The sequence below is a fragment of the Juglans microcarpa x Juglans regia genome, chromosome 7D (genome assembly GCF_004785595.1).
Source record: "Juglans microcarpa x Juglans regia isolate MS1-56 chromosome 7D, Jm3101_v1.0, whole genome shotgun sequence".
Taxonomy (NCBI): Eukaryota; Viridiplantae; Streptophyta; class Magnoliopsida; order Fagales; family Juglandaceae; genus Juglans; species Juglans microcarpa x Juglans regia.
Window position 1 is genome coordinate 16,700,089 of NC_054606.1, and position 72,089 is coordinate 16,772,177.

Consider the following 72,089-nt stretch of genomic DNA (forward strand, 5'->3'; position numbering starts at 1 on the left):
AGAGATTGGATCTTAAAGGGTACAAGAACCTCAGAGAATTGCTATGGAGTCTCTCAAATATCAAAGTTGAACTGCCATAAGTCTTACTTGATGAAGCTGAGTTGTGGCATCAACGCCTAAGGCACATTGATTTTAAAGATCTATCAAAGATATAAAAAAGAGAAGTTGTAGATGGACTGCCCAAGGTCATTAAAGCCAAGAAAATAATCCGTGGAGCATGCCAGGAAGGAAAACAAACTAGAGCCCTACATAAGAAAGTTTCTCATATTCTTACATCTCGACCACTTGAACTATTGCATATGGACTTGATAGGTCCAATACAAACTTAGAGCCTTGGTGGAAAGAAGTACATCGTGGTAATTGTGGATGATTTTTTGAGATATACATGGACCATTCTGCTGAGAGAAAAATCTGAAGCTTGTGAACTTGCAAAGAAGCTATTCAAGAAACTACAAATATAAAAGGAAGTTTCTATCTCTAGAATACGTAGTGATCATGATAGAGAATTTGAGAATATTAATTTCACTTATTTTTGTAATGAACAGGTCATATATCAAGAATTTTCTACATCTATCACTCCACAACAAAATGGAGTAGTAGAAAGGAAAAATCGAGTACTTCAAGAAATGGCTTGAACTATGTTAGGCAACAAAAAGATGGCACTACACTTTTGGAGAGAAGCTGTAAACATAGCAAATCATATTGTAAATCGAGTAGTTCTAAGGCCATGCACCAAAGATACTCCTTATGGTTTGTTGAAAAATAAAAAACCTATGATAAAGTACTTTAGAGTCTTTGGTAGCAAATGCTATATTTTAAGAGATCGAGAAAACATCCATAAATTTGAAAGCAAGAGTGATGAAGGAGTATGTAGTTGTGGATGACAGTTCAGCCGAGTCTCTATGAGAGAACTTGAAAATATGAAGGAGTTGGTGCAAGCTAGTAAAGATGACTCATAAGTGCAACATGAAGAAGATCACATAAAGAAAGCACTAGAAAATTTAGAAGAGAAAGAACCCAAGAAAAAGAGTACTAAATCAGATTTCCTTTGTGTTATTTGTCACAGGTTGAACCCAAGAAAGTTGAGGAAGCTTTGAATGATGAAAGTTGGGTCAACGCCATGCATGAAGAACTCCATCAATTCACTAGAAATGATGTATGGGAGTTAGTCCCTAAACTAGAAAATTACAATATTATTGGAACTAAGTGGATCTTCAAGAACAAGTCCGATGAGCATGGCACTATTGTGAGAAATAAAGCAAGTATGGTTGCACAAGGATACATACAAGTAAAGGGGATTGATTTTGATGAAACATTTTCCCCTATGGCTCATTTGGAATCTGTCCGCATTCTCCTTACATTTGCTTGTCATCTAGATTTCAAATTATATCAAATGGATGTCAAGAGTGCCTTCCTAAATGGTCTACTACAAGAAGACGTATATGTTGAACAACCTAAAGGATTTATTAATCACCTCTATCCTGAATATGTGTACAGGTTGAAGAAGGCTCTTTATGGACTAAAACAAAAACCTCGTGCTTGGTATGAAAGATTGATAGCTTATTTACTTGATCATGGATTTATTAGAGGACAAGCCGATAGAACTTTCTTCATAAGAAGATCAGGTAAACAACTTTTAATTGCTCAAATATATGTTGATGATATCATAATTGGTGCAACACTTGAGTCTCTTGCTTATGAATTTGCTAATGAAATAAAATCTGAATTTAAAATGAGTATGATTGGTGAGTTAAATTTTTTCTTGGGTATACAAGAATGTAAAGAAGGTATTTTTATCTCACAACAAATGTATGCTAGAGATCTTGTTAAGAAGTTTGAGATGGAAGGAAAAAACAATCGAACTCCCATGAGCACATCAATAAAAATCAGCAATGATCCTACAGGTAAAAACATGATAGGAAGTCTATTATATATCACTGCTAGTAGACCCCGTATATCCTTTAGTGTTGGTGTGTGTGCTAGATTTCAAGCTAATCCTAAAGAATCTCATCTTATAACAGTAAAAAGAATCATAAAATATCTTAATGCAACTGTTGATTATGGGATATGGTATTCTAAAGACACTAATCTAACACTTGTTGGTTATTTGGATGCTGATTGAGTTGAGAATGCTGATTATAGAAAGAGTACTACTGGTGGATGTTTTTATGTAGGAGGGAATCTTGTTGCTTGGGTAAAAAGCAAAACTCAATCTCTCTATTCACTGCTGAAGCCGAATATATAGCTACAGGAAGTTTCTATACACTGCTTTTGTGGATGAAAAAAGGGTTTGAAGATTATGGTTTGTCTCAAGATACTATGACAATTTATTGTGATAATTCTAGTGCAATAAGTATTTCATAAAATCCTATTCAGCACTCGAGAACCAAGCACATTGACATTAGACATCATTTTATTAGAGACTTGGTTGAATCTAAAATAGTATCTTTAGAACATGTGCCTACTAAACACCAACTGGTTGACTTGTTTACTAAACCTTTAAATGGTCTGAGGTTTAAGTTTTTAAGGAAAGCAATTGGTGTGTGTGATATCAAGTGAGAGATTTTGCATTTCATTAGTCTAGGACATGCATTTTATTTTTTAAATGTTTCTGTTTTCAGGTTTTTTTAAGAAAAATATAATATAAAAATGTTCTGGTTTGTTTCTATTTTTTTTTTTTTTTTGGGAAGTGCATGCTTGATTTGTCAAAGTTTTGAGCACATGTGTTCTAACCCTATAGGTCATCTTGACAAAGTTTATTTATAAAGCACTGTGAAGAACTTATATGAATGCAACATACTATTAAAAGGTTATATGGATTAATTGAGATGTTCATCATAGGTGAAGTTCATGTCTTAAATTGACTAAAACTAGTTGAACCTAGTACAAAAATAAAGAGATATTTTCTTGCCAAACACAAATAATTGATCCATATAGAAAAAGTTGGTGTTATATCATTGCAGAAAAAGATAAACACTATACACAGATCTATCCCTTAAATATCCTTATAGAAATAATCGTAACTCAAATCATTGTGGAAAAAGGTGAGCAATAAAAATAGACATAAAATGGGTTGTGTAAAATAGTGTTTGGAGAAGATACTCATGTATCTACGCCCTAGCATAAAGTTTAACTTTTGAGATGAGTAACAAACTCTTTGGAGCATCTATAAGAAGAGAATACTCATGAATAATATTCTCAAAAATATATTGAAAAGAAAAAGAAGTGAAAAGTTAATGCTATATATAAGTTTACTCATTCACACACTTACATGAACTTTGGCATTGATGATATTATGAGGTGTGAACATCCATAGTGATTGCTATAGATAAGAGGATGTATTCTATTGAATTCATTTTGTGAATGACACTATGCTTGAACTAAGATACATCTGGACATGATATTTTTTTTTGTTTCTATATCTATATATAATAAAATAAAATAAATCATCATTTTTTTCTATTGTTTTATTTTTTTATTATAATAAAAATATAAAATATTTTTTGGTGGTTAGGTAAGTATTGGGTACTGGTCTGAATTTGGGGACTCTTGAGTTATTAACTTAAGTCCCAGTGGGTCTCTATGGCTTAAAGCACACGCACAGCAGCAAGTCACTTAAAGTGACTAAGGCATTTAGTCAAGCAGTGTTTCCTTCTCGCCCATAGTCCTTCTTTCTCTTCAAAATCACTCTCACCCACGGCATTCTCTCTACTTATGTAAAAACCTATACGCTCTGCATATATTTATGGAGATTGGGTTGTGAAGTTTGGATATGTGAAATTTGGGGATTAATTGTTGGTTGGGCTGAGTAAACATTGACATAGTTGATCTTTTGAGAGTAGATTATACATGTATTGAGGCATACTACTTGTGGGCAATGTGACTATAGCTCTCGGTTTTAACCAAGTGCACACCATGTGTTTGTGATTATTCCTAAATCAAACCATATTCTCTATTTTCTATATACTTGATGTGGCTATCTCACATGCATTGTTCGAATATAAGAGTGATTGGTATGTATGGGAGGTTGAATCAAATCTGAGGAGTTTGAAATTTGAAAATGTCATGGCTTTCACAGTCATCAGAATCCTTCAACTCTGACCTTGGTTATTTTTATTTTGATCTTATTGACATGTTGATTTAGATGAGATTCAAAGAAAGAGCAAAGATGAAGAAAATTGTGGATTCCTCGAGTGAGGATGAATCTGGGCCTAAATTAGCATAGCTAGGAGGACCTTCAGCCTCTCAGCCTCCTATACCCACAATAGGAACATCCAATGCCACTTTTGAACGCTTCACCATAGTTGAAGCCGAGACTGCGTACAAAACTAGGTTCTCCAAACGACCTGTTTTGGGTGAATGTGAGGTAAGTATAAATGATTTTTCTACAGATGACTTTCAATTCATTCGTCGCATTTTCATTGAACGGGGTTGGGAAAAACTCACTCACCCCTCTCCCATAGTGTTGAAGTTGTTCGTGAGTTTTATTCCAACATTACTCACCTCAATCTTGAGGACCACATCATTGTTTCTATTGTTCGGGAAACTCAAATTGAGATATCTTCCATTATTCTTAGAGAGCTGTTGGACCTTCCTAAGGTGGAAGCACCATTGTATCCTTATAAAGGTATGGGGGCTCCCACAAAGACTGCCATGAGCAATCTTTTTGTTGGCCCCAATGGTCCAAAGTGGCATGTTAAAACCCACAGACTACCTCTGAATCACATGCTACCTTAATATAGACTGCTTGCAAAAATAGTGTTAACTAATTTTTGGCCCATTAGCCGGCACACTAAAATTACATTAGAAAGAGCCTACTTTTTATATGCCTTGGCTACTGGGTCTCCATTGATTTTTCCCGACATATCATTGACATTATTCACCATGCTCATGTTGAAAAAGAGCTGAGTTTGCCTTTTGGAGGTTTAATCACTAAATTGGCTATGATAGCCAAAGTTCCTCTTAGGAATAATGAGACCACAATGAAGGTGGCAGGTTCTATCTCCTTTGTTACGGTAGTCAAATCGGAAGCAGTGCTCACTAAGAGCAATAATCCTACTACTGAGTCTGCTTCCTCACCTCCCGAACCTACTGTACCTGTGGCTCAAGTTCTTGAGCAAATCACTCTTTTGTCACAAAAGATTTATACATTTACTGCTAAATGGAAAGCAAGTCAGGCCAAGTTAGAGTAGCAACTGGCTGTTGTCCGTTCTGATTGCATTCAAGCAAATGATCGACTAGTTCAGTTGTCATTGGACATGCAACAAGTAGTTGATCATGTTGCTAGTTCAAATGAAGACCAATAGAATTTCGTGGTTGATTGATGACAAAAAGGGGGAGTACTAGTTGAGGGGGAGCAGCTGCAGTTGAAGGGGAGTAGCAGCATTAGCAGAAAAGAAAAAAAAAATCTCTATTTCTTATATTTTTTTATTTTCTCATTTTTATTTGAATGTAATTCTAACAAATATGTTTTGGGTATTCTTTATTCTGACACTTAGAACATGTTTAATTCTGATCGTACTTTTGAGTTTCTAAGTCAGTAATTTTACTAAGTGTGATTGTCTTGGAAACTTCTACTGTTTGTATTTGTCTGCTGTGTTAAAATTTTTTACAAGGATCCTACATTCATCAAGAAGGTTTCGTCACCAATACGCCAAAAGGGGAGATTGTAAATGTAAAAAGTTGGTTAGGACTAAGTGAATAAATGATAGAGTTTATCCTATCATTATATTTGTATTTTTGGATGAATGTAAAATAATTATTGACTTTATCTACAACAAACATTGAGTTTATCTAGAAGTCTTAGAGGTTGTTTAGATAGGTCAGTTATGAGTAAATCACGTCTATAAGGATCTGCACTTATCCAAAACAAAAGATATAGCTGAAATCAGAAGATATAGTGAAGAGTTATCGCAAATGTCAGCAACCCATCATGAGACATTCTCACGGCAGACTTTATCCGTTAGCAAAGTTCTACCTCAACTGGGACTCTTTTCCGGACTCTATAATTAAAGGGATTCGGTTTAATAATTGATTAAGGAGTTTTAGCCAAGAATTATTGCGAGTATATTCTAAGTGCTTGAGAGTGAAAATTCATTTGAGAATTTTCATCTTATTTTTCCTCTCTCCTTGAGTGTAATCGTGCTTCAAAGTTTGGAGGATTGTTGATTGGTTTTCAACCACTGGAGTTCCAGGAGAAAAGATAATATTTGAAGATCGACAGAGGTTCTGGCAGCTACTGTGGTAAAAGACAAACGGGTCATTTGTTTGTTTAAGTAAGAGAGTCAATACAAATGTTTTGTAATTGAGAACTTATTTGTAAATTGATTTTTAAATAATAAAATTGTATTTTCTAGGTTTGGCTGCCCCGTGAGGTTTTACTTTTGAAGAGTTCTTTAAAGGGTTTCCCTTTGTTACCAATCATTGTCTTATGCAAAAATATTTATTTACCTCAAGTATTTTGATTGTTTAAATAATTACAAGATTGAGAACTAACCAAATTGTTCAAGTGAATTGCTACACAATCTTGTGACTATACAATGATACATTGGGAATTTCACCGTCGGTAGCTCTAATGGAAACAAGGTACACCTGACCCATAAACAGACAACACCAGAGATTAGTACTGATGCTTCGATCAATGAACACGAGCTTGGTTTCTTGGAAACAAACAATATCAATTTTCAATGACGTAAAAGATTCTTAGCTTGAAGATGCTTATTGGGATCATTAAGATCCCAAATATTGCAAGAAAAGGTTTTAGGCTTTATGGGAAACTACAACATCTCCTTTAGATCTTCCTCTACTAGTACTCCCCTCCCGGCCATCACAATTAGGCTGCGTTTGGATGTTAAACTGAGTTGAGATGATAAAATATTGTTATAATAATATTATTATTATTTTGAGATTTGAAAAAGTTGAATTATTTATTATATTTTGTGTTAAAATTTGAAAACGTTGTAATGATGAGTTGAGATAGGTTGATGATCCAAACGTACCCATCGAACAAGTGAGACAATTTAGCTCTTTGTATTCTCTAGAGGTGGATTTAGGGGATAGAGTACGACCTGCCTCAATGGCAATGAGTAATGCCCTAAATTGCTCCTCAAAACCCTCACAAGAAATCCCCCCATACAGTCCTGAATATCCTTTACTTTTTGAATCACCCAATCCGAAAGTAATCCACCCATTGTAGGCAAAGGAGACAATGTGCATAATGGTATTGGATCCACCTCATCCTCCCTAAACACCATTTGAAGATCACAACCAACCTCCTCAGACTCCTCCATCCTTGATACATTTGATGCCCTAGAAATTGGAGGGAAAACCCCTCGCTGCACGTTAATGCCACATTCGCACTGCAACGACACCACATCATGGGAAGCTGAATAAAAATCAGCCAAGATAGAAGCATCGTACAACACTTCTTCGACAATCTCATTCACCAACGACAAAACCGACAGGATAACGATGGGCAAACATTCGGAGGCAATTGTCGGCTAGGCCTGGGTCAGACTCGGTGGCGGTGGGCCATCCATTGACAAGCTAGGCCTAGCAGAGGAAGAAGAGCCTCCGTCAAACATAGATGAACTGTGAAGAGTTTTAGCCTGCCATACGGGCCGAGAATTTTCCCTAAGCCAAACCTAAGGCATTTTCTTTACCACCACCAATCGACCCCTTAATGACATGCCCCTTAACAACATGCCCCTAAACAACAAGCCCTGAATGGAGGCCCAGTGAAAACGACCTAGATGAAGCCAAACAACTTGGGTCATGAAGAGCCAAGCCCAATGAAAAACCCAAGCCCAAGTTCACTTAGGAAAGAAGAGCCCAGGTTCACTTTGGAAAGAAGACGGTTAATCTTCTCCGTCACCTTTGAGCAACTCAGTTCTAATTGCCAGAAGGAAAAGTCTACTTGCCCCGCTCTTAGTTCCCGTCATGTTATCCCGCTCGACGTGGAAAGTAATTTATTCATTTTAAAACACACAAAGCCCAACGATTTTATTATTCTCCCACGTTGCCTCTGCATGTTATCTCTCTTGCCCATCGCCCATCGACCCCATGAGCCCCAGGTTCATCTCCGACGGAATCTCTAGACCACAGCTCCATCTCCAATCTCATCTCTGAGCTCATCTCCGTCCTTATCTCTCCACATTTTTTTCCCTCCTAGACCCACCATTTCACCCACCCAGACTCGCCATTTTGCCCTCCCAGACCCACCATTTCGCCGACCCCAGCCCCACTAGTTTGAGTCTCACCATCTCTCCGACGGAATCTCTAAGGTAGAGTAATTATTTTTGTTTGTATCAGTTTCCTTCCCCTGCACTAGACTAGGGAGGCCGAAATGTTGTATTTTTTTTTGTTTGTTTCGTTTGGAATTTTTTTTTTCTTCTGAGCTATGTTGTTATGATTATTGCTTATTGTACTAAGGAAATGAATGAAAATTGAATGTTGGAGACATTTGTGAAAAAAAGGATTGTAGTTGACATGTTTGTGAAAATGCTTGTGAAAAGTGAAATTACTGTGAAATGGAATGGTCTCTCGAAACTAGACTACATATATAACATTGTTTTGAGGCAGTGTCATTAAGATGCAAACATATCCGCAAGAATATCCAACCTGCAAAATCAACCAACACAATATCAACATGGATTACCACAATAGCAAACAAGATTGAAATAACATACCTCAGAGTTTTGGCAACTAAAAAATCGACGCCCTTCATTATCCTCCGTATGCGCAGTTCGTCTACATGCTTTAATACCACAAAAGCATATTTGGTATTCATTTTGTCAAGAGTTCTTTAAGCGTGAGATATTGCTAATGCTATTACGTGCTTCTGACATTGTAGGATTACCACACTTCTTTAACAGCTTTTGTCCTTCAAGAAATGAAAATGAAATATTTATTTGTGTACAAAATAATTATATCAAAGCCTCTATAAAATGTGAAAACAGATACATTAGAGCACCTACGACCTTATCACAATAAAATGGCAAAACAGATACATTATAACACCTATGACCTTAGAACAAATATGTCTTGTGGAATTTAAGATTACACTATTCATTTTGGATATACTACCCTCTTACAACTACCAAAAATCAATCAGTCAAAATGATGAATTCATTTGAATTTAAGAGTCTTTAGTCATGGGTTTGGTAACAAGAGGTGATTAGAATTAGAAAGACCAGGCTCAACAAATTTAATCATTTGTATGCATTTGTCATGGAGTGCTTTAATGGGTCCATAATCCATTGAATTGGGCTCATAGATCTCATGATGTCATGCCAGGGTGGATCGGTAGTTAGTGTTTAAGAATTGCAAATTCCATATGTTAATATGCTCCGGATTCTTGATGCATGAAGTGGATTTGTGAGCTACTTGCGTTAGTGTTTAAGAATTGCAAATTCCATATGTTAATATGCTCTGGATTCTTGATGCATGAAATGGATTTGTGAGCTACTAGCTCATATTAAATATATGTTTCTTGTCTCAAAACAAGTTCGACAATAATTACAAGATTCAGAATTTAATTACTCCCCCACATTCAAAAAGAAACCAAACATATAAATATATATATATATACCCAGCTACAAGTAGCAGTGTGGTGACATGAATTATAAATGGGTTCAAGAGTGAGGTCGAGCTCATGATTCCTCTGCATCTCTGGCTCTTGTTCCCAGTCAATACTGCCACTGCATATCAGACATCCCAAATAGCATCTTAACGACACTGCCTCAAAACAATTTTATATATGTAGTCTAGTTTCGAGAGATCATTCCATTTCATTGTAATTTCAAGCATTTTCACGAACATGTCAACTGCAATCCATTTTTTCATAAATGTCTCCAATATTCAATTTACATTCCCTTTCTTAGTACAATAAGCAATAATCATAACAACATAGCTCAGAAAGAAAAAAAAAATTCCAGACAAAACAAACAAAAAAAAAATTACAACATGTCGGCCACCCTAGTCTAGTGCAGGGGAAGGAAACTAAGATGAACAAAAATAATTACTCTACCTTGGAGATTCCATCGGAGAGATGGCCGAGATGGTGGGGCTCGAACTGGTGGGGTTGGGGATAGCGAAATGGTGGGTTTGGGCGAGCGAAATGGTGGGTCTGGAAGGGAAAAAAACGTGCAGAGATGAGAACGGAGATGAGGTCGAAGATGGAGCTGTGGTTCAGAGATTCCGTCAGAGATGAACCTGAAGCTCACGAGGTCGATGGACGATGGGCGAGAGAGATAACGTGCAGAGGAACCCCTTTGAGAAATTTCGAAATGAATCGTTACTGTTGCTTGCTTGGTGTCTTTTAAAATGAATAAAATCTATGCCACATCGAGCGAGATCTCACAACGGGTCCTAAGAGCGGGGCGGGATAGGGGCAACCCCCGCCCCGCCCCGTTATTATATATATATAAATATATATATATAAGTATATATATAAAAAAAAACCCATTACGAAACGATGCCATTTCGTCAATGGTGAAACGGCTTCGTTTCCTTTTTGTTTAGAACCCCCCCCCGGGCGATCACCCTCTCTCTCTCTCTCTCTCTCTCTCTCTCTCTCTCTCTCTCTCTCTCTCTCTCTCTCTCTCTCTCTCCGGGTCTCAGCGTCTCGCAGACTCACTCTATCGCTCACTCACCACGCTCTCTATATCTCGCAGCTCGCTCCGTCGCTCGCCGTCGTCGTAGTCTTCCGTGACTCCCCATCTTCATCTCCATCGCCGAAGGTAAGAAACCCATCATCTACTACAATTTGTTGTGATATTTATTTTATGGAATGGAGATTGGAGGAAGGATGGGGTTTAATCGGAGATGGAGGATGAGATTTTGTGAATTGTGTGTTATGGAGACTTGATTGTGCATGTGGTTCACTGATTGTGCATGTGGTTCACTTGATTGTACAGTGTGTTGACTCTGTGTTCATGAGTGAATCTGTCATGATTGAATTATTTTTTTTTAATTTTTTCGAAATACCCTAAAATAATTTAATTTTATTTAGAGTTCCAATCCGAAATCCTAAATTATTTTAGGGGTTTCAATCCTTGAAACTCCTAAATTATTTTAGGATTTTGATTCACCCTAAAATAATTTACAATCCGGTTTCAATCCTTGAAACCTCTAAATTATTTTAAGGTTTTGATTCACCCTAAAATAATAGGGTTCCAATCCGAAATAATCAAAACCCTAAAATACCCTAATTAATTGGGTATTTCAATTTTTTTTACAACTTTTATAACCCATTTTAATTTTTAATTAGGTATTTCAGTTTGTTTTCAACTTGTATAACCCATTTTAATTGGGTATTTCTATTTCATTTTTTTTTACAACTTGTATAACTCATTTTAATTGGGTAATGGGTATTTCATTTTTTTTTTACAACTTGTAGTCTTGTATAACCCATTTTAATTGGGTATTTCATTTTTTTTTTTATGTTTGATGTTTGATCATTGATGTTTCATCTTCCAACTTCCAATATATATATTAATGCTTGGACGTAATTGTTTGGCATGTTGCTATGTTTGCTTTAATTTCAGATTTCTTGTTTAGTTGAGTTCATGGATATGCCAGCAGATTCTAGTGCGAGCTCTCTTTTCCATGCACAGGGTACCCCTACCCCTACACCTACCCCTACTCCTACTCCTACTCCTACCCCTACCCCTGGCCCAACACCTACCCCTACGGCACCTTGCCCCGCCCTCAAGCCCAACAAGAAACCTGCTTCTATAATTTGGGCTCATTTCACCAAACTAGAGGGTGGTGACCCCAATAACCCCCAAGCCAAGTGTAACTATTGTGGAAAAATCTATGGATGCCACTATAGGAAACATGGCACCTCACAATTAAAGGTGCACTTAGAAGACCAATGTAAACACAGTCTAATATTACGATCATTACAAGAGAAAAGCCAATTTAGGCTAGAAATTAGATTTCAAAAAATGGCAGATGGGACTAGTGGGGGTGCAACTTTGAGGGAGTACACTAAGTATGATCCCGATGAGTGTAGAAGACACTTAGCTAGTATAGTCATTATGGACGAGCTACATTTTCAAGTTGTTGATGGGAAAGGGCTCCAAGCGTTTGCTCGCTACTAGGAACTAAGGTTTAATATTCCTTTTTGTCACACGGTGGCAAAGAATGTAAAAAAAATATTTTTGGTTTGAAAAAAAAGAAGTTGATGGGTGAATTGGTCAGTTAATTTGTTTGCCTTACCACTGATACTTGGACATCAGTCCAAAATTTTAATTAGGTCTTTAACTATGCATTTTGTTGATTGTAATTGGACATTGCATAAGAAAATTATAAAATTTTGTCAAATCACCGATCATAAGGATGAGACAATTGGGAAAGCCTTAGAGGCCGCAATAAAAGAGTGGGGGTTGACCCGAGTTCTTACAATCACAGTTGATAATGCCTCGTCTAATGATGTCGCATTGGGACATTTGAAAACCTATCTTAGAGAGGCAAATAAGACAATCTTGGATGGTGAGTGTCTGCATGTGAGATGTGCGGCACATGTTCTGAATCTTATTGTTATTAATGGTTTGAAGGATTTTCATGACTTGATTGCTTGAGTCAGGACTGCTGCGAGATTGGAGAAATTCAAGATTGCTTCAAGGTCTACCGGCCTAACATCCAAGAATGGCCTTTGTACTGATATGCCTACACATGGAACTCAACATATTTGATGTTGGAGGCGGCCCAAGAATATAGGCTGGCATTTGCACTATTCGGTGATGAAGACATCTAATATGTTAAATATTTTGATGATCACGAGGGATTGGGGAAACCCGTAGATGATGATTGTGATATTGTATCTATTTTTGTAGAGTTTTTTAGGCTCTTTTATGAGGTCACCACGACGATATCTGGAACTTTGTGCCCTACATTCCATCAATTCTGTCAGCAAATATGTAAGGTAAAATAAAAATTAGATACATGGTCGCGGGTGGTCACTATAGGCTACGGGAGATGGCATTGGCTATGAGGTCAAAGTACGACAAGTATTGGGGAGATTTTACTAGGACTAATATTTTGTCATATGTAGCTGTCGTCTGTGACCCGAGATTTAAGGTGGATGGCATGGTATTTGGATTGGGCCTTGCGTACGGGCAAGCATGGGCGAAGCTTATTGCAGCAAGGGTTTGGGAAACTCTTTGTAGATTATTTGATGAGTTTATCGTCCTGCGGGGTGATAATATTGTGGCACCTACACCTACTTCCACATCGGTTCAAGAAGTCAATAGTAGGAAAAGACGTAAATTGGACTGGGGTGAGAGGTTTGAGCAAACCCCCTTAATGCGGAGTTATGTAGAGGCTCAGTCAGAGATAGACAGATACTTAGCAGCAGAGGTAATACCATTTTCACGAGACTTCGATATATTAAGTTGGTGGAAGGTGAATGTCGTGAAGTATCCCATCCTTGGAGAGATAGCCCGCAGCCTTTTGGTCATCCCTATTAGCACCGTAGCCTCGGAGTTGACCTTTAGCACCGGAGGGCATGTATTAGATTCATTTCAGAGTTCATTAACTCCCACCACTGTCGAGGCTTTGATTTGCACACGGAATTGGATCAAAGGAACTCCAATTCATGTTTCGGATGTTCTTAAGTATGAGGAGGCCGACGTCGAAGAGGAGGGTGGTGATCAGTCTGGATTTGGTATTTATTTTAATTTCATTTTCTAATTTCTTATTAATTAATTTATTTTCATTTAATTGATATTCATTAATCTAATTTCAAATTTTATTGTTATACTGATACATGAGATGACGTCTACGGCTACCTCCGATGCAGTATGACTTTGTATTGGACCCACCATTACCATAGTTTGCACAATTTATCCTTTATTATTATTATTTTTTTTGTATTTATAATTTTATATCATATTTTAGTATCTAATTATTTTGCTTGTTTTTATTTTAGCTTTTATATTCTCAATATACAATTATACATATGTCTAATCCTAATGACTAATCTATGCTCATCTGCCTCATCTTCATCTCAAATTCCAATTGCCTAATCCCAATCTCATCTTGGTTAGTACTTTTAATATTTTGTATTTTAATTTTTTAAAGTTTTGTTTCATTTTATAACTTTATAATTCTAATTTTTTTATTTTTAACTTATTAATATTTCAGCCTTTAAGGTTTTATAACTTATTAAAGTTTATGATCTTGATTTTCAGTTTCACAACAGTCGACACAACTCACCACTCAATGAATTCACCCCTACACAGCGCCACGCTACCATCCCAAATTGATCAAATTGAAAAGTTTTGAGTTATAATTGTTAATTTACAATTAAGTATAATGTTGCTACAATAGTTAATAGTACAATTTGTAATATTTAATATTTTTAGAGGAGTTTGTAATATTGTAATAGTTTAAGTTTATTAGTTCTCTTAGAGTCTTAATTTGTATAATTGTAAATTGTAATTTGTAATAACTTAATAGTTAATAGTTCTATCTATATATATATATGTATATACTATATATTTTTTTTAATTTTTAAATATATTTAATTTTTTTTAGTTAAATTTTGTGCCCAAAAACAAATTCTGGACCCAAAGTGGCCCAAAAATAGATTTTGGACCATTTAGGGTCCAGAAAAATGAGCTGAGTCGAAGGCCCAGTAGGGGGGTGGACGGATGGGGGTTTACCCTACCCCCCGTCGAACGGACGAGATACCTTGCCCCCGCATGGGCGGAGGTGGGGTATTGGGAAAAAAAAATCAATCCCCCGCCCATGCAGGGCGGGGGAGGGGTGCTACACGCCCCGTAGGTAGCACCCCTAGCGAGTAGCATTGCCCTTACTAGAAATACGCTCCTCATGATTCTCATGCACAAGATACTCAGGAAGGAAATCACCACCAACCATAGCTAGAGGACGTTCAACCTGATTGGTTGAAGGGCCAGACCCTAAAAGAGACGACTCGCCGCTTTTCCCATAATCGCCCCAATGAAGACAATCACCTTAAAAAGTCAAAATAGACACTAGCTTAATACAACCTTATACAACGACCCCTAACCCAAGGAAGAGCCAAACAATGGCCTTCTAACTTGGGGTTGCTCCCCTTTCCTATCGAGTGTCCCTCTGATAGATGATTCTAAACCTTGGTTTTCATTCACTAAGACAAGGGATGGCAGACAATAGAAATCCCTCAACGTACGTGCGTAGCAGACCCACTCTCTGCCTTAATTTCCTCCTGGTAGGAACATAACATTGCATCTTCCACCTCCTCCATACACCTCCAATGACAAGAAACGACCATAAGAGTTGGCCCAACACTGGACTAAAAAGATACGGTTTCGTTCACGAATGGTTTTGAGAAATTCCTTTTGGTCTCCCATTGAAACATTGCCTCCATTGTATTGAGCAACCAAGCCGCCACTCCATTTCTAACAGAAATGAACTTTGTCGATCGCTTGCCCTTCTCAATGATTCTGAAAAAGCCCTCATCCTCAACGGAAAATACAAACTTAGCATATACCGTAAACTACACATCATCCCCCACACTACTCAGACAAAAAAATGATAATAAAATGGACAGAAATGAAAACGAGGAAAAAAGAGGAAGAATTTGAAGTCCTTTAAAACTGAACGGTAAAAGGTCATTTCCGACGAAAAGCACTGGAAATAGGTTGGTGTCATGAAGAACTCACTAGACATTATTTTTGAAGTCTTAATATTAATCTAAAATCTTAATTTTAAACTTCCCTTACTAATCAAATCTTGTCATGCCAACGGTGTGAAAAATATATCCTCACCACCCACAAATGATCCGTGGCAGGAAGGTAATACTCCCCGGAACAACAGGATCTTCTAATCAAGTTCAATGAACGGGTAATGAATCATAATCGTAGTTTTACTCACAAAGACTATTCCATGTGTTTATATCGATGACAAAAATAGCATTTTTTGCGAATTAAGTAATAGCAGGTAACGCCTTCCAACGCTCACATGAACCCACAGAAACAGCGCAAAGGAGGAAAATCTACAGTTCTTTTTCAAATTACTACACGGCAAAATGAGGTAAACCTACCTACAACGATTATGAACAATGCAAAAACTTATCCAATCCTCAAATTTCTTTATTTTTTCATCTCTTTCTCTTGGCACCAGCCCCTGCAGCTCGCCCACCTTTCTTCTCTGTAGGTCCAGAACCACCTTTTCGTCTGCCAACTGGTGTTTTCTTAGCACCTGAGTTTCCTGTGCTCTTCAGATCCATTTCTACTTGCACTCCTACAATATGACATAACGCACAGACAGCATAACTAATTAATTATTCTCATCCGTTCAAGAAAACCAATCCAGAATAATTCAAAATGAAATTAGTATTTAGGTGAATACTGCAGACATCAAGTGCAACTGGGGGTACTATTACCAACCTTTGGAATTCAAACTTTGAAGTTCCAACTGCAACTTCTCACCATTGGCAGTACTGTCTGACATAATCAAAAGGAAAATAAAAGATGTTAACCATTATTCCATGATCAAACAAGCAGTTGATATACTAGGAACCAGGAAGAATTATTTCCATAAATAAATAGATGAGACAAAAAAAACATATGGCACATTTTCTTAGATGTCTAGAAAAAACTTCCTAAATTAATATAGATAAGGGATAACTTCAACTCTTTTCATAAATAAGGAACCTAGAAGAATTCAATCTACATAAATAAAGAATTTGACAAGAATTTGATAAAATGTAATTTTTTTCATATTTCTAGCAAAGAACTGAAAAAAAGGAAAACTGAGAGAATCAGTTCCATGATTCCAAAAGACAGGCGGCATTCAGGAAAATTTTTTGTGTAGTTTTATGATATGTTTGCTAATACATTCAGAAACAGCCTTGACAACTTCCTAGGGAACGTTAAAGAACTTGATAGGAATTAGCTAAACATTCCATTCAGTCTTCTCGAAAAGAAATCAGAAAATGAAAACCGATAGCATCAATAAGATGATGTGGATGGCTGGCTGGCTTTGGAAATGGCTTCATATTATCATTCTCAACAACGTTTTAACTGGCTTCAGTTTTTGTTTTTGTTCTTTTGACTCCCAAGGGCTAAAAACTGTTTCTCGAACCCAAAACAAAAATGCCCTGAAGGCATCACTTGTTTGCAATAATATGCAACTTGAGAAAGGGGTAAACAACAAACACCTCAAATGAGTTTTCTTCGGATTCTTGCAACTCCAAGAACAGAAGAAATTGTACGAGTACAAAAGCAAACAGGTCCCCAAGTTAGTTTTGAGGCATGGATTACCAGTTTGCAAAGAACTCACATATGCGCTAGGCACACTAAAGCACAAGGGCCATTTAGAGCCTAGGCGCAAAGCGCAGAGCTCAAGCACACGCCTGATTGAAGTAAAGCGCATATTTTTAAAGTTTACATACAGTAACAAAAAATCCACAAAATGCAATAACAAAAGGTTTAGAAAACAAGATGATAATATATTTAACCTATTAACTCAATTTATTAGAGTATTTTGCAATATGAAAACCATGTAATCAACTAATTAAATAAAATTTAGGGAATTTTAGTCAAACACCCTTGTGCTATAGGGTACTTAGATTTATGATATTGTAACTTTTCTTTTTTGATAAATAACCCATATAGTATGAGTTAATTAGAGAGGACCCTCTATTAATTTTGTGTCCATCAAATTTAATCGAAAACATATCACCTTTAATTTTTTCTTAAATAATTTAATTAATTTTCTAAAAAAAATAATAACAATAAGTAAATTCTTCATATAAATAAAAACAATTTATTATTTTAAAATATCAAACTTAAAAAAATGGAATGACCACCCACGTGGTGGCCAAGTTTTACTTAAACATAACATTTTATGTAATTCTCTTGTGCTTTACTTAATATCAACATGATACTTGATAGCCACTCATAAAAAGACTTATTTGATAGCCATAATCAAATTAAAGTACATGCCTAAATTAAATCAAAATATACCAAAGTGGCCATGACCAAAACGCTCAAGAATTGTAGGCATTGACTTCCATGCTAACATAAGCAATTAAATACCAATCCAACCAGAAAGCCAACTTGGACTTTTATATCAAGTTCAAAGCATATACATCATGTATGACAATGTGTGGCACCATAGTACATAAATAACCTTCAATATCAACTAAAGACTTGAGAATAGGGTCTTAAAATGATATTTTAAATTTTTATTTAAAAATAATAATAAAAGTGCGCTTTTTTGCACTTTAAGCTAACACAAAATGCCCCAAAAAGCACGCTTAAAGCTCACTTTTGTAAATGCGCTTCGACCTTGGGGCTTTGTGCTTAAGTGCACCTTTAACAACACTGGCTAAAAAGGTACCTCACATGTCTGGGCTCATACTTCAGATCTATACCAAAACGAAAGTTTCAGTAGACCATCTAGCAATGATGGTTTAAGCACAAAGTGCCAAAAGCAAAGCATAGTTACACTAGAGGACTTTAGCGTGTGCTTAAAGTGCCATAAAAGTGCGCTTTTGCAATTTGAAATAAAAAACTATAAGCATTAGTTCAAGACCCAAAAAATGATACAAACAAATATTCTTACGTATTTAGTTGATATTGAAGATGATTTAAGTATCATGGAGCCACATGCTGTCATATGTGATGTATATGCTTTGATTGAACCATCATTCTTGAGCTTTTTTTGGTCATTTTGACTGAACCATGTACTATTTAATTATGGCTATCAAATATAAAAGATGTAAATTTAGTAAAAGCATACGAGAATTTAGAAAAGGTAAATTTGGTCATACACCCCCTATGCAATGGCTCACAAGACGGGTGTAGCAGAGGGGGTATATAACCAAATTACCTTTAGAAAATCTGGTTTTGGTTAAATAGAAAAATAGTCCTTCTGGTTTGCCTCAAAATCAAATTGCTCCCTCCGCTTTTCAACTTGGCCCCTTCATTAAAATCAGTTAGTAAACTGCTAATCATGCTGTCGTGGCATAACACGTGAGAATATTAACAAAAAATGTCAAAAAAATTGTAAAACGTAGGTTAAAAATTAACAAAAAATGTGCGTGAGGGGAGCATCCCCTCCTGCCTCTAACCACCCTGTGGTGACCACAAACTACTGTGAGATGGAGGAAAAAAATCACCATGAGATTATCAAATTTTATTTATGACTATGACAAAAAAAAAAAAAAAAGGTGCAAGTATGGGAGAATTGTTAAGAAAACAAAACAAACCTTGAAATTTGAATAAATAATAATAATTATTATTTTTATAACAACAATAAAAACAAAGAATGCCAAGGCACAGGAAACTTGTTAACAAAACAAAAATATAGAAAGTTGTGCCTTTGGGGGGGGCAGATTATCTGATTCTGTGGTCACCTTCAATGAAAAACTAAGTACATGGTAAGGTTTTTTAAAACTTTTTGTAGGGGCCCATCTATATGGTTCCACCCCTGCCCATCCGCCGGGGGGAGGGGGGGGGGGCTTGGGGCTTTCCTTCTTTTTGTATTTTGTATTTTCTTTTCAGTTTTATTTTATGATTTGAAGTTCTTGTATCACTCAACACTCATGCTTAGGTGTCGCTCTTGTATACCCGTGTGCATGGGCTATGCCTACCTTTATCATTAATAGAACTCTTAGTTTACTGATAAAAATAAATATTTATGATTTGAAGTTTTATAATTATTCAGATTGCTAAATTTTTAATTTAACTTTATTTTTAGTTTTTTTTCTTTATTGATATTATTATTATTATTTTTTAAGTTTAAATTAATTTTTTATTTTTTGACATGTGGCATGCCATGCCAGGCTGCCAGCACGAGTTAGCGAGTTGCTAACTGAGAAATAAAATATGATGTGGAGTGAGAAGTTTTAGGTTTTTTAAGTAATATACCTAGGGCGGGGCAGATAGGATACCCCCCGTGTCCCACCCACTTGTATGTATTTTAAGTATTGATCAGCCTACCTGCCCAGTACAGTGCGGGCTGAGCAAATATGTTGGGTGGGCTGGGTTATGGGGGCCCGCTCAAAGCCCCTGGGCCATCTTCCCTACTGTATGTGACAGTATTTAGCCCTTGTCCACTAGGGATTTTCAACCAGCGAAATAAATAGCAAACTACACAAGCAGAAAAGTGATGGTAAGGGATGCAACTTCAAGCATATTCCCCTCATCATTTTCCGTTGCACATCATGTTTTGTATGCCTTACTACTTTTCGTTTCCTTTCTTTTCTGTTCCCTTTTCGAGGCTGTGCGGGGAGAATGAAATATAGGCACACTAGATAAGAATGACTGCTATTAAAAGATCTAGAGTTTACTGCTTGTTTATAAGATGAGAAGACCTGTACATAAATAACTCAGACAGAGACCCTTAGAATAAAAAATTGAGCAACATCAATCAGTTTTCCCCCTTTTTGCCTCTAGTTGGGGGTGGTTGAGATGAATTAAGTTGAATTTTGATTTTTCCATCACTTTAGTGCTCGAAAATAAGTTTTTTTTCCTGGTAAGTATAGAGTGAACTCTATTGGCTTACCTCATAGTAACTAGTTTGAAAGCCAAAAGAAACATAAAAAAGAAAAGAAAAAGAAAGTATCAATTTTATCGAAGAAAGTATCAATTTTATCGGTCTTTAAATCTAGGTGTATTTGTTTTTTCCTCTTTTCCTTTACTCTCTCTTCCTGGAACCCAAGAGCTGCCAATCATACTTCCCTCTTTTCTTTTTTTTCTTTTTTTTCTTTTTTTGTCAAAGCATGTGGCACGTTTTAATACGAAGGGATTATATATTTCAGCGTGGGGGTGGGGAAGGGGTGTTGCCCTTGTTTATCTGTATACTAAGAATGAAAAGCATTGACCATGTGAGGGAAGATCGATCAATTCCTGCATTAAGTGAGGAAGCTTACCTAAATCCTCTGTATCCGAAGAGTTTTCTTCTTCATTTTCTGCCAATGTGTCAGCATTGACATCAGCAAATCCATCATCAGATGGCTCTAGCATTGCTGCGATTCGCTTTTTAGGAGCTTTTCTCATTCCAGGAAGCGTAACCAAATCAGCGGCTCGTACCATTCTTGACTTGCTTCCTTCTTTGTAAGCCTTGGTGAGAGCAGCTTTCACAGCAGGCTGTATACCATCCAGTGGATTTGGATGTCCCTGATGCATAAAGATAATCATGAAATAATACTGTTATAGCAGTTATGATAATCATGGTGCAAGCAAAGCAGGTAGGGGTACCCGAAATTTTGATAGCTCCACAATAGTATCAAAATCCTCCTGGGTTATTGAGTAAATATTCATAAACTCAACAACCTTTTGAACAGCTTCATCCTGGTCATCATTTCACATTGAATGGATGTACACTCAACAAATATTCCATTTTAACTTCACCAGCTTTTTGTAAATTAAATATAGTAGAGAAATAGTACTTCCAACCTTATGCAGCACTCGCAGTGGCTCAGTCAACTGTTTAAGAAGAAGAGTAAGGTATTCTACTCGTAGGTTTTCCCTGTAACATTTAGCACAAAGGGGAAATTAGACAGCTAGCAATGGGAGAAAACGAGATTTACCAGCATAAACAACCACCAGAAAGACTAATAATACAAATTTAACATTGAAACAGAGAGAAAGGGTCAGGGGCATGGAGAAAAAAATACAAGAAATATTCTCTTATGTTAAAATACTTTTTTACTAGTAATGATCATTTCATATAAAAACGCTAAAAGGTGCATTCCACTTACAATGAGATGTGTACTAGAAAATCATCTAACTATAAATAGAAAGAGAGAGATACAAGATAATCATTAAGAGTAAGACCATTAAAGTTCATGTATGTTGCCGAAAGTGTTCAAAAGGAAAGTCTTGAGCTCCTCTATTGTCTGTTCCCGATCCTTTCCTTACATTACCATGATTGTATCACATATGGTCCTGACCTCATTAGAACAACACCCACCACACAAACATACCTACTTAGCATCTGCAATCATTCTCCACAAGGCCTCTTTCTCATTCTGATAGTGCCAAAGCCACTTCCCCAAGAGTGCATGATTAAATAAAATCAAGTTCCAAACTTCTAACCCATCCTCGGGGATCAGGGAACATACTGGCCCAACTTACCATGTGAAATTTTCAACTCTTCTCCTAATCCAACCCAAAGGAAGTCCCCCTACAACTTTTTCAGGCGTTTAGCAACGGCAAAGGCAGATTGGAGAGAGTAGTCTTCAATTAGTAATTTTCAGTCAGTAAAGTACACATCAAGTCAAATGAATTAGATATCCTCATTTTTTTTTTTTTTTTGATAATTAATAAGAGTTTTATTACCAAGAATAGACATAGCCCAAGTACACAAGAGGTATACAAGAGGAAATACCTACATACAGTAGCTAAAAAGACAGAACAGACTAAAATAAATCCAATTGGGTATACAAGAGGAAATACCTACATACACGTCAAGTCAAATGAATTAGATATCCTTGTACTAACACAACAAAAGTGATTTCTGAACCCTATGGAATCTACTTCAAGTTTGAATCTAACAAACAGGAGATGAAACACATAAGATATTAACTAGATAACTTGAGTAACATTAAGCTTCCATGTTGTAGAAAGCACCACAATAAATTTTACATACGAAATTTTATATAGAACAATAACTGCTTGAGCAGTAGCAATTGTATAGTGAGTGCCTCAGGTTGAAGCCAAACAGCATTATAAAGTGCCTACATATTTTGTACGGTTAGCATCCACTCTGAAAGATACACCAACAGTAACTTCTTTATGTGAACTGAGAAAACAGGAATTTGCTACTTCATTGTATGATTGCTAATGATCTTTAGCCCATTGGCTTAACATAATTTTGGGATCAAATTGGTAATTGATTTGTACTTTTGTTTGAAAGAAAGTAATTGATTTGAACTTGTAAATTCTCATTTCTAAGGACATAGTAGTGCTCCAATGCATTTGGCAATGTTTCTTCTCATAATTTGCAGAACTCATTGACTGTATTTGATAGTTTACAGGATTTCACCAGCATTCCAACTTTATGTTTTCCTGTATGCTTTGGTTCTCCTCTTATTAATATAATTCTCTTACTAATCAAAACTAAAACAGGAATCTTACAGCCATTCCAACCTCAAAACAATTATAAAATTCCGAAGTTTATTTTCCTCAATCCATCTCCTCAGTAACTAAGCAGTATACAAAGGAAACAGATGTGTTCCAATTCATAATGAGGTAAGTGGCCCACGTGGGGCGGACCTTTGGAAGTTTATAAGAAGAGGTTGGGATACATATTTAGATATACCCGTTTTAAGGCAGGTGATGACAGGGTGCTCAAGGAAGTTTACTTAGAAATCTTCAGTATAATGAGAATGCAAGAAGCCTTGATTGCAAACCTTATAGACCCATCCAATGGTGTCCTCCAATGGAAAATTACATTCTCTAGAGATGCGCAAGATTGGAAAGTTGACGACTTCTTGGAGTTCTACCATATAGTATATTATATTCAAATGAAATGGGGAAGTTGAAGATAAGATTTCTTGGCATCCTACTAAGAAAGGTAAGTTCACCGTCTGCATATTTTACCAATCGCTTTCTACACATAATGCAAGTCCATTTCTGTGGAAGAATATATGAAAGACTACAGATCCTCTAAAGGAAATATTCTTCGTATGGATGGCTTCCTTTGGGGAAGATCCTCACCTTAGATAACTTAAGGAAACGTCAGATCATTGGGTGTTGTATGTGCAAAGTTGTGCACGAGATTGAAGAAATCTGTAAATGTTTCCCAATCTTGGGCAGCTCTAAGGAAAATGATGTTCCATTGGGGAGAGCCATTAGAGAAATCCATAAACTAAGGCCACCTATCTGTGTGCAATGTTGTATAGTATTGGGAAGGCTTCTTTGAGGACTCGGTCTCAACACCATAAGTCATTCCAGAATTTAATTCTACAGCCATCCCCAACTACAAAACATGTTGATCGATAGAGATTGGTCCAGCCTCTTATGTGTTTCCAAAGCCCAACCCCATTTGGTTCACTCACCTCATTCGAGCACCATCCTCTCCACAATCCACCATATTTTAAATTTATGATCACTCTCCATAAAGCTCCCTTCTATTCATGATATCTCCATAATCATTTACCCAATAAAGCCTTGTTGAAAACCAACAAATTCTGAATTCCCAACCAGCCTTCACATATAGGGGTACAAACCGTAGCCCAATTCACCAATTGAAACTTGAATTCTTCATCTATTCCCCCCATAGGAAATCTCTTTGCAATTTCTCTAACTGGTGAGCCACCTTGCATGGCATTGGAAACAAAGATAAGAAGTAGTTAGGCTAGATAGAGTACTTTGATCAACGTAACTCTACCCCTTTGGACAAATAAAGCCTCTTCCAACTCACTAGTTTGCACTCCATTTTTTCCAACACCCCATTCCAAATAGACTGCGACTTAAGGAGGCACGCAATGGAAGACCAAGATACTGCATTGGCCGAGCGGAGACTTTGCATCCCAGGATATTAGCCAAGCTTAAAACACTTGAAACATTTCCAACCGAAACTAATTCTGACTTGGTAAGATTCACTTTCAAGCCTGATGCCGCTTGAAAGCAAAGTAAAAGAGCCTACAAAGCTTGAATGTGATTACGACTAGCCCATAGAATACAAGAGTGTCATCAACAAATAAGAGGTGGGTCATCTCAAGTGTGCCCATTCTTGCATCCCCAACAATAAAGCCAATCAGAAATCCCCCTTGCATGAGACTTGTGATCATTTTACTAAAAGCTTCTATTATGAAAACAAATAGTAATGAAGATAAGGGAAACCATTGGGTACCATTTACCAAAATAGAGAAACATCCGGTGGAGATGAAAAATTTGGTCCAAGAACACCATCGCTCCAAGTCCACACCTCTCAAGCATGTGTAACAAAAAGTTCCAGTTTACACGATCATATGCCTTCTCCATGTCAAGTTTGCATAATAATCTCAGTTCACCCGACTTGATGCGACTCTCCAAACATTCATTGAGAATGAGCACCAAGTCAAGAATTTGCCAATCTCATATGAATGCATATTGGGGCTTGGATATGATCTTCTCCAATACCATACTCAACCTATTAGGATTTTGTACATACCGCTCACCAAGTTAATAGGACAAAAGTCCTTAATCTCCACCACCCCCGACTTCTTTGGAATAAGAGCAATGAAGGTAGCATTTAGGCTTTTTACAAACTTACCTCATTAATGAAACTCATGGAAGAAGCTCATGATGTCATCTTTAACTACCTCCCAACATGGCTTAAAGAAGGTCATAGTGAACCCGTCAGGACCTAGAGCTTTGTCACCTGGCAAACTTCTTACCACCTTGCAAATCTCGGCCTCCTCAAATGGCCTCTCTAGCCAACTTGCTTCTTGCTGGTCAATCGACTCAAAAACAAGGCCATCCAGACATGGCCTCCAAGAAACTGCTTCGAAACTAGTTGTGCATGGTAATTGGTAATGTGATCCATGATCTCAATCGGATTCATTGTAATCCTCCCATCTACCAATAAGGACTCAATGATATTGTGTCTTCTATGTGAATTTGCCATGCGATGGAAGAACTTGGTGCATTTATCCCTTTCTTTTAACCATAAAGCCCTCGATTTTTGTCTCTATGAAGTATCTTCCATTAAAGCCAACCTTTCAATATCCAAGATGATGCTTTTTATGAGCCTTTTCTTCTTCTAAGAGCCCCCTCTCCTCCTCCACGCCCTCAAAGCCCTGTAATTCGTCGAAGAGGGGCTTTTTTCGGTGTTCCACATTCCCAAAAATCTGTTCATTCCACTTCTTCAAGTCAACTTTGAGAGCCTTAGCTTACAAGCCAGCACATAACTCGGGTTGCCCTATATGAGATAGGAAGACCACCATTTTCTAACTCTCTCAGCAAAGCCTTTTGATTTCAGCCACATGTTCTCAAACTTAAAATATCTTTACCTCCCTGGATGCCTCCACAATCAATGAGAATGGGGAAGTGATCCGAACATAACCTTGGAAGCCATTTTTGGATTAGGTTCAGAAAACGTTCTTCCCAATCGGGCGAAATAAGGAATCTATCAAGTCTTGACCAAGCTGGATGTTCTCTATTACTGGACCATATGAATGTGCCACCCATTAGAGGAATGTCCAGGGGTTCTTGCTCACAAATAAATTCAGAAAAACCCATCATTGTTGAGCTAGAGCTAGGACCTCCTATTCGTTTGCTTGGAAAGCGAGTGACATCAAAATCTCCCCCAATACACCAAGGCTCCATAAATCACTAAATCATCAAGCATAGGTGATACTCTTGTATATGTCCCTTGTACTTGGGTTATTGCCAACTTATTATCATTAAAATTTTGTTTACCGATAAAAAACAATATCATTGAAAAACCCAAATGTCTATGCATGTGCTTGTGTACATCATCATAAAGCCTTGAGTTGTAGACAATGATGGGGAAGCAATTAGACAATGATGGGGAAGCAATTAATCGCTAAGTCAGTCCCCATTCTTATAAAATAACAAATACCAGGAAAGCCTCAAGAATAATATGCAAGTATGGTGTAGGTGCCTTTATATGAAAGTATCAGAAAACACTTCCAGGCCAAGATTATAATAAGCAGCAGTTGAAATATGGAATGGAGATTCACCTCCCTGAACTAGATTCACGAGAAGCAAGAAGATGAACATGCAAATCCTCTAAAAGCCTCCGGTTTTTGCCCATTGTTGAATTCTTTCCCAGCCACCCCCAAATCTGTTGAAATTCCTCTCACCCTGCAGACATGATTCCAACTTGAAATATCAAGCAAGAGTCCAAAGACTCAAAACTAAATAGGGCATGCTCACAAAAGAATGTATGTATGAGGAGAAAATTAAGAGCAAAATGCAGAATACTATGTGGTATCAGCAGCTAGCACCAGGACTTCATTCATCCTGATCGAGTGCAGATAAAAGCAACTCAACGAAATCTAGTAAACTCAAGTTGTTCCTTACACACAGCAATGATTTAACACCAATGCTTATATATAATACAGAACCAATCATATTACTCACTTCAAATAGATGTCACTTACCAATTCAAGTGTTTCCCTCTGTCCATGCAACAAGGCGGCACTGATCATGAATAACAATGAAAAAATAAATAATTGACACCAATTAAAAATTACAAAATGGTGACCAAGCAACAAGAATAATTGCAAGAACCGAATTAAGGGCTCATACGGAATTATAGATGATGCAAGGGAACCACTTTGAGAGAGTTGCCATTGTCGATATCGTCGAATCTGTACATTGATTATATCCCCATCACCAATAGACTCAGCAGCACGGGCAATCAAGTTCATTCGTTTGATTCCATTGTCATCCTTACCAACTGAACTTGGCCTATAATTCATATAATTTTCCTGTCACATCAAAACAAAAGGAGAAGTAATTGAGGTTTTACATCCCTTCATAAGGTCTAAGCATCAAACAGATGAACAAGGAAAAATATAGTCATACGCTGAAACAAGAATAGAAAAAAAAAAAAAAAAAGATGAAGAGAAACATAGATTTGGGATAAAAAATACAAAATTCAATTCAAATAAAGAAGTGCATAAACATTTCTTATATATATATATATATGCACTTATAAATATATATCTATATATATATATATATATTTATAGACACACACATATAAGCATGCAAGGAGAATATGAACCAAATGAATAAAGATTGACAACCAGCACCGGTGAAAGCGCTTGGTGCACTTAAGCACAACTGCTGCATGAATCAAGCAATCAACTAAATACCTAGATTAACAACTTAAATAATTCTCTTATGCTTAATTAAATAGACATACTTATGCCAGTTGATTGCAATTATCAAATTAAAGTACATGGTTGAATCAAAATATACAAAATAGGCCATGCACGAAAAAGCACAAAAATTGTAGAAATTGACTTCTATGCTAATGCAATCACTTATAAATCCATCTAGAAAGCCATAGCCCAAAATCTCTTAATCAGGTTTTTCTCTTGTATGCATCCTGTGTACTTGGGCATTGCCTAAATTTCTATCAATAAAATTCTTATAGAAAAAAACTATTGGGTTCAAAGCATATACATTACAAATGTGAACATGTGGCGATATTTACTAAATACTTAAGAATATTTGGTTAGATCAGTTTTGTGTCTTGGACTAATATTTTATAATTTTATAAAAATGAAAAAGGCACACTTTTCTAAGCTTTAAGCTCACACAGAGAGCTCTAAAAAGTGGGGTTTTGTAAATGTGCTTAAACAAAAAGCCTTGCAGCCTTGGCGCTCTGTGCGTAAGCATGCTTTTACCAACACTACTGCCAATGGTACATTAAAACCCTAAGTATAAATAAATGGGAAGAAATTGGTAGAGAAACAAGGGGCTAGGAACCTTAGACATATATGACAGTAAATGGATTTGAAAAGCAGGAAAGGGAGGGAGTAAAGGGGTCATTTTAAGAGTGAACTAGCATGTTAGGGCGAGAACTTGAAAGCATGACAGAATTGCAAGTGTAAACCAAGCATTTCTTTTTGTTCTATTTATTAGAAGATTTTCCATATCCACCTTGGTTGTTTCTTACCCAATCAGGACATAACCTTAAAAAATAAATAAAAAAAATTACAAGGGCACACCGAGCATTTCTTTGTGTTCTATTTGCCGATTTTATTTCTTGTAGACTTAACAAGGCATGCTTCCTCAGGTATCGTTCTGACAACTTTATTTCTTGAAGCCTTGGACACGACTCTTGAATCAAGAGCATATAATCTGTCAATAAACTAGAAAAATTATATTTTCGTGCAAGTTTTTCAAATGAATTATTTCCAGCAAACATTCCTCAGAAAATGGTTTCCACCCAAAACTTCCCTATAGATTGTATTTTTTTTTATAACCATGGGTGTCCGGACCAGCTTGCGCGCACCTCGACTAATCCCATGGGGCCCTGAAGTTAACGACCAGGTAAACCTTCAGTGGCCCTAAGGGGACTTGAACTGGTGACCACTAGGGAGCCCAAGGCCGGACCAGCTGAGCTACCCCTCAGGGTTTTACCTATAGATTTTAAAATACAACGAATATGTGTTTCTCAGAATATTTCATCATTCCAAGTACTTGTGATACATAGCTCAAATGTACAACAACCAAGTTGAGCTACTAACATGGTGACTGAACCTGCCGAACAGGCTACAATTCATGTTAGCTGTAGAAGTCATTATTTTCCTGCAATAATTTTTTTATAGGTAATTGTACAGTAATAAATTTCAAACCCAACAAAAGTGCAAGAAAAGAACCTGAATAAGAAGAGGGACTAGATCAGGATCACTCATGCTCAGGTCCATCCGCTCATCCATCCTCAATTTCCCCGCATTAAAACCAAACAGCCTACAAGCTCAAGAAAAGGATGAAATGTAAATGTCAAAACATGAAAAAGGATGGTGTATAAAGCCTACAAATTAGCAATTACGTACACATAAGTGACAATTTACTTGACGAAGGATCAAACATAACCATGTAAGCCACTTTTCTATTTTCCATCCAGTCAACCAACAATTTTTTATTTTTTTTTTTTATTTTTTTTTTATAAGCAGTCAACCAAAAGAAACATCAAAATGGAGCATAAAAAAATTCATATTCTAGAAGCTCACCATTGATAGGTTAATCAATGGTTAATTATAAACGAGCTAAGTCACAAATACCAATTTATTGAGTTGGATAATCATTCTAGACACATCCCCTGCCTGCAGCACAAGTACGGATAAAGGCCCACTTTCATGAAGAGGATCAATTCCACAAAGATGGGGGGATAATTATAGGAATCATGACATGTATTTGCTTGCATGACAATGCAGAACATAATTGTGGGGTGGTCATATTGCTATCTGAGACCTTTTTTGATGACGAAGAATCCCAGGGACCATGCAAATGCAACTTGTCCAAACTCTGGACCCATGTAATGCACTCACATCACATGAACCAGATAAATTATTGGCTTTTCAAACTGAGACACGGTGCCTAGAAATTGTTCAAGGGTTTGAACCTTAGACTTGGGGTGAGCACACCCCCAAGACCGAGGCCCTTACCACTTGAGCCAACCCCTAGGGGTTACCGCTAGTCTGAAAATATTACATAGCACTTTTAGTCAAACAAGAAACTAGATGCAGCATAGAAAAATTTCTCGTAAAAACTTTTGTATAGCACGTAAAGGAACTAGACCAGTGAGCTTTATTTCAGAGGTAAATTCGAATAATTAGTTTCATACTTATCAACGGCAGTGAATGGTGAAATATCTTCATCCTTTGCACTACTAAGAAGACGCTGCCTAATGTCATCATATTTAATGACCGACATGGAGAGGCTCATGTACTGCAACTGGTTTAGTGCCATTCGCATATCTCCATTAACTCTTTCTGCAAGTTCCTCAACAGCAATCTAAAATCATATATAGGGAACATTAGTGGATTAACTATTTGTTAACATTAAGAGGACATTACTTATAAAAAAAAAAAACATTAAGAGGACATTACACTTTTCACTTACAAACTGCCTCTTATTTTTCACATTAAACGCTAAACCACCAATAAGTTTCTCTTTGCACTCTTCTTTAATGACTGTTAAGATTGTGCCATGTGACCAATTTTTGGTTAAGATACAGCCATATCTTATTCATTAACATCCGAAAGTTACAATTGTGCCTTGTGGCCCTTTTTGGTAAGATACAGTCATATCTTAAGTGATTAGGGTGTAAACTGAAACTTTTTCTAGTTTAGGTTGCAAAATGAGAAATGGTGGTAGTTTGTGGGCGAAAGTGGAAATTACCATACCTTTTATTTTCAGGATCATAAAGCACAAAAAGAAAAAGTATAAGTCACAAAGCAGAACATCGAGTATTTACTTCATTAACTTGAAGGCCTTCTGCATTTGCAACTTGCATTAACCTCTTTGCCATCTGCATAAACCAAATTTAGTATTAGTACCATCCCTAATCTGCAGTAATGGGTTTCGAATGTAAAACAAATCACAGTCAACAACAGCAAATAGCTCATTTTTTATCACAATCATGTGCATCCAGGCACACCTGCACACATACATCAGAGTCAAGGCGTGCCCAATATCAAGTATGAAATTGATTTCACAGTGATGGGCTTCATGTATTCTTTGAGACAATATATATTCAGGTGAAACTTATAATAAAGTGACACAGATAGGCTTCCACTATTGCTTCCTCCGAGCGAGAAACAAGTACACAAATGTGTTATTATTCTTGATGGTAATAAATACATTTTTAGCCACTATTGTTACTACTAGTTTCAATTTGGTCCCTATGACAGTGATTTTTTCAATCGACTACTTTGATTGTTCAAATTTACAACCAAATCCTTTGCAGATAGTGCAACTAAGGTCATGGTTTTCTCCTACAGGACACTTTTTTATGCATGGTAGACTCATTTGTCTACATGGCATCAATGTGTGTCTAACATGGTTGTCATTACTTACACCATATCTGGACACATGGCCAAATTTGTCCCATTCAACCAACATGGAGTGCACATGTGCTGCAGCCGTCATCTCATTGCCAATTGACATAGCATATAACGAATCAAAGAAACCAGTAAACATGTCCAGCTCCCAATCTTGAGCCACTCTCGAAAATCTCACATTCCAATGGACAGCACCAATGGAGAGTACCAGTAAATCATCCACAGCAGCCTCTTTACCGCAAGCAATTTGGTAAAGCATAGGAAACACCTGCTTAAGAGCCGTGTCGCCGCACCACACATCATGCCAAAAGTAAACATTGTTGCCTCTTCCAATTGCGAATCTGAAAAACTGAGAGAATCTTCCCCATCTAACTCTTATGTTTTTCTACAATCCCACACCATGCGCCCCCCTAACTTCAGTAGAGCACCAACCCCCCTGAATGCTCCCATACTTAGACTCTATCACTTCTCTCCATACGCCATCTCCTTTCCTATGATACCTCCACAACCATTTCCCCAAAAGTGCTTTGTTGAAGACCCGTACATTACGCACCCCCAGCCCACCACACATTATTGGTGAGCAAATTTTATCCCAACCCACAAGATGGAACTTGGTTTCATCCCCCATTCCTCCCCAAAGAAGGTTACAGAAAATTTTCTCAATACGAGAAGCCACATTTGCCGGTATCGGAAATAAGGAGAGAAAAAAAGTAGGAAGATTAGATAAGGTTCTCTTAATGAGAGTCAATCTACCACCCTTGGACAGATATATCTATTTCCACCTGGCCAATCTTCTTTCAATTTTTTCTAACACACCATCCCAAATAAATTGTCTTGAACACAGACCCCAATCAAAGACCGAGATAGTTCAAGGGCAGCGAGGCAATCTTACAACCCAAGATAGTTGTCAAGCCCTGAATATTGTTCACACCACCCACAGGAACCATTTGACTTCGAGAGATTTACCTTCAAGCCTGAAACTACTTCAAAACAAAGTAATACAGTACTGCATATGATCGTTGTCCAGCTCACAAAACAGCAACGTGTCATTAGCAAATAGTAAGTGAGATATGGTGACACCTCCCACTGAGAATCCAACAATAAAAACTCTATTAACAGCTGCACTCAACATATGACTCAAAGCATCCATAACAATGACAAACAACAAAGGGGAGAGAGGATCCCCTTGTCTTAATCCCCTAGAGCTGTTAAAGAATCCTTCAGGTGCTCCATTCACCAAAACCAAGTGGCAAACCGTAGTTATACAATACCTAATCCATGAAATCCATCTCTCCCCAAAGCTGCACCTCCCAAGGAGATAACACAAAAAATCCCAATTAACGTGGTCGTAGGCCTTCTCCATGTCCAGCTTACACAAGAGTCTAGGTGTAGCCTCCTCAAGCCTACAATCTAGGCATTCGTTGGCAATCAACACTGAATCCAAGATTTGTCTCCCCTTCACAAACACATTTTGGGGTTTTAATATACTCAAAACCTTACTTATGCAATTGGCAAGCACCTTTGAAATTATCTTATACACCCCATTAATGAGACTAATAGGCCGAAAATCTTTTACCTCCACTGCCCCAACTTTATTAGGGATAAGAGCAATGAAAGGCGCATTAATGCTCTTTACAAATTTACCAAAAGTGTATTACTCATGAAAAACCTGCATAATATCCTTCCCCACCACGTCCCAACAATCATGATAAAAGGCCATCGAAAACCCAACTGGCCCCGAGGCTATATCCTTGGCCATCCCATGAAGCACCCGAAGAACCTCCTCTGCTTCAAAATGTCTCTCCAACCATTCAAAGCTTACTTGATCAATATTCTCAAAAGGCATACCATCCAATTTGGGTCTCCACGGGGATTTTTCAGCAAGTAAATCTTCATAGTAAGTGATAATATGGTTCTTAATAGCATCATGATCAGAGTATACCTGCCCCTCAACCTGAAGCACCTCGATGGCATTATTCCGATGGTAAGAATTAGCCAACCAGTGGAAAATTTTCGTGCAACAGTCCCCTTCCTTCAACCAAAGGGTTGTTGACTATCGTTCCACGAAATTTCCTCCATTAGTAACACTTTCTCCAACTCCGAAGTGATAGCTAGTTTCCTGCAAGAGTCCTCTTCGGAAAGAGGAGCGCTCACCTCCCTTTCCTCCAAGTCCTTTAAATCCTCCATAAGAGACCTTTTTTTACTATTAATGTGTTCGAAGACTTCAACATTCCACCTCTTCAAATCCCTATTCAGTGCTTTCAATTTCCCAACCAAGATAAAGCTAGGTTAACCCTCAAAAGAGTACGAGGTCCATCACAACCTCACTTTATCCACAAAACCCTTAACTTTCAGCCACATATTTTCAAACTTAAAGTATCGTTTACCCTCGTGAATGCCTCCACAATCTAGTACAATGTGGAAATGGTCCGAGCAAACTTTTTTCTTTTATTTACAAGTAAAAAAATTTTATATATCAAAAGGAGAACCACTGGATGTATACAATAAAACACATTACCCAAAATAACCCAACAAGCCCCTAATGACCCAAAAAGCTCATACAAAAAAAAAAAAAAAACCAAAATACATCAGCCCTGACCCCAACCCCTTGTTTCCCGCAGAACTAAAACTCTACCCGAACACCAACCCAACACCTTGATTCCCATCTTCACAATGCCCTCCCTTTAGACTTCCCTCTAGTTGAGCTACCACCCTTAGCGTCGTAGTTGATTGCCGAAAAAAGACGTTGTAACTCCCTGGTTTTCTTGAAACTTGATTTGGTTTCAAGCGCACGGCTTGGCTTGGTCACAGTAATTAGTTCTTTAAATTGGTCTTCACATCCTCCATGTGAAATTCCCATGAACTGCTGAATTTTGTTAACTTTAGGCAGAATCCAATCCACTATTAGAGGAAGAGAGACCAGGGGAGCCACAATCCCCAGACAAAGTATCCAACTGCACTCCCAACTCTAGACATTCCTCTACAAAATCTGAACAACATCCTTACCTCTCTCTGTACGTAATACCCTAAGGAAACCACCGCTGCTCTTGCCGGCGAATGACCTATCACCGACGTCACATACAAAGCCGACGGGCCCTGGAGACTTCGCTAAGGGTCATTCGGCATCAGTCCTGAGGATAGAGAAAACACCACAAAGTGTGAAAACCCTAAGGAACCAGATCTGCCGCCACCCACCCTTGCCGGTGAGAGACACCGCACCTTCGTCACAGATAAAGCCGACAGCCCTCGGCGACTTCGCTGAGGGCCATCCAGCGTCGGTCCAACCTCCGGCGACCTAGATCTCGTTGTATTGTTTCTCAGAGTACTCCGGCGATCCTCCCAAAGGCTCTGTTGGTCATGCCGTCGACTCAAAAAGCTCGGGCAAGTACTCCGGCATCTCCTGTGAGCACGATCTCAGTATTGCAGCTGGAGTCCAAGACAACCCTGCAGTGCTTGCAGTGAGCACAACCTAGAGTCCAGACAATTCTACAGTGTTTGCAGCTCCTAATGGATTTCTAATCTGGTTTCTTTGAGATGACAAATGGTTGTTGAAGAAGGGGAGTGGGTCAGTATGGGTTCTTCTATGGAGTTGGTCATAGAATATAAATCCTTTACACTAGTGAAGGAGGGGAGCATGTTGGCCATTACTGAAAGGAGTCGAAAGGTGATATCTAAGTTGGTTCTGGGTTCGACAACAGTACAGTGGTTGGCCAAGGCCATGGAAGTGTGCACTAAGGATAAGAAACAAGATTTTTTCTCCACTGTCCAGGAAGGTTGACGCAGTTTCACGGTGCATCTTTGCTCGAATGCTCGAGGACGTTATATGGCGGTGGAGAAGTATGGTGGTGGTGGGAGGAGGAATTTTATTTTCATTCCTGAAGAAGGGGGCAGGGGCTGGAGAAGGATGGGGGAGGTACTGCGTCATTTTTCCTTCAGCAAGAGAGAGAGAGAGAGAGACAGCTTGGAAGGACAAGGTGCTGCAGGACATGACTTTGTCAGGGAGTCGCATAGCAGACATGTAGGTGGTGTGGCAGAGAGGGAGAATTTGGAGGTGCGGAAAGACCCAAGTACATCCTCGATGGCGTGGCGATCCTATGCGGCAACTCTAAAGATGGGTCATGCTTTGAGGGTTCAGAGTGTGGGGGGTTTGCAAATCACGCCTCAGGACCAGCTTGTCGAGATGCACAATTCTTTAAAGGAGATGGAAACCCAACTTATCGAGTTGAAGGCAGCGATAACTTTCTTGTCTACGAAAATAGACCGGCTTTCAGCTGGAGGCAATAGGGTGGTAAGAAACATGATAGGCCCAAATCCTTTAAACTCAGAAAAAAGAAAACAGAAGATCGGATTCGGCCCTGTCCCTATAACCAGAAAATTTGGGTTATTTGAAGCGGGGTCTACATCAGGTAATGGCATAGAGACATCAGTAATGGAATGACATTAGCCTCGTGTAACACAGAATAGATTGATAGTCGGTATTACACCCTTGATCCCTGAAGAAACTATGGCTCCCTCGTCAGAGTTGAAGGAAAAGGGTATACTACTGAGGTCTGAAAGAGATGTAGGATCCGCTATCACCCCAGAGGTGAAAGGACTTGTTGTCACCCTAGAATCTCCAATGGAGACCCCGATACCATTGGAGAGAACCAATGAAGTTACTGGGATACAGTCTCTTCTGTAACACAGTAATGTGCCTCCCATGAAGAAGACACCAAAAATCTGTCCAAACGAGACCACGCCCAATTATTAGACCAAGTGTGCACACCACCCACAAGTGGTAAGTCCACCAGCTCCATTGTCTGGCTATGCCAGACTTCTCTTGATCTTTCACTAGGAAATCTAGTGACATTAAAGTCTCCACCAATGCACCATGGTAAGTTCCACCAACTACCCAAACCCGCTAACTCCTCCCATAGGACCTTCCTATGTGTGTCCATGTTTGGCCCATACACACCAACGAAAGCCCAACAACAGCCGTTGTCTACATTTCTAAACGAACACGGTACCATATAATTTCCAACACACTCCTCAATAGACTCAACCACCCTCAAATCCCACATAATAAGGATGCCCCCGAATGCTCCCATTGAGGCAAGATACACCCATCTCACAAATGGACACCCTCAACAAAAGCCCCACTGTCTCCAAGTTTCAAGACTATTTCGGTATTTTTCTCTGTTTCTTTCTCTCCAAGGTTTAATGGGTATTCTTGTAATTTTTGTTTGAATACACTTTAGCTTATGTAAAACCTTGTGTGTACTTTCAATTGAAGTTTGGTAAGCAAGAATTTTAAGCCTTTGGCTTTCTTTGAAGAGTTTTCTTCTTTCTATAGTTATGAATCTCTAGGCTATTTTGAGGGTGTTTCTTAACTTCGTATTTCGTGGAAATTGTCCTTGGGTGGTGATCACTACAATTATGTCTTGTAGGTGGATTTCCTTTCGGTGGTGGGTTATATCTATGTGTTGGATGTTTTCTTCTCAGTTTGCTTATTTAGCTTCTCTCTACATTTCTTCTTGTTTTTCTTTTTGATAAGTACATTTTTTCTTGTTTAGGCATCAAATGCACTAATGTAGACACAGGCACAGGTCTTTTTCAACCAGGGATCAAGACATATTTATATAGTTAATTTTTTATGTTGCTTTTTTCTTCAAGTACAGTACTTTGTCTCCAAGTTACAAGTTTATTTTGGTGTTTATCTTTCACTCTCTCCACATTTTGTGGTATTCTTGTAATTTTACATTGCTTGGAGATCAATTCAAACTTAAAAATGAAAAATGAATATGATCACACATCCAGTGATAAATGGTTTTAAGGAAGAAATCTTTAATTGTCCTCAAAGCTCTCATCAATTCACTCTCCCCATAGATATCATAACCAACAAACTGGCATAATCTTCCACGACGCTTCGCTCTGTGGAAAAGTAAACTTTCCTTTCCAGCATGCCCAAAAGATTCACCACATTGGAAGGCATAACCCAATCTAAACCGAACAAACAAAGAATAACATTCCAAAGAGCACTAGTCACCTCAAAATACAACAATAGATTGTCTATTGATTTTCCAGTCCTCCTACACACCAATCCATCACAACGATATTTCTTTTCTTCGAATTATCCAAGGTAAAGGTCTTCCCGAAACCATTGGAAGGCATAACCCAATCTAAACCGAACAAACAAAGAATAACATTCCAAAGAGCACTAGTCACCTCAAAATACAACAATAGATTGTCTATTGATTTTCCAGTCCTCCTACACACCAATCCATCACAACGATATTTCTTTTCTTCGAATTATCCAAGGTAAAGGTCTTCCCGAAACCAACTGCCCATACAAAAAAAAAAAAAAAAGTGACCTCAAAGGTGCCTTGTTCTGCCAAATAGCCTTCCTAGGGAATGGATTATTGTCATGCGGGTCGAGCATAGTATAAATTGATTTTTAACATCAAACATCATACACTTCAAAAAAACTTTTTACTTGAACAAGACCCAAGCAGAGTCTGTTATAAAGGGTTTGGCAGGACATGAAAGCTAAAAAAAAATTGGAGAAGAGAGGGAAAAGGGAAGTAGGAGTATTTTTTTACTTTAATTTTCTGAATTCATTTTATATTTCCTTTTTGTAGAGGCCATGGCCACCACTTGTATTTCCAAGTTTTTCTGTTGATGTTAGTTTGCGCTGAGCTACGGTAGTGAAGCGGCAAAAAATGATCCTTAGATTTCTTTTTGAAAGCATCATATATCGCGTAATTATGGGAGGAAACTAAGTGAGAGTGTAATTATGGGAGCAAACAGAAGTGTTTGTAATGCTGGGGTGAGCTACTCACTGCAAGCATTAATCCGCAAAGCCCACCATGAATTTATTCTAAATAAATAAAGAAAACGCAACTAAATGGTGAACCTTATTCCAACAGCCCGACACAGACCCACAGGAAAGATTAGAAGGAAACAAATATGAACAAAAGGAAAAAGGAAGCATATCTAGAATGGGGAAGAGTTAACCACCAATATAAATAAAAAACAAAAAGAAAGATAACATTTTGCGGCCATGTGTAGAGAAAATGTGTGACAAAGGGCAGACAAGTTAGCACACTAATGCCACATATAAATGTGCAACAGAATAAAAAATGTCCCAAGCATGATAAAGTCCTATCTCAGTTGCTCTGTTGTCAGAAATTGAAATTGCTCAAAGTATTCAAAATTATGAAGGATTAGATTGATAAGATGAGTAACAGAGGGACCAAATTAAAATACCACCAAATTAGAGAGGCCAAGAGAATATTCATCTGTTCTTTTTATATGACACCAACCAGGTTCTCATTATCCATGACTTCAACCAATTCTATAGCATGAATGGAGATTGCGTCAAAAGATTCACAATAATCTTGTAATCAGAAAATGTCACAGCTGCAGATAGGATGCAAAATCTAGCAAATTTTAAAATTTCTATCATTAATGATAGTGATAATAATGACAGAAGGTCAGAGTAAGAAATATACTCCTTGAAGCTCAAACATTTTGTCAACTTCAAAATTAAAAAAGCATTTGTGACTCAAAGTGAAGTAATCCAAATGTCATTCGAAGTTACATTTTGGTATCAATGGGCTACTCATGTAACAACAACAAATGTAACTACATTAAAGCCCGCAGGACATATTCTAGAAATAAACATGATTCAAGAGTCCATCCCACCCCCCCCCCCCCCCAAAAAAAAACAAAAACCCCAAAATAAGCCCTGGCTTTTAAATTGTCTCTGCACCTATTTTTTTCATATTTGCGTACAAAATCAGAATATTATATCCGCATATAACAGTAAATACAACTATTAGACCATGATTCCATGACACGACTTGCCCAAAAAGGCCCATCCAAACTAAACAGAACTTGGAATGTGTATTTTGGTTATCTGACTAACCTAGTCTTCTAAACATTAGCAGATAAACTAATGACTGGAGAATATCAATTCACAATGCCAGATGAAAGGACTAGATAATAAATATACTAATAAACTTCACAAGTAATAGAAAAAGTAAGAAAGAAAAAACAATAACAGAATCAGCATACTAAACCTGTTGTTTTGTAGGTTTCCGAAAGCTAAGAAGCAAACAGTAGTTAACAAGACTTTTCAGTTTCTGACTGTATCGGTCATTGCAAATGCAGATAATCGGAATTTTGGAAATTTTGATGCTGGCAATAAGGTCAGCAATCCCACCCCTATCTCCAGCAGACATCCCATCAACCTCATCCATAATCAGTACAGTTTTTGGCTGCTTTGAACTGAAATTAAATGATTAACTTCAGCAGAAAATTCAACCAATTTAATTCTAGGAACTCTTTTTTTTTTTTTTTTTTTATGTCAGGGAACCTCTCCAAGGCAGGGCCCTTCGGACCCACCCCTGCAGAGTAAACCCCGGTCCCGTGCACCGCACCCTCGGAAATTTCCCTGCACGGAACTGATTAAATCGCTGGCTTTTCACCAGGGGTGTGGCCCCTAGAGATTGTTTGCACCCAAGGGGATTTGAACCTTGGACCTGGGGGAGCATACCCCCAAGCCCAAGGCCTTTACCCCTTGAGCCAACCCCTAGGGGTTTTCTAGGAACTTCTATGAGATATTATAAGTATTTCTGACCAACCGATCCATGTTAACACTCAGGGCCTCATTGCTGACAAGTTCCTTTATAGAATTTGCATTGCTTCCACCAATTCCTTTTTCAATTTTGGCATCAGCCTTCCCACGACTGTCACTAGCATTTACCTAGATGACATGTAAGGGAGAACGTGAGGGCAGGTGAAAGATCATACTGTTATTTCGCAATGAACCAATGATCATTTTAGAAATATTTGACTTCGTATAACATCATGCCACCTCTATTGCCTGGAAACTGAGCATCTGACTGACCAACTTTGCTGAAGTTGTTTTTCCAATGCCTGGTGTTCCACTCAAGAGGACAGCTTTTTTGGCACCAGAATCATTTTGTTTTTTGCCCTTTTTATTAGTTCCAGTATCAAGAAATTGCTCCTTCCAATGTGCCAACCAGTCATGAAGCTGCTTAACCTGCACATCAACACATAGGAGATCCTTACGATAATTCTGGCAAAGAGTTAGATACATGAAGTAGATTTAATTCCAAATGCAATGGCAAAAAGATGGAAACTGAGACAAATACCAGCGACTGATTTCCAACAATCTCATTTGGGATCTTCGGCCTATACTTTTCTGCCCATGTCAAAGTATTTTTCTCAACAGTTTGATTTTTTCGCTTAGCCGGAGATGCCCCTGGGGTCAATCCTCTGCTGGCTTTCATTTCCACGGAATTGCTGACGCTATCTTCTATAGTAACAAAATTCCAACACATGCAAGAGGAAACCAAGGAATAATGCAATTACATGGTTAAGTCCAAACAGGAAGAACTGAATGTGGCATCCATTGCTTCCAAAATTGTAAATGTCAGGCTCTCTTGCAAGCAAGTACAATCCATAGGGAAAGAAATATAAGTATATCACAGTTAATGAACACCAATTGGCTTCACATATGGCTGGTCTTTAACAATTGCATTGAAAAGTCCAACGAACCAAAGAAATGCATTCTGATGTCACATTTTCCTATGATTCAATAAAAACAAAAGCATACATTCTAAAACACCACAAAAGCCATTTATCAGAACTGACAAATATGGTCTTTGCTAAAATGAGAAGATAGTTTTTACTTTTGGAATTGTGAGACTTTTTCAATGAAGAGATAAGCCTCTGAAGGTAAGGCAAGTCATCAACACCCAGCCTCCAAAGACAAAATTACATAGGAAAAAGGTCTCATGGGGGGCGAATCTTCAACCAATTGAAACGTAACAAAATCATATAAACTTATGCTATTCTTAAATGGTCAGATCTCTACGCCACCTTCAGATTTCCCTTACAAATGTCAATTTACAGGAGTTCTTTTACGCATGATGAAACAAAATGTAGTCGATGTTTTGTTTGTGTGTGTGTGTGTTAATATAAACCCTAGAAATGAAGGCTTTTGATCAATACCCTGGACCCAGAGCCACAACTTAGATAGGTACAAACCAATGAGATATTCATCTAATGTTACAATGATTTTTTTATAAGATATGCTACAGTAATTTTATTGTTGCAAAAATACAAGAAAAGCAGATGGGGCATACTGTTTGCTTCTGTTTTCTGTGGACTTTTCTTTGGTAAAGGCGCAGCCTTATATACTGGTCTCTTTGATTCTTCTTGTGCAGGTTTTGATGCACGGATCATATCAAACAACCCATCCTCAGTGAGCATCTTGGTACTGTATAAGGATTTGAAAAGGCAATTAACTGTTGAAGTATAACAAAAGAAGGAATGCATAAGCAAATCTACATGTATGGATCTAAGACTACGAACCCCAGCTCTTTGGCTTTAGCAGACTTCCGTCCTCCAATATCTTCATCACATAAAAGATAATTCTGCAAACAGAAGATATTTATCACAAGCTCGTAGTGCTATGCCAATGCAAGCAGAAACAAGATAGAAGTATGAGATAACTGTTTTCTTGCTGAAGGATCCAGTGACACGACCACCATGTCTTTTAATCAAATCTTCTGCTTCTTCACGCTCCAGACTGTAAACCCAGTCAAAGTTCAGTATACAATCTCAAGCCACCAAAATATAACAATTACAAAAGACATAAGTGATCACCACAACTAGGCCAATGTCACAGATGAAACAAAAATCACAAAGAATTATGAAATTTAAAAGAAACAGTTATTTTTAACATCTTGGCGCAAAATATGATCTTTTTAAATAGGAGTTTTACAAAGAAAGTAGAGGTCAGGTACACAAAATTCCACAAGGGTCCTTAAAAAGTTACATATTCAAATTCATGAAGACCGTTAAACCAAGAAAACAAAAGGAAGCAAATGGATCACTGGCTAAGGCACCCATCCAATCATGCAATGCCATCAAGAAAGTAAATTTCATCCTCGTGATAAAACGTTCATGCATTAAAAGACTGACGGTTTCATACTAAACAAAAGGTGATCTAATCCACAAAGAGAAGAAAAAGTATACAAAAGAATTATCATGTTTAATTCCATAAAAGATTAGCATGTGAACATCATGATAAAGATGAAAATAAATACCTGTCAAGTGTTCCACTAATTACAAAAGTTAAACCAGCTAAGCAATTGGGAGCACCCTCAGGGACTTCCTGATACACAAAGGAAGATTTTGGTACCAACATTGAGAATAGTATGATCCTATGAATTAATTAATAAAATAAAATTTAACATTTTTTCACCTTTTCTCCTTTATGAGGAGGATCTTTCCTTTCTCCAAAGTTCATAAATCCACCCCGTCCGCCACCTCTGCCTCTTCCACCAGCCGGTGCTGCTGATGAACCTCTTCTACCACGACCCCTTCCGCCAGACTTTTGAGTTTCAGTATCTTTATCATCTTCCTCATCACTTTCTTCAACATCCACAGGTTTCTGTGAAATTCCCCTACCCAATCCACTCTTCAGCTTCTTGCTAGGAGTCACATCAACCAAATTCTTCCTTGAACTAGGCAAGACAAAGTCGTCATCGTCATCTTCAACTTTATGAGCTTTTTTAGAGGGCGTGGGTTTCAATGATTCAGTGCTATCCTTTTGAGTCTTTCTTTTTGCTGGAAGTTCCTTTGTTTCCTCTTCGTCTTCTGGCTTTTGTTTGTCAGTTGCAAAATACTTGCTAGTTCTCCTCCTGACTGAACTTTCTTGGCCTCCATGTACCTGCATTCACCATGATTGAAGTAAATAAGCAGATATGTTATCAACTTACTACACCTCCTTCAAGACTAGTAAAGAAAGGGAGAGAATAGAAGAAAATCATATCTAGTTCAATGTTGGTGAAAAAGCTAGGTGGACTTGAGCACAAACACTGTCTAGAGTCTAGGCACTAGGCGTAAGCATGCGCCTGATTGAAATAATTTGCACATTTTTAAAATATGTATGCTAACAAAAAAAAAAAACATAAAATACAATGAAAAAAGGTTTAAAAAGTAAGATGGCAATATCTTTAGTCTCTTAAATCAAGCTATTAGAGTATTACACAACATGACAATCAAGTAATAATCTATTTACATAAAATTTAAAAATGGTATTTCATATAATTCACTTGTGCTTTATTTTTTTTACTCATATCTATGATTTATTTTTTAAAGTATACAATTCTATGGTACTTGTTACCCACAATAAAATGGAAGTCATTCTGTTTTTTTATTGCTAAGTAAAAAAAAAAAAAAAAAAGGCCAGAACCAAAAAAGCTCACGAAATGCAGCTATTGACTTCTATGCTAACATAAGCAATCAAATATCAACCCATCCAAAAAGCCAACTTGGACTATGACATCAGATTCCGAGCATATGCACCACATATGACAACATATGGGGCTATGGTACACTTGGCAAAAATAAAATGGAAAACAAAAAGTAGGGCTATGGTACACGAATGATCTTCAATACCAACTAATACTTGAGAATATTTGTTTATATCATTTTCTGTGTTTTAAACAGATATTTACTATTTTTTTCAAAAACAATTACTAAAGCAGACTTTTTTGAGCTTGCTTCGCTTTTGGTAAGCAAAGCGCTTCATCCTTCGCATCTTACTCTTTTTGCTTAAAAGCGCTTTGTTTTCTTTTCGCATTTTACTCTCTTTTTTTTTGCAAATGTTTTATATAATCTAATTTTCCAACACACTTTTCTGTGTTCAAATGAGGTTAGGTGGGCCATATGGGGTGGGGCTTTGGAAGCACATAAAAAGAGGATGGGATACATACTTTAGAAATACCCGCTTTGAGGTGGGTGACGGATTCCAAATCAAATTTTGGCATGACATATGGTGCGACATGTCCACTCAAGGAAACTTATCCAGAAGTCTAAGGTATAGCAAAAATGAAAGAATCCTTGATTGCGGACCTTTTGCTTACATCAAATGGTGCTCCTCAATGGAATATTAATTTCTTTAAAAATGCACATCATTGGGAAGCCCACACAATTTCGGAGTTTTATGACCTCATATACTCGACTCGCATGAGGGGGGAAGTTGATGACAAGATTTTCGGGAGTCACTCCAAGAAAGGGAAGTTTTTTTTAGTGGCACCAAGTGTCTAACAACAATGTCCCGACTAACCCCGAGTGCACAGACCTTCGGTAAGGAATTTCCAGCAAGTGAACCTCGGGTAATTAAAGGGAAACCCTCCCCCCCCCCCCCCCCCACCGCAGTCCGATGGCTTCTAGAGATTGTTTGCACCCAAGAGGATTCAAAATTTAGACCTTATACGGAGCATACACCAAGACTAAGGACTTTACCACTTGAGCCAACCCCTAGGGGTTCACTCCAAGAAAGGGAAGTTCACAGTCCACTCCTTCTATCAAGCCATGAACACGCATAATACAAATCCATTCCCATGGAAGAGTATTTGGAAGACAAATGCACCCTTAAAGGCACTCTTCTTTGTATGGACAGCTTCCTTGGGAAAGATACTCACATTTGAATATTTAAGTATACATCGATTCATTGTCATGGAGTGGTGTTGCATGTGCAAAAAGAGTGGGGAGTTCATTGATCATTTATTACTTCATTGCGAGATTGCCATGACCTTATGAAATGACTTCTTCACTCGGGTGTTACTAACTTGGGTAATGCCAAAAAGGGTGATCGATCTCCTAGCTTCTTGGAGAGGCCTTCAGGGTGATTCTCATATTGCAGCAATATGGAAGATGCTCCCAATATGCTTATGGTGGTGCATTTGGAGGGAAAGGAAAGACAAAAGCTTCGAAGATCAAGAGTGGTCAATGGAAGAGCTTAGGAATTTGTTTTTCAATAATTTATTTCATTGGTCGATTGTAATTTATTTCAATGGAATAAATTTCCATGAATTTCTTACATCACTGAACTAGCACGCTTAGGCGATGCTCTTGCTTATGTCCCGTATACCAAGGTTTTTGCCTATTCTTAAGATCAATAAAATTTTTTTTACCAATAAAAAAAATATATATATAATTTAGTTGTCCAACAACCTTCAAGTGTAGCAAGCTATACACAATCAATACCTTCTATACCCAGCTACTTAATTTTTTTTATTGGCACAGGGTGTTTGAGAATAAAGTCCTGACTAATCTCGGGGGTGCACAAGTCCTCAACAAGGAGTTTCCCGCAAGTGCACCTTGGGTAATTCAATGGGAAGTTCCCCCAATTTGATAGCCCTTAGAAATTGTTTGCACCCAAGAGGATTCAAACCTAGACCTAGAGAGAGCATACCACCAAGACCAAGGCCTTTACCACTTGAGCCAACCCCTAGGAGTTAATTCCTAGCTACTTAATATCAAACAATAACGCAAAAATGCTTCCTCTAAACAATAACCCAACAATGATTCCCTTGGAGTATTCATATAAAAATCTATTGACTAATATTTTGCTAATCAAATTGTCAGAAGAAAAGGAAAAGCAAAGAACCAAAACTAATTCTAATGATTACAACTTCCATTGTTTGGACACCAAGGAAAAACAGAGCCTCCATTGAATACAAACTAATAAAACCATGAGGCTTTGTTATGCAGAGTTGTTCATTTATCAAACACAAAAGGCGGTTAAAGAAACCAAACAAATAAATGATCACCTCCTCTCATTTTGTAACATACAGGTCCTAGAATAAGATTTAGAATTTAGAATTTTTATTATTTTTACTATTATTATTATTAGTAAGGTTATTATTAAGATACATTAGGAGATAGTGTTTGTTTCTTTGTGGAATTCTTCCACCCTTCAAGCAGTATGCCTTTTATCTCCTAGTTGAATAAGTTTCCTGATAGGTAACCAACTCCCAACTCCAAACTCTATCCAACCTCCTGAAGACTCACGTTAATCCCTCCCCCTCATCTATAAAAATAAAAAATAAAAAATAAAAAAACCACGAGGCTCAGAAATAAACACAATAAAATCCAGAAAACTCACTCGCACAACTTAGTACTCTGCTCAGCCACCGCCGATCACCCCAGGACTAGGGCTGAGCACCGACAGTTTCGGAGTCGGAGGGCCCAACCTCCGACTCCAACTCCGACTTTGTCAGAGGTCGAATCCGACCTCCGACTCCGACTCCGACATGTAGAGAATCCGACTCCGATCTGACTCCGACTTGTCGGATCGGAGTCAGATTTTTTGACTTTTTTTTTTAATTTTTTTTTAACTTCATATTTGACCCACTTTAAAAAAAAATTGTGATCTTTCAAATTTCAATTTTCTCAAAATTACAATCCAAACTTATTAAACTTTTGATTATAATAAAAAATACAACTAAATAAAACAAGTAACATACTAACATACATTCAAAAAATAAAAAGAAAGTCATATTTTTACATGTACTCCCATCGTCCATGATTCCATATCCACATCCAACTAATCACTACAATAAACAAAGGCACCGTATACGAAATGAAGATTAAAAAAAAAGCACCGTATAGTTACTATAGTATACTATTATAATTACTATGAATCTATTTTTAATTATATTATATATATGATATATATTATTGTATATGAATATTAAAAAAAAAAGGCACCGTATATGAAATGAAGATTCAAAATATAGTATTACTATTTTATATATAATATAGTATTAATATATTATACTATTAGTCTATTACTATATCTTATAGTATAATTACTAATACTATAGTATCATACTATTAGTATGTTAGTGATTTAATATTATATATATTAAATCTCTAATCTCTTATACTTGATATATATATTAATATATATAAATATTAGTAATACACTAATAGTATTAGTATATTAATATTAGTATTAGTTATACTAGTAGTGACATTAGTTATACTAATAGTTATATTAGTATTAGTTATTATTAATACTATATATTATACTAATAGTGATATTAATACTATATATAGTTATAATGATTAGTATAACTACATTAGTTTTAGTTATAGTGATTTAACATAACTATATTAGTATAAGTTATAGTGAATCAGTGATTTAGTGTAGGTATAATACTATAAGTTATAACTATAGTCTATAATAGTATTAGTATAAATATTAGTATTAGTTAAAGTGGATTACTAATAGTATTAGTATTAGACCATAAATCTAATTAATATACTAATGTATATTAGTATTACTAATATATTTATCAAAAGGAATATGTTGAGAATTTATTAAGTCAAAAAATATAATTAATACAAGATATTGTTATATAAAATTTATATGAATAATACTTTAGTTATTATTCATTAGTATTATATGTTATTCTAAATTTATAGATTAGTGTTTATCCATTAGTATTACATGTTGATGTTATTATGCATCTTAGTGTTTATAGTATATTATATATACATTAGTATTACATGTTATTATATTTATACATTAGTAATTTAGCGTTACAACTTACATGTAACATGGTAGTAATATTATAAATTTGTAATAGTATGATATTTACATATAGTCATATACTAAACTATTATTATTTATTAGTCAATTTAGTCTATATATTATAGTATAAATATATTATTTAACTAGTATATTATTGAGTTTAACTAACTATATAAGATATAGTTGTATAAAATTTAAATGATTAATATATAGAAAAACACATATTTTTTATAAAATATGTATAAAATCGGAGGCGGAGTCGGAGGACCAAGTCGGAGGCGGAGGCGGATTGTCGGAGGCGGATCGGAGCGGAGTCGGAGTCGGTTCTTCAATGACTCCGACTCCGACTTGTCGGACTCGGAGCGGACTCGGAGCGGAGCCGGAGCAGACTCGGATTCGGAGTCGGATTGTCGGATTTTTGCTCAGCCCTACCCAGGACGTCGAAGCACCACCGACGGTGCCAGAAACTGCCGGCCATCCTAGTCCCTTCACACCCCCTCCATCGCTCTCTCTCCACTGTCAACAACCAAATAGGCCCCGTGTGATCTGCTCAGCCCACCGTCAACCACCTCAGGGAACGCCGAACCATCTCCCAGTGGCCACAGAGAACACCGACCAGCCAAGTTCTGTCAAACCCACACCTTCCCAATAAGCCCACGCCAGAATCTTCCTTCCCTCTCAATCGGTTTTCTGTTTGACAGTCTCTCTCTCAGTGTCGCACCACCATAGGTACCTCCTAGTTGCGCCGCCGGTCACTCCCAGCCACCCTGAGTCGCCGCGCATCAGTTTTTTCCTCTCGGTGAGTTGCCCCTTCCGTCGCACGATGCTTCTCTCAGGAGCCTTTCTTTTCTCAGCCCTTAGGGCTTTTAGATTACTGAACTTAAGAGTGGGCCATGGGCCTTAAGCCATTCAGCCAGGAGCCTTATAAACTCTAAAAGGGCTTAATTTCTACACGGGCCATGTTATATGCTGGACCCAAATTTTAATGGTCGCCATAAACTAGTATATTATTTAAATAGACTGTTTTCTAATGTGGGCTTAATAATATTGTCACATAAACTGTTTTTATGATTTTTAAATTAGACCAAAGTTTTATTTGAATCTATTTGTAACCCCTAAACTAGTTTTTCAGAAAATGCTTAAGGAAGTGAAACTTATAACACTGGGTATTAATACATGGTGGGCCTATAGTATTATTAAACCTAGGTTGCGAAATCACTACATTGCTATTTTATAAAATACATAATATGTAGATATTTCCTACTAAATTATATATAAAGGACTAGATATGATATTATTGTTCTAGTAGCCATATAATAGTGATATTAGTAATTAATGAATTCAATACATAGCTAGATATTTTATTAGATTTAAAGTTTATGATATGTGCTCAAGTGGGAAGGATGCTAGGACACTTTTTTCTAAAAAATTAGTAACGTCGAGTACCTCGTATAGGTAACGCGCTACCACTTGGAAATCAGGAAGCAGCGCTAAGAGGTAAATAGTATGATCATATAAATGCATGTGTACTGTGAATATTATTATGTATGAAAATATGATGTGCTTATGATGATTATCTACGCTACGCTAAGAAACAAGTCAAGGTTAGATTCCTTTCACGATCTTTGATGAAATATGAGATTATACTTGAATAAACGAATTTGTTGTTTGATGGATTGAAAGTTACTAAAATCACAAGGAAGCCATGAGATGTTCATGTAGTAACCTAAGTCAAGTATGCCATGTAATAGAATAGCCAGATTATGTAGGCCATGTTCATGTGGTACTTAGATCATATATGCCATGTTCATGTAGTACTTAGATCATGTATGCCATGGAATGTCAGAAAATGTTCAGATCATGTTATATCATTTCATGTTATGCTATGTCATGTACAAGAAAATACCATGTTATGCTATGCTATGTACAAGAATATGTCATGTTATGTTATGTCATGAACAAGAACATGCCATGTTAGAAAAGTTCATGAAACCTAATAAATTTTCATGCATTAAGAAAGATAAGAAGTTTTAAGATAGCGTCACGGACTTAGTGTTGTTAACCACAAGTTAAGTGAAACACAGACTCAAGCGTGTTTCACTCCATGTTATGCCAATTAAGTGAAACACAGACTCAAGCATGTTTCACTCCATGTTATGCCAGTTAAGTGAAACACAGACCCAAGCGTATTTCACTCCATGTTATGCAAGTTAAGTGAAACACAAACTCAACCGTGTTTCTGTAACGCACCAATGGAAGGCCCAAACCATATGTCCTATACTCCAAAACGACTAGTCAATGATACAATTAGAACCCCATTGGAACCTTATAAAGAGTAAGAATTTCTCCTTCCCAAGCAATGTGGGATCCCATACACTACCAACCCTTATCCATATCATATGGGGTATTACAATATACCTCCCTTAAATTCCCGACGTCCTCGTCGGGCCTGTCCATTGTAGACAGCACGGCTCAAGTCCCACATTTCTGGTTGGGATAGTCTCTGATACCATTTGTAACGCTTCAATGGAAGGTCCAAACTACATGGCCTGTACTCCAAAAAGACTAGTCAATAATACAATTGGAGCCCCATTGAAACCTTATAAATAGCAAGAACTTCTCCTTCCCAAGCAATGTGGGATCTCATACACCACCTACCTTTATTCATATCTTATGGGGTATCACAATCTATCCCCTTTAAATTCTCAACGTCATCGTCGGGCCTATCCAGTGTAGGTGACACGGCTCAAGTCCTACATTTCTGGTTGGGATAGTCTCCGATACCATTTGTAATGCCCCAATGGAAGGCCTGAACCACATGGCCAATATTCCAAAAGGACTAGTCAATGATACAATTGGAGTCTCATTGGAACCTTATAAAGAGCAAGAACTTCTCCTTCCCAAGAAATGTGGGATCTCATACACCATCTACCCTTATCCATATCATATAGCGTATCACAATTTCATTCCATGTTATGCCAGTTAAGTGAAACACGGACTCAAGCGTGTTTCACTCCATGTTAAGACAAGATAAACAAGTTATTATGCATTCACGTTACATGTTTGCCATGATTATGTATGCTTCCGCTCATGTTAATGATGAATACATATACTATGTGAATTTGTGACGATATACGTATGTATGTAAAGTTTTTCAAAAAGTTATGTTACGTGTATGATTGTGAATCTGTGATGTTGTATGTATGTTGTGAAGAGTCTTCAGAAATTAAGTTCACACTAGGCTAAATTATATTTTACAGTATGATGTGCTACTTACTGAGTATTCGACTCATTTTTGTTTGTCTTCATATTTTCTTCTATGCCTAATTCTCACAGATGGTGATTGTGAGGACGCAAAGATGGAAGGCCAGGAATAGATTTAATGCAAAGACTTAGAAAGGAATAAGTGTTATTTACACAAAAATTAGTTTAGTGTATGTTTTTACTTTATGTTTTCAGTTTCATGATTCGAAGACATTTATGTTCACTTTAGTTGACGTTTTTTTGAGTAAATGAGGTATTTTTCATGACTTCAAATCTCTTCACCGAGCATTATGTTATGAATGTTAGTAACATCTCTATCCTACGAGAATGGGGTGTTACACATTTCCTTTGTTTTCTCAACAAACAAACTAAGCACTAGTCCACATCATGTTACAAGAAAAACAGCAACAAGTTACAAAAGGATCATTTTTTTTTATATAAGTAGCAGCAAGTTACGAAAGGACCATTGCACAGATAGAAACCTGAGCCATCGAAATGTTGGGATTATAATATTCTTCAAAATGTTAGGCCATGGGAAGCAAAATTTCAAGCTTAATTATACATTATTTAACACTTGCACGTTTACATACATAAATAGATATAACTTTCTTTTTCAGCTAAATGCATAACAATATATCAAGCTGTTGGATGTTCATTCAATCTTTCAAATTTTTACCCAAAACCCGGATACCAAAAAGTTAATTCAGGCTTAATGCAGTCGCACACACTATTCAAAATATTGTATCTCATTTTACTTTTTTCCAATAAAGCTGAAATTAAGCTTACACACCCATACACACTCATATATGCTTTATCAGCCAGAATATAAAAATGTAAGTATACCCACCAGGGTCTCCGAATTGCTTGGGGCAGGATTTGCAGGCTTTGATTCCCCACCATTGCCCTTGACATGGGATTTCATGAACCACTTCCTTATATCTGACTGCAATTACAACAAAATGAATCCAACAATCCCATATTACATTAATGGCACCGCAGAACAAACCCTGACCCTCTGTAGGTTTATACACACAATTAAAAATTAAAAATTAATTTTAAAGAGAGAGAGAGAGAGAGAGAGAGAGAGAGAGAGAGAGAGAGAGAGAGAGAGAGAGGAAGAAGAAAGAAAGAAAGAAGAGGAGGAGATATCATTAAATCGGTTGAAGCGGTTTGTCTTTCTTTCTCTCACTCAACCAAGAGCCCAATGGCTTTTCCTAACATGGGAAAAGATTATAAGCCCTAACTCACCATCTTTGAGTACAGAATGCTAACTCGCAAACTTTGCTTTCGACTTCGCGTTACAAACACAACCTGGGAAACAAAACGAGCAAGATTTTGGGTTACAAAACGTGATTACTACAGAAAGTGATAGAAGTATCACCACCGTGGCATATTCATGAGTTGGCATGCAAAAGGGAGCTTTGTACCCAGATTACTCCAGACTGAAGAAGTCGCCGTCGTCGCCGTCGAGTGATGGTTTGGTACGGTTTGAGGAAATCGCCGTCGAGGGACCTAGCCTTGGAGTGATGTGTTTTTTTTGTCTGAAGAACGAATGCCGTCGAATGAGGAAGTCGACGTCGAGTGATGGGTTGCGGAAAGCTGAAGGAGTCGCCGTCGTCCAAACCTCGCCGTCGAACGGAGGGTGAGAGCAGAGTTATGTTTTGAAATGAACTTGTTTGTCGAGGAAGGCTGGGTCACGGGGTAGAGAAGATACAACATTACAATTTATGGCCTTTTGGTCATTTCAAACACTACCAGCGTGGAGATGTGCCAGGCGAAAAGAATTTTCCCCATATAAGAAAATTGGAAAAATTTTAGTAGCAGCCACTGTTTGGGAGTATCCATCGCACACCTAACGTGTTAGACCGGATTCACTAACAACAAACCGGTTCCTTGCCTCAGCCCCCCTCTCCCTGAAGCCCTCAGTCCCCTCATGAATTCGAAGGTATGCTTCGACAGAAACCTCAAACTGCTTCTGGGTTTCAACCCTCAATCCCCTTACATTTATAATCCAACTTCTTCACTATAAATCCCTCAACTTTCCTCACAAAGCCCTAAACTTTCTTCTTCTTCTATGTGAATCGCAAAAAATCTCCTGATGAGTTCGAAAACCCCATATTCACTAAGTCTTCTGCTTCTCAATCACGGAATATGTTTTTTACGATGATACCTTCTTCTTCTTCTTCTTCTCTATGATTCTCTCAGTCTCCTCACGTGCATTGTGATTTCCCCCTCCCTTCATTCCCTTACAATGTGGTTTTTCCCCGATGTGATTTCCTCCATCTCAATCCCGTGACCCTTCATCTCAATTCTGCGATAGTGTGAGTCCAGACACTACGAAACCGCGTCCAGAAATCTGCGTGAAAGGTAATCTTCTTCAAACCGACCCCTTCTTACTCCTTGTTTCTCTGTGATGCTAGGGTTTAGGAATGCATTTCTGGACTTCTGTGTGTTTACTCCTCTGTTTTTATCTCAAGGGTTTAGATCAACTACAAACTGTTTTGCTTTTCGTGCTGTGAAAATTATTTGGGTTTTCTTTATTTCCAATTATATAGGACTCGAGTACGAATAAGGAACATTTGTACATTTCCAACAATTGGGTTTTCTTTATTTCTAATTATTGGTTGATAACCAGAATAATTTCCTTATTCACATTCTCCATTGCCAATCTCGTCACCTACAGTTTCTTAGAGAGTCTCTTCTCAAGCCTAGAGTAACTATTTCCATCTTTTCTCTCAGCAAAAAAATAAAACTATTTCCATCTTTTCTTTTGTTAAATTATTTCTGGTATGTGCAAGCTATGATGTACTGGGGTATGCTATAACAAAAGGTTCATAAAGTTTGTGTTGCTCATGACGATAGAAATCCTAGTTTCTCATAAATATTTTGTCTGTGTGTTTCCCTTGCATGCATCCCAGTTTCCTTGGTGTTTAATTTACTTCAAATATGATTATATGTATTAATGTATTTGCCTTTATGGATAATATTTTCCCCTAACTAATGTAGACCAGCTCTTTGTGTGCTCTCTGCTTGTTGCTCTTTGTTACCCTCCAAAATACTGAGTGCAAAATTGTGCAAAATCTCCCTTCCTAAACTCAAAGTAGTTTGAAACAGTGATACAACTTTCGTATTTATTTTAATATGAAGATAATGTTTGTTGAAATCATGAAGGATAAATAATCCTGCATTTAATTACCTAGATTGATTGCAATGGACCACACTCATGTTATGTAGAACTCCTTTAAGCCATACATACATTTTATATACATTTCTGTGTATATGTGTCCAGGTGTACATATTCCATGCATTAACAATGAATAATCATGCATTTAACTGCATATAATGATTGCAATTAGGCCACACTGCATTTAATTACATTGCAGATGGATATATAAATATATTAGAACCTTTCAATTAAAAAAGATCCTATAGTTGAATGATATATTGTGTTTTTAATTAATTAGGGTTTCCTGCTTATAAAAAAAATTGTTAAATTAACATTTCCTTCCTAGTAGTTCATGTTGCATATCAGGGACGTATCTCCCCTTGTTTACTTCCTTGTTTCCATTCTCTTTCTGTATGGTTTGCAGTTGCAAATTTCTGTTTGTGACACAAACAGCCACATTGACATTTAATTGTCCATTCTCAGCATTTTCACAAGGCCATGGGAGGCATGTAACATTGCAGTAAAAAATGCAGTTTCAATTTTGTAGTTTGCTCCCAAAAGGGAAGAAAAGCTTCCACTGGATTTTGGTGAAGATTCATATAATTTTGTTTGATTTGTGTTGGTAATTTAGCTAAGAGCTGCAAGGTTTAGAGGTCCTGGTGGTGGACCATTTTACTAGATAAGGCTCTTATAAGCTTGTAGTTATGATATGTTGATCTGCCTCTCTTCTCTTCATCATCATCTACTATAGCTATTTTTACAACACTTTGTATGGCTTATTTATCAACTTAAGCATTAATATCTTTTTAAATGCCCAAAACATAAGGTCTGTAATTTAGCACTCGTAGTACTTGTAATTAGATAGTCTTCTTATGATTGGTATTTACAAATCTGAACTTGTGATTAGTTTTTCAGAATAACGGATGGCATTAACCCAATCATCATTGTACAAGAGAGAATAAAGTTTGGAAGATATGAGATGGCGTATTGCTTCGCGAGCATTAAGTTCATAAAATGGAAGATAAAGTACGAGAGAGAGACAACTCAACGAAATGAAAAGTAAAAATTATTACGTTTGTCCTGAATTGTCACAATTGTAATAGTTTTGACTTCGTTATGATAAATTGTATGTAAATAGCATGTTGGAGTGTATTATTTTTTAATAGATAAATTGTAATGGTACTCCCCTATGTAGGCTCATTAAATTAACTTTTGTAATAAAAAGTTGTGTAATGAAAACAGCTTGTAACATGAAGCTTTGAAGCTTGAGTGTGAGTGTTGTTGCACCAGCTAAAGTCATTTTTTTAAAAGCAATTACAAGATTAATATTTCTACATCATAAAAAGGAAAGGAAATCCAACTCCAAGATTAAACCAAATTGGTCAATTCTTAATAATTAAACTGAGAATGGAAGTGAATATTTTTTTTTACATCTCGCGGTGAACAATCTGTTAATAGAAACAAAAACTGATAAGGGAAGTGAACATATTTCACTACAAAGATAGAATTCTTAATAATGTCCAAAATAGAGATATGAGCATATCCTGAGATTATGTCATCTAGCAAAATAATCATTGTCATACGGTTTATATTGAATCATCAAATAATCATTGTCATCAAATAATCGCACTGCCATCAAATAATCATCCTTAGATTAAGTCATCTAGTAAAAAATTGAATCATAATATTCATTCCAATTGGATACAACATCACAAAGCAGCTTATTACAACCTAAGTGGTCTCATAATATTCATTCCAAAATCTAAGATTCTAGTCTAAGTAGTCTCATTTTCTTGTTTCCTCCGGTGTGCATCTTTTTAGCACCAATCTGGCTTTTCATCCACTGTACAAAACATCAAACTCACCTGAAAATATCACAAGAAAATATAAATAAACCTTAAAATTCATAAATATTACATTTAGTGCAAGGATTATTAATGTGCCATAAAGCACAAACATTACTTCCTTCATGCTTACCATTCATTCCCACGCCACCAATTGTCACAATCTTAAGGTATCAAAATCTTCCTGCCTAGCAAAGCTTCTCTTTTGCCTCTGTTATAGCTTCTCTCTTGCCTCTCTCTTAAATGAGAAGCCACGGAATAGAAGCAACTCTAAAGTAGATGATCAAGTACGATCAATATAACCACATACCAGATTATTCCACCAAATAAAAGATGACAACATATCTTATATGGGAATATCTTATCTTGGAAGATAAAAACTGATCAGTCAAATCAGTCAAAAGGATATGGTTATGTACAATTTGATAATAAAGATTCCGCTAAAAATGCTATTGAAAAGCTGAATGGCATGCTATAGGATGACAAACAAGTTTTTGTTGGACCCTTTCTGCACAAGCAGGAAAGAGATTCTACTTCAGATATGAACAAACTCAACAATGTCTATGTGAATTGTTTAGTACTCATTAAATTCAACAAATTCTACTCACAAAAATACTCTTGATGCTTTTTGGTGAGGAAGTTCTGATCATTAAATGCCAAAGTGAGGTGCTTGACTTTCCTCAGCACAAAAGGGTACCAACTGCCATCATACCATAAAGAAAACTTCAGTTTTGACTCAATAATCTATACACATAATCTATAAAGAAAGTCAGGGATCCGGAGAACCTTAAAGATAACATACAAACCAGGAAAATCAGAACTATCATGCTTGATAAAACCTACTACGCAAATGAAGCAGTTCCTTTGTCATCTCACCAAAAGTGATCATATCCCAACATGAAATTTCAAGAACCTTAAAATCCAACATGATCACGAATTTGATTTAAAATCTTTTGTGCATGGCCAAATTTAATCCGTACACAAAAATTATTACAACAAATGAATGTAGTACAGAACAAAGAATATACAGGGCAATTAGAGCATAATAATGATGGGAAAATGAAATAGTTACTAACCACACCATGTAAGTACTTTGAGGAAACGACCACGATTAATCACAAAATGGAAAAAAATGCTCATTTTATGTTTGTCAAAGTTAGTCCTGACCAAATATCTAAGTGATTGAATTAAAAAATTAGTAATAGGGCCATATATGGGATGTGAAGGCTTTATCCGAAACAGTGCTTCATGAATAGATTGCCCATAGAAAGTGAAGAAAATAGAAATTTCCAACTTCAAGCCACAATAGCAGGTTCAACCGGAGTAGAAGGTTTTCTTCAAATATGGTCAATATCATACTAGGTACTTGATCGAGATTGTCTTCAAATGTATAATCAGAGGATATCGACTCAATTTCAAGGAAGTTTCACAACATAAATGCAATAAAACTCATCTTTCTAATTCAAGGGATACTAACTTTGACAAACAGAAAATGAACAAATCCAGACCCATATACATATGCCTTAGATTTGTGAGTTCAAAACTTTTTTTTTTTTTTTTTTTTGAGAAAAAGAAAGTAGCCTCATTCTACGACCGAGGGAGGGAAGAGAGGCGGACAAAACCAGGATACTTACCGGCAGTGGCGTTGAGAAGGGCGTTCGCTTGAGAATTCAAATTTAGGGTAAAAATGTTTTCGACAGCCACTTTGCACACTGAGTACATCTTTAGAGTTAAAATAGAACTTTCCATACCCATAAATGGAGTTCCATATCTCCATGCCCTAAGCCCAATACCCATTTCCGAAAGAAAAAATCCGCCCCAAACTTCACCTCTCTTCATACAAGCAGAACTTAATAAGACAGAAGTAGATATGCATTACTGTGGAGTTACCTCTTCTTGCTGAGCAAATGGGCAGCGAAATAGTGCTAGGAGTCACGAGTGCTGGGCAGCGATGGGCAGAGGGAGGCCGACGAGTTGCAAGTGCTGGTCGACGAGTCGAGGGTGCGTCGCGGGGTGGCGCTGGTGGAGGGATGGCGACACGGGTGTTGGGCAACAAAGGGTTCTCGTGAACGCAAACCTCTTGTTCGAAATAGTCTATGGGGAAAATAGGCTGGGTGGCGATGGGCAGAGGCAGGCTGACAAGTCACTGGTGCTGGGCGACGAGAGGGACGGCGACGCTCGAGGGTGCTACCGTGCTGGGCGACGAGAGGGAGGGGGACGATGGATGGGAACGCGGGATGGGTTCAAATTGAAATGGGGTCGATGGGTATTCAAAATGCTAGTTTCGCGGGCCAAATTCGAATTGGGGAAAAAAAACATTGTCCACCAACAAAGCGCACGTTTTGCATTAGGAAAAAAAGGAAAAAAATGCAGCCACGTAGGGTGTGCAATGTATGCACCGCTACAGTGGCTGCTCCCTAGAAGACCTCAAGAAAATTTATGGTCTGTGAGGGGTCTGGGCCGGGGGAGAGGGCTGGAGCAGGGGAAGTTTGAATATAAGAAATGTTCAATTTTTATCATGTCTCATTATTATAATTTTTTTAAATTTTTATATAAAATATGATAAATAATTCATTTTTTTTTTTTTGGTATCAAGTAGTTTTCTATAAGGAACAAAATTCATTCATATAAAATATAAAATGAGACATGTATAACATAATATAATTACATTGCAGTATCTAATAATACTCGAGACATTAAAAAATCAAGACATTGATTCCACCATTGAATTGTATATTTCACAAGCCTAGAATGTCGGCCTTGTTTGTTTTTACAATTCATTTTAATTCATTTCATCTAATCATTACAACTTTTCTAAATTCTCACAAAAAATAAAAAAAAATTCAACTTTTTTCAAATCCTAAAATAAAAATAATATTAAAAAATATATATTCTAACAATATTTTATTTTACTTTTAACTTTAATCTCAACTCATCTCATCTCATATACGAAAACAAACGAAGTCAAAACCTTATAATCCTAAAATCCTTTTAAGCAAAATATGAATTTTCATAATCAAATAACCTAGCTAGTGAGGTTCGATTCTCTAGAATTTAGAGCTTCAATAATAGAGAAATAGTCACCTTCCAAAATTAAACTAGTTATACCAAGATAAAGAATCATTTGCAAACTCCATAAAGTAACTAGAGCTTCAATCTCATCCACTTCAAATTCACCCACTTCCCTCCTACTCAATGCCATCAACACTTAACCCTTAATGTCCATAACGGTGTCTAAAAATCTATACTAACATGCAAGAACTGAAAAATAAAAGAACAACAAAGTTCTCATACCTGCTGAGAATGTGAACATCCCCAAATAACATGACCACAACTCTCATCTTCCAACTTACTGCGATCACACATCGCAATGGATAGAACACCTCTTCATTGCAAAAGCATTTTGGTGAGCAAACTATTAGTACATGCTCTCCTTGCAAAATTCTTCACTTTATTTGGTAAATTCAAATTCCACAACCTTTACCAAAAATCAGAATTGACCGGTGCAAGGGAACTTTTTGCTCTATTATCTTTAGTAAGCAAATTAATAGCAAAAGGATAACCTGACTTCACTAAATACAAACCAATTTTATTTCCACCCCAAACAAACTGATCATCAATTCTCAAAGTTAAAGGAATCTTTAGTATCTAGTTAGCAACATATGGAGGAAAAATAGTTCGGATTAGGGCCTCATTCCAAGTACAAAAAATACTATCAAACAAAGCATTGACAGTGGAATCTTCTTGTAAATTTTGTTCAAGCAACTAGGAGATAAGATACTAAGTTTGTTGTAAGCCATTTGTCATGCTAAATGTTAATGCAATCACCTCGATCAACTCTCCACATACACCCCTAAGAGAGAATGTTCTTAGCAGCCAAAATACTTCTCCAAACATAGGAAAGATTGTTGCCCAAAGTCATGTAGAATGAAGAAAATACTTCACCTTAAAAACTCGAAAAATTAATGAAGTAGAATCATGCATAAGCTGTCATCCTTGTTTTGCTAACAATGCTAAATTAAAGATTTCTAAGCTTTTAAAACCCAAACCATCTTCAAACTTGGAGGCACACAATTTTTTCCAATACACCCAATGTAGGGCTGAGTAAAAATTTAAAAATCTGACTCCGAATCTGACTCTGCTCCGACTCCGTTGGAGTCGGAGTCGGAGTTTTTTTCCCATTGGAAGTCAGAGTCAGAGTCGAAGTCAGAGCCGTTGATGAACCGACTACGGCTCCGCTCTGATCCGACTCCGACACTCTGCCTCCAAATCCGACTTGGCCCTCCGCCTCCGCCTCCGATTTTATACATATTTTATAAAAATATATGTATTTTTCTATATATTAATCATTTAAATTTTATACAACTATATCTTATATAGTTAGTTAAACTCAATAATATACTAGTTAAATAATATATTTAAAATATAATATATAGACTAAATTGACTAATAATAGTTTAGTATATTATGTAAACATTATACTATTAGAAATTTACAATATTACTACCATGTAACACTAAATTACTAATGTATAAAAATAATAACATGAAATACTAATGTATATATAATATACTATAAACACTAAAATGTATAATAACATGTAATACTAATGGATAAACACTAATCTATAAATTTATAATGACATATAATACTAATGTATAATAACTAAAATATTAATCATATAAATTTTATATAACAATATCATATATTTTTTATATTTTTTGGCTTAATAAATTCTCAACATATTCATTTTAATAAATATATTAGTAATACTATATACTTTAGTATATTAATTAGATTTATGGCCTAATACTAATACTATTAGTAATCCACTTTAAGTCTATGATATGAATCTACGGGAATGAAATCCCTTGAATCCAAAATCAATTTAAAAACTCACTCAAGAAAACCAAAATCAAGTCAATGGATGGAGAATCTAGACCCGATGAGAACTCATTTCAAGAACCTAGATTATATTAAAATCTAGTCCCGTTGAAGAACCCGTCTCAAGAACTCAGATTACAAGGAGGAAGGTCACAAAACTTACGATTTACCTTTGATAAGTTTAAAAGTTCAATTAAGAATAAGAGGAGTAAAACTAAACTCACAATAAATAAATTCATCAAATTTCATAAAACTTCTTAAAATGAGGCAATAAAGAGTATTTAAATCAAAACCTAATTAAAACCCTAGTCAAAATAAAGCCCCAACTTCCAAAAATACCCCTGAGTGAATAGTGCTACGGCTACAGTACGTCGCTACAGTAACTCGGCTACAGTACTTTTGAAACTCTAGTTTGCTATAATACTTCTTAAAACCCTAGTTCAATAAAATAATAAATTTTCCAACATGCCCTTGAATAGAACCCCCCTTAAATCCTTCTCATAATTAAACCTAATAATTCTAAACTAATAAAATAAGTCATTTCAATGAATTAAACAAGTTGAAACCCTTCAAGAGCTCAAAGCCCTTAAGTCTTGTCGTTGCCCTATTCCATAGTTTATGAAATGAATCAAAACCATATCTTCATCCTTCAAGCCCATCTTGAATGTTGGGCTCTTGATAAACTCGTCCAAAGTGAATAGCATCGATTCTTGCATTGCCTCATTGATCTTCTTGGCTCTTGACCTTGTAATTGGCTTATCTGGAACTTCTAAAAGATCTTTAAGTCTAGACCCACTTTGGTTCCCATCAGTCTATATATTAATTACTATATAAATCACTGTAGTATTAATTACTAATACTATATCACTATATGATATTATTAACTATTGTGATATAATAATACTAATACTAGTAGTATTAGTATACTAATACTATCAGTGATATAGTTATACTAATATTTATACTAATACTATTATATAGTTATACTAAATTAAAATCACTATAGCAAACACTAATATATAGTTATATAATCACTACAGCTAATACTAATACTAATATAGACTATAGTTATAACTTATACCTATTCTAAATCACTATAACTATATATAGTATTAAAATCACTTTTAGTATAGTATATAGTATTAATAATAACTAATACTGACATAACTATTAGTATAACTAATATCACTACTAGTATAACTAATACTAATACTAATACTAATATAACTAAAATAACTATTAGTATAACTAATATAACAACAAATATAACTATTAGTATAACTAATACCGATATAGTTATACTAATCACTATAACTATATATAGTATTAATATCACTATAGTATTAGTGATAATACTATATTATCACTAACATTTAGTGATAGTACTATACCAATAATATTACTATATACTAATACTATTAGTGTATTACTAATATTTATATATATGAATATATATATATATATTAAATCACTAACGTACTAATAATACGATACTATATATAGTTTTTTTATAAGAATATACTATATATAGTTTAATACTCTTAAATATATATTTTTTTGAATCTTCATTTCGTATATGGCGCCCTTTTTTTTTAATGTTCATATATATATCATATATTTTTTTTGAATCTTCATATATATATATATATATATAAAATAGATTCATAGTAATTAGTATATTACTATACGGTGCCGTTTCTATTTGTTAATAACTCAATTGTTTAGGAATTACGCCCTTAGGATTCCCGAGTTCCCCCTTCTCCCCATTTCGTCTTCAATCTTCCTTCTTCAAATTCTTCACAACTGTCTCACTCCCTCTTGCAGCCCTTCCCCCTCTCTCATGCAGCCATCAACAACTCTACGACAGTCCCCATCGGTCGATCCCCTCCCCCCCCCCACCCCAAGTCGCTATTCACCCTCGGTCCTTCACTCCCGAAATTCCTTCGTTCTCTTAAGTTTCCCTTGAAACCCTAGGTCCCGTTATCGCCGTCGGTGGCCTCTTGAGGTGTACTGCAGCTGTGCAAAAGCCGTCCCTCGAATCCCCATCGCCTATTGATCTCTTACACTCTCAACATAGATTAATCACTGCCTATCGAAGATTCAAAGTCAGTAAGTTACCCAAACCCATGTCTCTGTTCTTTAATCAAATCTTTGAGGTTGGTAATGTTGATTTTTTCTATGGTTATTTCCAGATTTGGCTTTTGATAGTGCTTCTTCCAGATCTTGGTTCACCACAATAAGCTCCTAGATTGCCCCTGTCATGTACTAATTTATACGGTCAAATGATTGGGTTTTAATTTGTTGATTGGTAATTTGAGTTTATTTTGCTGATTATGTTTGGGGAATCCGTTACCCAAAAATATGTAATTTTTTATGTTGTTTTAGTGGTGTTTTCATCCATAACTTTCTCATTTTTCAAATCCACTCGTATTTTTTATATACTTTTCTTTTAGTGGCACAAAAGGAAACACCATTTGATCTTCTCGAATTTCAGACTTTTGTGAACATTTGTTGTGTAGATTAGGCACTAAAGTATTTTCATGCATTATCCATATTGTATATAAATAAGCATGCATATATGAGTTACCTGGTTTGCCTAGAATTGATATCCCTTTTATTAAAAGATGTGTCTAGGATGAACATATTCTATTGATGATTCTGTTAATTTTGATGGTTCTGTGTTATAACTTATAAAGATGGTTTTGTTGATGATTTGGAAATTTAAGTATGCTGCTGCATTTGTTAGTTGTGCACATGTGTAAAGACTGAAAGTTTTCAAGTTTTAAGAGTACTACTAGTACTCGTAATATATATTCCAATGCTTGTTGTGATGTTTAAAATTGGCCAGTATGTACGCAAGAGTACCTTTCAATCATGAGTGTTGGTGATATGATTTGTGTAGTGGGTTTATGATGTGTTTGTTATATTATTTTTTTTTATATGAATCTATCTTTTATTTATATTATTAATGTTATTATTTTTAATAATAATCATGTGGGTTTTGGTATAGAAGTGAGAATGAGTGGGTGAGGAAATGGGGAGCAAGCTGGGTTTTGTTGGGCGGGTTGAAAATGGAGCAGAGCAAGCTAATGTCTGGAAGGCTGAAATTTGATTTATTATTGGTAAGGAATAAAAATAATTAATTATTATGCATGAGAGAATACATATTTTTGTATACATACATATATATGTATACTTATCCATATCTAATCTTATAAACATATTTTTATTGATCTCCTGTATTATTTTAGGACCCAAATTCCATTTCTGGAGTCAAAAATCACATTAATCTAGTGCCAAAATACATATCTTGCAGCTAAGCATTTCCTATGCTCCTTTATGTCTTCTTTACTAATCTTTTCATATTTGTTTCAGACACAACTTGGAAGTTGGAACGTTGGAAGTTTGTAACATTTACTTACTTTATTTTGGTTCATTTGTTGGGATTTAGAAGTTTGTAATTTGGAAGTTTGTAATTTAATTTATTTTGGTGCATTTGGAAGTTTGTAATTTAATTTATATTTATTTTTTAATTTTTGAAAGCATGTTAGTACTTGTTTTTAGTTAGTTTTATTTTTTTGTTGTAATCAAAAGTGAATTATTTAGTTTAGATCATAATTTTTGAAACAACTGAACTTTGAAAAGCAAAAAAAGTCCAAAATCCGACTCCTCTCCGACAAGTCGGAGCGGAGGATGTGTCTGTCAGAGTCGGAGTCTTAGTCGGAGGTTTGCCGTACCGACTCTGAATTGGTCGGTGGTCAGCCCTAACCCAATGCATCTTCCGCTCCATACCACATTGACCCCACCAAAATAGAGTAAACATCTTTTTCAATTCCTAACAAAATGATTTAGGTAACTGAAAACAACTCATTGTGTAGGTTGGTAATGCCTACACAATCGTCTTGACTAGGATTTCCTTACAAGCTTGTGAAAGTAACTTCTCTTTCCAACATTCCAACTTATTCCAAATCTGTGTCTTCAGGTCCCTAAAAGTATTATTTTTGTTTCGACCAACAAATGAGGGAAGACCCAAATACTTTGCATGATGTTGGACAGATTGTACATCCCAAATCGACTTAATATCCCTTACTTCCTCTTGACTTACATTTTTACTAAACAACAACTTTTTTTTTTTTTTTCTAAATTCAGTTGTTGCCCGGAAGCATATTCATATGTGCATAAAAGCTACTAGAGACACTCATTTTCAAACTTTGTAGCTTGATAGAATAGTAAACTATCATCAACAAAAAATAGGTGGCTAATGATTAATGCACCATTACAAATCTTCACACCTCTAAGCAAACGTCACCGCTCAACATCTTTAATTAATGAATACAATGCTTCAGCACATAGCATAAATAAATAGGGAGATAATGGATCCCCTTATCGCAATCCTCTCGATGCACCAAAAGAAGAAATATGAGTATCATTAAGTAGAACTTTATATGAACTGAATTAATACAAGATAACACCATATCCACCCATTTTGCATCAAAACCCAATTTAAGCATGACTTTTTTAAGAAAATACCATTCTACCTTATCATAAGCCTTGCTCATATCAAAGTTTAATAATACCCATTTTACCTCTCTTTTACTTTCGAATAGAATTTACAGGCTCAAAGGCAACCAAATCATTGTCAGTAATAAGCCTACCCGGAACAAAAGCACATTGATTTTCACTAATCACTTGTGGTAAAATAAGCTTCAGCCTATTAGCAATAACTTTGCTATGATCTTATAAACCACATTACACAAACTAATTGGTCTATAATCAATAACCTTCACAGACTTTTCCTTCTCTAGAATTAGAACAAGAAATGTCTCATTTAATTCATGAGGTCTCTTACCTAAATGAGGACAAGACATCACTACTTTGACAACAACATCCCCACTATAGACCAATATTTTTTTAAAAAGATAAGAGGAATACCATCCAGGCCAAGAGTTTTTATAAATTGCATTTAAAACAAAGTTATGCGAATCTCTTCCCTTGAATAAGGTTGTAATAGATCATGATTCATCGATGCTGAAACTTTAGGCTGTAAAGTGTCAATAACTAATGACATTCTCCCTTAGATTAGATGTAGTAAACAACCCTCAAATATAAGAGTTTGTAACTTCTTCCAATTCTCATCCCTCTTTCCATGTCTTGCAGGTTCGATGTTATTGGTAATGTGGTATACTTTATTAAGGTGAAATGTTTAAAAAAAAAAACACATTTCAACATTTTCATTTCAAAGGAACGTTTCAACATTTTAAGTGCAAATAATTTATAAAGGTTATTCGTTAGAAAATTGTTGCACTTGTGCTCGTCTCGCTAGTATACCTTTGAGATTAGTCGTGATTTTTTTTTGGCATCCAATGTCAATAAAAAAAAAATCTATTCAAAATTATTCAATTACTTTTTAAATCAAACCAAACATCTTTCCATCTTAACGTTTCCATTTCAACTTTTTATCTAACCATTATTTAATCATTAGCTAAATACAAAAATCAATAAAATTTAAAAAACAAATGGTGGACCCAAATGGCTACCTAGGTTAGCCAACCCGAACTGCATGACCTTGAAGGCCAACCTAGGGCATGGCCCAAATTTCAGGTCAAAAGTATAACTTTAACCCCGTTCAGATAGTAAAAGTGTTTTATATCATCTCATCATTACAATTTTCTCAAATTTTCACACAAAATATAATAAACAATTCAACTTTTTCAAATCTCAAGACAATAATAATATTAGAAAATAATATTCTAACAATATTTTATTCAACTTTCAACTTTTTCTCTAGAAACTAGTTATTTAGGTACTATTCGAAGTTTGTTGAATGTATTTTGTCAACTTAGGGGATTTCACTCCATTTTAAATACTTCAGAGTGGACAGAAGAGTTTCACTAGGATAATCCCTCATTTTAGCATTTGGGTCATGGTAAAATAAAATGACAAATGCATGGCTTAGAAATATTTTCGTGACATGCTTATATGATTATAACGTCATTTATGACATGTACTAGATAATCATGTAGCAGAATAAGATAACATGACATGACATATTATAAAAAAAAAATTAAATAGGCATAAATAAAGAATGAATATAATTAATGCACCTTACTGCCTTACATACATAAAGATACCGCAAATAAGTTAGAAGCTAACTTATAGAAAGTCGTGTGTAACATAAGTGTAGCATAGGCTGAAATGAGAGATGTTCAAGGGTTAAAATTTCTTAATCCTTATAAAAACAGAACGTAGTAACTTTGGGCTTAGTTTGCAAAATTACCTCTTAACTTTTGGAAAATTGCAAATTAACTCTTAAACTTAAGAAAATTGCAAACGAAGCCCAAACCTTACCACAATTTGCATACCTCACATAAGTTTCATCCTAAGTCCAAATATGGGCTTAGATTTACAAAAACTAAACCCTACTCTAAGAACGTCTCTAGGTCAATTCATACATAGGCTAAAAATGGTGTTTTGCTTGCAACTTGGTCATTAATCACACCATCATGCTTAACTTGAAATCAACAACTCATAAATAACATATCCTTAGTTCTAGTATCATGTCAAGATATTAAATCAAGCATTATACAAAACCTTAAACTCACCATTTCAAAGAATTAAACATCAAGATTAGGTCAAACCGAACCTAATCTTGGTGTTCTGGGTTTAACACTCCAAAAGTTGACAAATCTCACTTGTAACATGTTCAACATTCAAACCTAAGTTGATATCATGCTTAAGTAACAACAAAAATCACATTCTCAACAAATGAAAATCGGCTTGCGTGGAAAACTTGGAAATCGAAACTTAGCATGCTTCTAACTTAAACATAGAGACCAAATCCTTGATTTACATGCAATAAATCTTGAAATCATAAATCTATATACCTCACATTCAAGTCATAACTTGATCCTAGCATCAAATCCAACATGTCATAGCAAATAAACACACCAAAGCATCCATGAACTCGAGAGCCTCTAAACTTAGCATAAAAACATATCTTGCATGTTTGTCCAGAACTCCAACAAGACCTTAAGTTATAAAGCTTTAAAAATCCACTTAATCCATAGATCAAAGCTTTCAGAATAAGATTTACAAAAAATCAAAACCATAAATTCAAGATCCGAAAGCTAAAAAACAAACTATACCAACAAAATTCATTTGGAAGGATTCGACTATAACACTATGTAGATCATTGAAAATCATTTTATAAAAACCTAACATGCTTTAAATAAAACCATAAACTTACACAAAAATCATGTCAACACATCATGGAATCGAGATTTACAAAATCTTTCAACAAAACAGCAAAAACTTCCATGCTTAACAACATACTCCCAAAACTGAACATCATCACACCAAAATGCCAACATTCAAACCTTTAAACCTCCCATAAAATTAAGCAACACTCTCCCACAAATTCAAGACTCAAAAATTTAAAAAATATAAGAGAAGCTAGGAGAATAAAACTTACAAGGATTGGAACACAATAAGCAAAGCACCAGAAAATGTTTTCCTCCAACGCTCACTCGGTTTCTCTCCAGGAAAAGGGATGAAAAAATGTAAGTGTGGGAGAAATGAGAGGGGTGGCATGGGAGTGCATAGGAGCTGACTTGGAATAGGTGAGTTCTATGACACAAGATGTGAATGTGGCTTATGCAAGAGGAGAAACAAATCTGATGCAAAGAGGTTGTATTTTGTGCTGCCAAGATGGTGATTTTGAGGGGTGATGTGTTAGTTATTTGACCTTTCTTAAATGGTACTATTTGGGGCTGAAAATGAGGTGAAATTTCAGTCAAGGAAAGGCCATTCAAGTGGGAGAAATCTTGTGGGACAAGCTTGGAGGAACTAAGTGTTTCAGCTAGACTAAAAGGATCTTAATCAAATGCATCCACTTAGGGTTTAAAGAGGGTTTCGATTAGGGTTTCAATCCAGATCTAATTTTCATGGTTAAAAGCAAGTACCAAGGTGTAAGGGAGTGAATAAGGGTATAAGAGGGTACATTTGAGTGATTGGTTTCTTGTAGAAGTTGCCTAAACCAAGAGGGAATCACATAAGCAAAACTGGATTGCATGATTTAGGGTTTCGGTTACCCTAAGCATTTGGGGTTTTGGTTTGCACCACCAAGTCTGGGGTTTCATTTGGTTTAAAACCCTCTTTGTGGTTGACCAAATAGTACTCGAGTGGATGGAATAGTGAATCATGTAAGAAGCTTATTCACTTGCTTGGTTTTCACTCCATTCACTTTACATATTTGTACTTATTTTGACAAGCATTAAGTGGATTTCCACATGTCTAAAAATATTAGCTAGTGATTCTAGGCTGATTTGGACTTCCTACATGGCGATTTGACCTGTTTGGACCAAATGCCTAGTGGCGCTCTCTCGAAGGGTTACTATTCACCTGAAAAGCTTGAAACTTTTTATTGCACTATAAAATCTTAATTATTCATACGAGTCTAATGGTGTAATTAATTTTGCCAAATTATACTCCTAAGTGCCTCGAATAATTAAAAATTCAAATCCGTTTCTATAATGGATCATAATCTGATTATGTCAATGGGCTAAAACCTAAGAGAAAACTTGGGGAGCGGTCCGGTTTCTCCCCCTCATTAAACAACTCTCCAATGGTTGTGCGCCACGTAGCAGTTTATAGTGTTTAGTTTGTACTTGCATACAACTGATCAGAGACCTATACAACCCCCTCCCTCACTCCTTCGTCTTCCATACCATCCCAACTCAGACGAAATCCCACCTCACACTCATCCCTGACGGCACTCAACCCATATGGTGGCAAGGATGGAGCTCGACCCAGACGGTGATGGAGCTCGACCCAGACTGGATGGTGCACAATCTTGTTGATTTGTCTTCCTTGTTACATGAACACTGGTTACAAGATGCTGATTTGAACAGTTCAGAAATGCTACAAAGTTCCTTGTTCACCTAGTAGTAAGTTATCTAGCAACAATTTCTGTTGCCATTCAGTTTTAGTGTTCTTTTATTTATTTTTTCTTTTCTAAACAAATATTAGAGGCCTTTACATATCCAGAAGTCCCAATTGTGTAGGTTCCTTTTTTTAATTCTTGCGATTTTCCTAGGGTCATGTTTGTGATGCAGGCATGTATAGCACATGTTGTTCAGTGAAAGGGAAAAGATGAGATGCTGCCAAGTTGAGTTCAAATACCCTATGCAATCCTCCCAAACTTACATCTATGTGGGCATTCTTATTGCCAGATTCTTTGTATACTTTCTTATCATATTCTTTTCATCCCCTAGGAGCTTGGAGACGAAGACGAAATGAGGAAGGCGCTGCCTAAACAATGATTTCTGCCTCTTTTGCGTGTGGTGATTCTATGTGGTGAGGTCTAACTAGTCTATTGTATTTTTTTCCCAATGTGTCACTGTCTTAATGGAGGGCTGCTCTTCTATCTATAACAGCCTGACCATCCCGCAATGCTTCTAGAAACCTAATCGATCGCTTGTCGCTTGATTCATGTAATCCTTCAGGATTTTATGACGTTTCTACGGTCTAAAGAAACACTTCTATCCAATTTCTTTTGGGAAGTTACAAAACTTTAGTGCATAAACATTAGTAATAGTATGGGATACGAGGATGAGGAGCCAGTACAACCCGATAAATAGTTCATGAATCTGTCCCCGTTATTATGTTGATATCGTAATATTCTATTGTTACTTGATTTTGGGCAATGAACAAGATGGGGTTAGTAATATTTTTAACAATGGTGTGGATATGACTTACGGATAATATTATTATTTGGAGAGTTAAGTATAAATCTCTGTACTCATATTTCTAATTATGACTTGTTTCTTACCCTTGTTTCATTGCAATTATTTTATATGCATATGATGGGCATACATGTACACAACGTTCTAAGGAACGCAAGGAGTGTTTGCCTATATGGCGAGCATCTTGATGTCTCGACCTTTTGCCAAATTCTAAGCGGAGGTTGGGGAGCCACAAAGTTTTTATTGTAAACATGGGTTCCTTGGATTATGTAGACATTTACATTGGTTTTGTGTTTTGGTTAACTTTGGTAGGTTGTAAGCAAACAAAAACCCATTGATGAATTGTTAGGAACCTGAGGTGGAAGTTGCCATCTGAAGTTGCTACTTGAAGAAACGATGTCGCAAGCTTAAAAGCACAACTGGAATGATTTATATTACGGTACAGTTTTAATAAATGTAGTGTAGTGTTTTAAAAGCAGTAAAACGATGTAGTTTTTCTTATATTCAGTTTGTTATAGTTTAAGGGTACTCTAGTAATTTTTTAGGCATCTGTTATAACCCACACATGAAGGGTGGGAGACAGTATCTTGAATCTGAAATATTTTGTAACTTGAATAAGTTTCTATAATGGAGGTTTGGGAGCCCTCGAAGCACTCCCGTAGCAATTTAGTGTTTCTTTAGCATATGATCAAACATATTGTGTGCATTAGTTTTTATTGCAGTAGCCGTAGATCTCTATTTCCCATCATCTTCCTCATTACAATAGAAATCATAAAGAGTCCAACAACAACTGTAATTCCTCCATTCCCATCATCTCCTTATCACAACAACATTCACAAGCAGGTTCATAACAATTGGTATCTAGAGTCGACGATCCATGGGGACGAACTATTTTTTGAGTAGCAACAGGAGGCCTTACAACGGTGAGTAGATGCTAATAAAAAGAGTCTTCAAGGGTTTAATAACAGCTTTAACAACTTGATAGATATGATGCTTCATTGGTTGGTAAGGTAGAACAATATTACTAATCGGTACGATGTTATGGAAAAATTAGTGAGATTAAATATTAGGAAACAAAGGTTAGTAGTTGTTGAATACCAGGAGGACGAAGAAGAAGAGGCCATAGAGACTGTGGAGGATGGTGTAGAAGATTCAACAAAAGAGAAAAATAATACAATACAGGTGGACGAAATCTTCCACACCACCATTTTAGAGAATCTTTGTGAATAATGCTTGGTCTGGGAAGACCAAGCTGCGGAGGAGGGCATAAAATGGATAGCGGAGG

General features: G+C 36.4%; 1 protein-coding gene across 1 annotated transcript; it reads right to left on the reverse strand.

Annotated features, from left to right (window-relative positions):
* Window positions 1-15,858: 15,858 nt before the first annotated feature.
* LOC121239552 (replication factor C subunit 1-like) lies at window positions 15,859-52,922 on the reverse strand. Its single transcript, XM_041136816.1, is given in 24 exon segments — window positions 15,859-16,251; window positions 16,398-16,454; window positions 20,891-21,137; window positions 21,219-21,311; window positions 21,417-21,489; window positions 26,654-26,753; window positions 26,756-26,777; window positions 27,077-27,116; window positions 27,225-27,406; window positions 29,312-29,402; window positions 30,280-30,449; window positions 30,913-30,966; window positions 39,559-39,766; window positions 40,123-40,244; window positions 40,356-40,544; window positions 40,657-40,820; window positions 41,653-41,786; window positions 41,882-41,943; window positions 42,023-42,098; window positions 42,619-42,686; window positions 42,777-43,244; window positions 52,015-52,110; window positions 52,416-52,478; window positions 52,595-52,922. Coding segments are annotated over 23 exon segments (2,862 nt in total). The 5' UTR covers window positions 52,419-52,478; window positions 52,595-52,922; the 3' UTR covers window positions 15,859-16,108.
* Window positions 52,923-72,089: the final 19,167 nt, after the last annotated feature.